General features: G+C 46.3%; 3 long non-coding RNA genes across 3 annotated transcripts; all 3 read left to right on the top strand.

Moving 5' to 3' along the window:
- Window positions 1–34167: 34167 nt before the first annotated feature.
- LOC140695357 (uncharacterized) lies at window positions 34168–39235 on the top strand. Its single transcript, XR_012071081.1, has 4 exons — window positions 34168–34366; window positions 37574–37646; window positions 38744–38814; window positions 39023–39235. It is a non-coding gene; the product is annotated as an uncharacterized lncRNA (long non-coding RNA).
- Window positions 39236–44834: 5599 nt separating this feature from the next.
- Window positions 44835–49891, top strand: LOC140695352 (uncharacterized). Its single transcript, XR_012071076.1, has 3 exons — window positions 44835–44971; window positions 49308–49420; window positions 49629–49891. It is a non-coding gene; the product is annotated as an uncharacterized lncRNA (long non-coding RNA).
- A 16218-nt stretch (window positions 49892–66109) lies between these two features.
- Window positions 66110–71102, top strand: LOC140695347 (uncharacterized). The gene is made up of 5 exons (XR_012071071.1): window positions 66110–66183; window positions 69150–69300; window positions 69391–69463; window positions 70519–70631; window positions 70840–71102. It is a non-coding gene; the product is annotated as an uncharacterized lncRNA (long non-coding RNA).
- The last annotated feature ends 987 nt before the right edge of the window (window positions 71103–72089 follow it).

The following is a 72089-nucleotide window of genomic DNA, read 5'->3' as shown; positions in this document are numbered from 1 at the left end:
CAGATGCACTGGGTGTGGCCATGGGACATATCGGTAATCTCAACCGCGCGACCAGTGTGGTTGCTTTATCATTGGTACACAGTTCGGTTTGCTCTCTTGATTCGACCCACCACATCCCACAACGCACTCCAGATCCCTGAGACTCAGCGTGTGCCATCATCCGTAGCCCTATCCCTCACTGACCGTTGCCTCTGCTACCTCAAATTTGGCAGCTCGGATCTTGGTCTCAGAATCAACTGTGGGGATATTTTGCGCTGGATTCTTTGAGTTCTGTCAGCCAAGCATCTGCTGTGCACTCTTGTAAATCTCAGCACATCACCTTCAATCCCATGTCTCCTGTCCGCTTGAGAGTGTGCGTCCAAGGTAAACAGAGTTTCACCCTTGTTGCTCCATCACCAGGGGTCAGACCCTGCACTGGTTTCCATTCCCTGCTTTGCCTTCTCCTGCTTCCAGGTGTCCTGAGGCCTCATCCTGTCTTTGGAAGTAACAGGCCTCTCTTCGGCAAGTGTCCTGTGCCAAGGGCTGGGTGAGTGGATGTTTCCATTGCTCTGTACCTGGGAGCGAGTGAGTGCAGGTTGCACTTCTTCTCTGCCAACTGGGCATCGATGAATCAACACTATCCAGATACATTTCACAGAAATGTGATATTTGCTTAGCTCTTTGTTTCTATACAGCCTTGGTGGGAGGGATTGTCCGAAGACACCTGTTTTGACAGTGTGTTGATATCTCATTGGCAGTCTTTAAGAAGTTTAACAGAATTCATTTACATGTTTTGGGAGTATACGAAAATGAAGTTATTTTTTGAAACACACTGTATCGACCTAGAAGCCAGACTTGTCAATTTTGGTAACATTTTGTCAGCTCTACGGAAAACCTAGACAGAAAGAATGCAAACTTCCAGTCCAAACTGTTAAAGGGGTCATGTCAGCTCTTTACGGTTGAAGCCTCCGAAACCAACAGGAACCATGAAATAACTATTGGAAACATGAAATAACCCCCAACCTTGGATACACTTGTGCATGTGGTGCCCTTTACTCCCAGTGACACCTACTGGCCAATGTTGGCATTTCAAGGGGTAACATCCCTCTCTAGGAAAATACAAGAGGAAACAAACCAAATATATACATTTAGGTTTGAATCCAAAAGCACCTAGAGGCATTATAGCTAGGACAACCCTGCTGCAGTTATGCTAGTCTATTGAGAACCAGGTGTTCTTCTATCAGTGATGAGAACGATTCATCATCCGATCATGTTGGGTAAAGCCATTTAACGCAACCAAGTCTGCACCCCCATGATATAGTGCCCCCGGGGGCTTGACTCAATTGAAAGACGATCCACAGAAGCTGTGTCTTTAATGTCACTGGCGAATTTGACAGTACAGTTCACTTTCTGACATGTACTATTTACCTATACTGTCTTGAAAAACTGAGGCCTAATACAGATTCAAGTTCAGTCAAAGATTCCCCTGACTTACCACACTCCCTTCACCCCAGGGAAGACATAAACACAACATTGGCTGAATCTAGCGGAAGGCCATCGTTTCTAGGTGTGAGCTAAGTATTCAATTCGTATCGATTTCAGCCGAGACTATTTGACCTTGAAGGAGTTCACTGTTGTTCACAGAGTGTGAAGCTGGAGGAAGTCTGATTCTAGGAGGGGCTTGCTCTTCTCGTAATGGCTTCATTGCAGCTCAGGTACTGATCCTTCAAAATGGATGCCTGAGTGGAGGGGAGGGAAGGGCAAGTGCTTGCTAGCTAGGCCCAAACCTGGGAAAAGGCTTACCTGGGCTTGGTGAATTCTGGTCTGAATGGCTTGGGAATGCCCCTTGGGACGTGTGGATTCTCACGACCTCTTCCAAGAACAGGAGCGTTTTGATCATCTCTGCCATCTCTTCTCTTGCAGATGTCAGGGACCTTGGACCCGTTCTTGGAGAAGAGAATTGAGGAACTTCCTCAAGTCCACGTTGGCACTCCGTATGTTTCTGCCAGTATCAGCGAGGATCAATAGGTCTCATGAATGTCTTTTGAGCCTGGTATCCTCTACAGCTGTCTCCACGCCAGTATTCTCCATTGTAGCAGAACATCTCTCATCCATGTGTTCGCATCTCTCCTCAATCCGTGCAGCCAGCTTTTCGCCCAGCTTCTCTTCGTGTCTCCCCTAAAGTCGACTTCACCAGGACTGGGCAAGTCTGAAAGTACCTCGGAGCCTCACCAGTAAGCTGATGACAGGCAGATCTTCCACTGTCTGCTCTGAAAGGTTCTGGAAACTGACCTGTGAACTCAGGTCTTTGGGCAGCAGCAGTATCTCGAACTTACACAGCTTCCCGGACCAAACACCTAAGCCAAGCTCCACAGAGGGCGGCAGCCCCTCCATCACACTGATCCACCCACAGAACTCTGCCCGGTTACCTAGGATCCAACAGCCACAACAAGCCTCGCGGTACACACCAACATTCCACCTGGAATCCAACCGGTACCTGCCATCCCCAATGGCTGCTGCATCTTGTCAGTGTTGGGGGAGGGGCTGCATCCGACGAGAGGTGCCTAAGGTAAATGTGATTCTACCCACTAGCGTCCCATGGGCCTTTCTTCTTCCCTCTTTCCTTTTGCTCAGATCTGTATGCACAGTACCAATGGAGGGAAGTGGGTCCCTTTTTAGTTGATGGTTTCACACGTCTTTAAACTTTCTAACAGTTCACAGTACACAGAGACCCTCTAAAGGAGACTTATGTTCCTATGATATCCGTACACCCGGAATACATATGCGTCGCCTGATTTCTGCTGAAACACCCGCACTCTCAGGACATGGATCCATTTGTTTCATGGGGGCTGAAATTCCAAGAAATGAAACCAACCCCAATGTGCACTTTACTGTCTGTCTCTTTTGCTCTTAGTACACTTTGGCAGATCTACGTGCCTTTGTTATAGGCTTCTTACATTTCTTCTCTACGTAGCGTAGAATATGGCATTCCTTCATCCTGTCGGAAGACATACAAGTCTACATCACGGACTAGGAATCCATTTGATTCCAAATCGGCATTTGGGTTAGGTCACGATATGCTCTTATGAATCAATATTTACGAATATGAATGCACGCCTCTGATTTCCGAAGACAAGTGTGCTGAGTACATGCAAGCCGCGATACTGGGTCGATGCGTGCTGAATGATCCTTGACATCACCTTGAGTATTTTCTTTTGAATAATCATGATTCCCTTGGTAGATGTCAGCCAACCGTACCGTTTTGGTGCTTGTTTGTTGGTTTGATTCTTTGTTGGTCTGCTTCTTGCTTGTTTTGCAAACACGTCAGGCCATGCAGCTCTCCTTTCGCTTCAAACAGAGAGTCCAATAAGCTGATTCACTTAAGAGAGTGCTTCCAATCACCTATGATTTCCTGCTTCCCTCTCCCATCTTTAGGGTTTTGATGTCCTCCTTGCCTTCTTCTTGTTTCTTCTTTGCCACTCATGCTCTTCTTGCATTTCCAATAATGGTTTTCTTCTTTCCATTTCATCTTGCTGCTTTTCTATTCAGGGGAGTATTCTCAACCTTCCTTTTAGAAGAAGTTTTGAACTGCTGAATTCTTTTAAGATTTGCCGGTCTGTGGAATTCTCTAGCTCTGCCGTTATTAGAAATGGTGGTCATGGGGCATAGGCTACCCTAGGTGGCAGCATTTGGCCATTCAGGATATGGTCTGTGTCCTGGCACTCCTCCCTGTCCTGCAATATTGCTGCCGAGATATCAGCTGAAACCCCTCTGGAGGTTCCCTTGTGACTATGTTGTTTCCTCCAGGTGCATTTTAAATCACTGGGATATTCGTGAACTTTGTTGATTTGAATCATACAGCTGCTGGTAGGTCTATTGGGATTCCACCTCCTTTGGATGCTGTGTAATCCCTGAATTCGCATAGATGCTTCTTTCTTGGCTTTCAGCACGTTTCAGTCTGATTTTTCTACAGATACATTTTCAGACAGTTTTTGTTTCTTTATCTCTTGCTTTTCCACCTGGGACTCTTATGAACTCTAGTCTTTCATGCCCTGTCTTAACCCAGGATTCAACAGCAATGTTTCATTGGTTTGCACTTGCTTTCCTATGTCTGCTTCTGACCGAGGGATTTCTGTTCCCCTGACTTCACAGTCATTCACGCGTCCCTCTGCATTATCTAGTCTGCTAAGGGCTGAATTTTGGCCCTGATATGATCACATCCATTGAGTTTTCTGATATTTTTTGGCTCGTCTTTAGACTTTCTCTTCCCCTTTTCTGATATTCTGCCTTTTGTGATTCTGAGACAATGTTGTTCTTCAGGGTTTTCCAGACCTCCAATTTCAACACTTGGTCTGGATAGCGTTTTGCAGTCTAGTTGTTGGAAAGCTTATCTTCTGGGCCTTCAATATCTTTGGAACTGAAAATGGTACTTCCTGTTTCTTTTACTGTACTTCTTCATCTCTACTGGTCAGGTAATATCAGGTATCTAATGTAGACTTCTAGGGCTTTGTTAAGTGAAAATTTTAGACTCTTGTCTCTACGCAATTCCATGGGATTTCTGTGAGGACAACTTCTCCTAGACATTGATGCCATATTCTGTTCCTGTGTGTGTTGTCTGGTATATCTCCAATTGCTGGTGTTGCATTTGTTGTGATGAACATCCCATACTATTTCGATTAGCATAACTTCATTTCGGTTACGCATATCTCACAATTCTGAAAGTGCGCAGGACACTTCCTCTTGTGGAAATGAGGCTTCTAAAGGTTCTCAGCTCTGCATTCTGCTCTATGTCATTTTGGAGTGTTTAAAAAAAAGCAAACTGAGAGTGCGCTTGTGCTTTGTAGTGCCACGGGAATGTCCCAATGAAAGCAGTTCTTCCCAGAGCTTCTCTGTCTACTGAAACACCAGTGGAAGCTCATCCATGGATGTCACACATCAGGGCCTGCTGGAATGATCCCGCAGACCTACCTTGGTGTCCTCGGTGCCGTACCGTGCCGGTGCCATCCAAAATGTAGCATCCGCTTTTGGGAGATAGTGCTGAAGGAAATGCTTCCTCTTCTCACGCTGTGGACTTGGACCACTCTTCCTTGTCCTCTCATCCTTGTGGCACGGGTGCACGAAGGCAACCACAGAGCTGTTGCGCATCCTGTGCCTCAAACCAAACCATAATCCCAGCCCAGGTTATGAATGTAGCAGATCCTAAGGCTTTTCATTCTGATTTCAAACCCAAGGCCCCCTGGATCCCTCAGACCAGATGCACGATAGCTCTGATTCAGCCCCACACGTGCTCTATTGGCAAGATGCCCAATTGGTCCCTGGTCCTGCAGATGCACTGGGTGTGGCCATGGGACATATCGGTAATCTCAACCGCGCGACCAGTGTGGTTGCTTTATCATTGGTACACAGTTCGGTTTGCTCTCTTGATTCGACCCACCACATCCCACAACGCACTCCAGATCCCTGAGACTCAGCGTGTGCCATCATCCGTAGCCCTATCCCTCACTGACCGTTGCCTCTGCTACCTCAAATTTGGCAGCTCGGATCTTGGTCTCAGAATCAACTGTGGGGATATTTTGCGCTGGATTCTTTGAGTTCTGTCAGCCAAGCATCTGCTGTGCACTCTTGTAAATCTCAGCACATCACCTTCAATCCCATGTCTCCTGTCCGCTTGAGAGTGTGCGTCCAAGGTAAACAGAGTTTCACCCTTGTTGCTCCATCACCAGGGGTCAGACCCTGCACTGGTTTCCATTCCCTGCTTTGCCTTCTCCTGCTTCCAGGTGTCCTGAGGCCTCATCCTGTCTTTGGAAGTAACAGGCCTCTCTTCGGCAAGTGTCCTGTGCCAAGGGCTGGGTGAGTGGATGTTTCCATTGCTCTGTACCTGGGAGCGAGTGAGTGCAGGTTGCACTTCTTCTCTGCCAACTGGGCATCGATGAATCAACACTATCCAGATACATTTCACAGAAATGTGATATTTGCTTAGCTCTTTGTTTCTATACAGCCTTGGTGGGAGGGATTGTCCGAAGACACCTGTTTTGACAGTGTGTTGATATCTCATTTGCAGTCTTTAAGAAGTTTAACAGAATTCATTTACATGTTTTGGGAGTATACGAAAATGAAGTTATTTTTTGAAACACACTGTATCGACCTAGAAGCCAGACTTGTCAATTTTGGTAACATTTTGTCAGCTCTACGGAAAACCTAGACAGAAAGAATGCAAACTTCCAGTCCAAACTGTTAAAGGGGTCATGTCAGCTCTTTACGGTTGAAGCCTCCGAAACCAACAGGAACCATGAAATAACTATTGGAAACATGAAATAACCCCCAACCTTGGATACACTTGTGCATGTGGTGCCCTTTACTCCCAGTGACACCTACTGGCCAATGTTGGCATTTCAAGGGGTAACATCCCTCTCTAGGAAAATACAAGAGGAAACAAACCAAATATATACATTTAGGTTTGAATCCAAAAGCACCTAGAGGCATTATAGCTAGGACAACCCTGCTGCAGTTATGCTAGTCTATTGAGAACCAGGTGTTCTTCTATCAGTGATGAGAACGATTCATCATCCGATCATGTTGGGTAAAGCCATTTAACGCAACCAAGTCTGCACCCCCATGATATAGTGCCCCCGGGGGCTTGACTCAATTGAAAGACGATCCACAGAAGCTGTGTCTTTAATGTCACTGGCGACTTTGACAGTACAGTTCACTTTCTGACATGTACTATTTACCTATACTGTCTTGAAAAACTGAGGCCTAATACAGATTCAAGTTCAGTCAAAGATTCCCCTGACTTACCACACTCCCTTCACCCCAGGGAAGACATAAACACAACATTGGCTGAATCTAGCGGAAGGCCATCGTTTCTAGGTGTGAGCTAAGTATTCAATTCCTATCGATTTCAGCCGAGACTATTTGACCTTGAAGGAGTTCACTGTTGTTCACAGAGTGTGAAGCTGGAGGAAGTCTGATTCTAGGAGGGGCTTGCTCTTCTCGTAATGGCTTCATTGCAGCTCAGGTACTGATCCTTCAAAATGGATGCCTGAGTGGAGGGGAGGGAAGGGCAAGTGCTTGCTAGCTAGGCCCAAACCTGGGAAAAGGCTTACCTGGGCTTGGTGAATTCTGGTCTGAATGGCTTGGGAATGCCCCTTGGGACGTGTGGATTCTCACGACCTCTTCCAAGAACAGGAGCGTTTTGATCATCTCTGCCATCTCTTCTCTTGCAGATGTCAGGGACCTTGGACCCGTTCTTGGAGAAGAGAATTGAGGAACTTCCTCAAGTCCACGTTGGCACTCCGTATGTTTCTGCCAGTATCAGCGAGGATCAATAGGTCTCATGAATGTCTTTTGAGCCTGGTATCCTCTACAGCTGTCTCCACGCCAGTATTCTCCATTGTAGCAGAACATCTCTCATCCATGTGTTCGCATCTCTCCTCAATCCGTGCAGCCAGCTTTTCGCCCAGCTTCTCTTCGTGTCTCCCCTAAAGTCGACTTCACCAGGACTGGGCAAGTCTGAAAGGACCTCGGAGCCTCACCAGTAAGCTGATGACAGGCAGATCTTCCACTGTCTGCTCTGAAAGGTTCTGGAAACTGACCTGTGAACTCAGGTCTTTGGGCAGCAGCAGTATCTCGAACTTACACAGCTTCCCGGACCAAACACCTAAGCCAAGCTCCACAGAGGGCGGCAGCCCCTCCATCACACTGATCCACCCACAGAACTCTGCCCGGTTACCTAGGATCCAACAGCCACAACAAGCCTCGCGGTACACACCAACATTCCACCTGGAATCCAACCGGTACCTGCCATCCCCAATGGCTGCTGCATCTTGTCAGTGTTGGGGGAGGGGCTGCATCCGACGAGAGGTGCCTAAGGTAAATGTGATTCTACCCACTAGCGTCCCATGGGCCTTTCTTCTTCCCTCTTTCCTTTTGCTCAGATCTGTATGCACAGTACCAATGGAGGGAAGTGGGTCCCTTTTTAGTTGATGGTTTCACACGTCTTTAAACTTTCTAACAGTTCACAGTACACAGAGACCCTCTAAAGGAGACTTATGTTCCTATGATATCCGTACACCCGGAATACATATGCGTCGCCTGATTTCTGCTGAAACACCCGCACTCTCAGGACATGGATCCATTTGTTTCATGGGGGCTGAAATTCCAAGAAATGAAACCAACCCCAATGTGCACTTTACTGTCTGTCTCTTTTGCTCTTAGTACACTTTGGCAGATCTACGTGCCTTTGTTATAGGCTTCTTACATTTCTTCTCTACGTAGCGTAGAATATGGCATTCCTTCATCCTGTCGGAAGACATACAAGTCTACATCACGGACTAGGAATCCATTTGATTCCAAATCGGCATTTGGGTTAGGTCACGATATGCTCTTATGAATCAATATTTACGAATATGAATGCACGCCTCTGATTTCCGAAGACAAGTGTGCTGAGTACATGCAAGCCGCGATACTGGGTCGATGCGTGCTGAATGATCCTTGACATCACCTTGAGTATTTTCTTTTGAATAATCATGATTCCCTTGGTAGATGTCAGCCAACCGTACCGTTTTGGTGCTTGTTTGTTGGTTTGATTCTTTGTTGGTCTGCTTCTTGCTTGTTTTGCAAACACGTCAGGCCATGCAGCTCTCCTTTCGCTTCAAACAGAGAGTCCAATAAGCTGATTCACTTAAGAGAGTGCTTCCAATCACCTATGATTTCCTGCTTCCCTCTCCCATCTTTAGGGTTTTGATGTCCTCCTTGCCTTCTTCTTGTTTCTTCTTTGCCACTCATGCTCTTCTTGCATTTCCAATAATGGTTTTCTTCTTTCCATTTCATCTTGCTGCTTTTCTATTCAGGGGAGTATTCTCAACCTTCCTTTTAGAAGAAGTTTTGAACTGCTGAATTCTTTTAAGATTTGCCGGTCTGTGGAATTCTCTAGCTCTGCCGTTATTAGAAATGGTGGTCATGGGGCATAGGCTACCCTAGGTGGCAGCATTTGGCCATTCAGGATATGGTCTGTGTCCTGGCACTCCTCCCTGTCCTGCAATATTGCTGCCGAGATATCAGCTGAAACCCCTCTGGAGGTTCCCTTGTGACTATGTTGTTTCCTCCAGGTGCATTTTAAATCACTGGGATATTCGTGAACTTTGTTGATTTGAATCATACAGCTGCTGGTAGGTCTATTGGGATTCCACCTCCTTTGGATGCTGTGTAATCCCTGAATTCGCATAGATGCTTCTTTCTTGGCTTTCAGCACGTTTCAGTCTGATTTTTCTACAGATACATTTTCAGACAGTTTTTGTTTCTTTATCTCTTGCTTTTCCATCTGGGACTCTTATGAACTCTAGTCTTTCATGCCCTGTCTTAACCCAGGATTCAACAGCAATGTTTCATTGGTTTGCACTTGCTTTCCTATGTCTGCTTCTGACCGAGGGATTTCTGTTCCCCTGACTTCACAGTCATTCACGCGTCCCTCTGCATTATCTAGTCTGCTAAGGGCTGAATTTTGGCCCTGATATGATCACATCCATTGAGTTTTCTGATATTTTTTGGCTCGTCTTTAGACTTTCTCTTCCCCTTTTCTGATATTCTGCCTTTTGTGATTCTGAGACAATGTTGTTCTTCAGGGTTTTCCAGACCTCCAATTTCAACACTTGGTCTGGATAGCGTTTTGCAGTCTAGTTGTTTGAAAGCTTATCTTCTGGGCCTTCAATATCTTTGGAACTGAAAATGGTACTTCCTGTTTCTTTTACTGTACTTCTTCATCTCTACTGGTCAGGTAATATCAGGTATCTAATGTAGACTTCTAGGGCTTTGTTAAGTGAAAATTTTAGACTCTTGTCTCTACGCAATTCCATGGGATTTCTGTGAGGACAACTTCTCCTAGACATTGATGCCATATTCTGTTCCTGTGTGTGTTGTCTGGTATATCTCCAATTGCTGGTGTTGCATTTGTTGTGATGAACATCCCATACTATTTCGATTAGCATAACTTCATTTCGGTTACGCATATCTCACAATTCTGAAAGTGCGCAGGACACTTCCTCTTGTGGAAATGAGGCTTCTAAAGGTTCTCAGCTCTGCATTCTGCTCTATGTCATTTTGGAGTGTTTAAAAAAAAGCAAACTGAGAGTGCGCTTGTGCTTTGTAGTGCCACGGGAATGTCCCAATGAAAGCAGTTCTTCCCAGAGCTTCTCTGTCTACTGAAACACCAGTGGAAGCTCATCCATGGATGTCACACATCAGGGCCTGCTGGAATGATCCCGCAGACCTACCTTGGTGTCCTCGGTGCCGTACCGTGCCGGTGCCATCCAAAATGTAGCATCCGCTTTTGGGAGATAGTGCTGAAGGAAATGCTTCCTCTTCTCACGCTGTGGACTTGGACCACTCTTCCTTGTCCTCTCATCCTTGTGGCACGGGTGCACGAAGGCAACCACAGAGCTGTTGCGCATCCTGTGCCTCAAACCAAACCATAATCCCAGCCCAGGTTATGAATGTAGCAGATCCTAAGGCTTTTCATTCTGATTTCAAACCCAAGGCCCCCTGGATCCCTCAGACCAGATGCACGATAGCTCTGATTCAGCCCCACACGTGCTCTATTGGCAAGATGCCCAATTGGTCCCTGGTCCTGCAGATGCACTGGGTGTGGCCATGGGACATATCGGTAATCTCAACCGCGCGACCAGTGTGGTTGCTTTATCATTGGTACACAGTTCGGTTTGCTCTCTTGATTCGACCCACCACATCCCACAACGCACTCCAGATCCCTGAGACTCAGCGTGTGCCATCATCCGTAGCCCTATCCCTCACTGACCGTTGCCTCTGCTACCTCAAATTTGGCAGCTCGGATCTTGGTCTCAGAATCAACTGTGGGGATATTTTGCGCTGGATTCTTTGAGTTCTGTCAGCCAAGCATCTGCTGTGCACTCTTGTAAATCTCAGCACATCACCTTCAATCCCATGTCTCCTGTCCGCTTGAGAGTGTGCGTCCAAGGTAAACAGAGTTTCACCCTTGTTGCTCCATCACCAGGGGTCAGACCCTGCACTGGTTTCCATTCCCTGCTTTGCCTTCTCCTGCTTCCAGGTGTCCTGAGGCCTCATCCTGTCTTTGGAAGTAACAGGCCTCTCTTCGGCAAGTGTCCTGTGCCAAGGGCTGGGTGAGTGGATGTTTCCATTGCTCTGTACCTGGGAGCGAGTGAGTGCAGGTTGCACTTCTTCTCTGCCAACTGGGCATCGATGAATCAACACTATCCAGATACATTTCACAGAAATGTGATATTTGCTTAGCTCTTTGTTTCTATACAGCCTTGTTGGGAGGGATTGTCCGAAGACACCTGTTTTGACAGTGTGTTGATATCTCATTTGCAGTCTTTAAGAAGTTTAACAGAATTCATTTACATGTTTTGGGAGTATACGAAAATGAAGTTATTTTTTGAAACACACTGTATCGACCTAGAAGCCAGACTTGTCAATTTTGGTAACATTTTGTCAGCTCTACGGAAAACCTAGACAGAAAGAATGCAAACTTCCAGTCCAAACTGTTAAAGGGGTCATGTCAGCTCTTTACGGTTGAAGCCTCCGAAACCAACAGGAACCATGAAATAACTATTGGAAACATGAAATAACCCCCAACCTTGGATACACTTGTGCATGTGGTGCCCTTTACTCCCAGTGACACCTACTGGCCAATGTTGGCATTTCAAGGGGTAACATCCCTCTCTAGGAAAATACAAGAGGAAACAAACCAAATATATACATTTAGGTTTGAATCCAAAAGCACCTAGAGGCATTATAGCTAGGACAACCCTGCTGCAGTTATGCTAGTCTATTGAGAACCAGGTGTTCTTCTATCAGTGATGAGAACGATTCATCATCCGATCATGTTGGGTAAAGCCATTTAACGCAACCAAGTCTGCACCCCCATGATATAGTGCCCCCGGGGGCTTGACTCAATTGAAAGACAATCCACAGAAGCTGTGTCTTTAATGTCACTGGCGACTTTGACAGTACAGTTCACTTTCTGACATGTACTATTTACCTATACTGTCTTGAAAAACTGAGGCCTAATACAGATTCAAGTTCAGTCAAAGATTCCCCTGACTTACCACACTCCCTTCACCCCAGGGAAGACATAAACACAACATTGGCTGAATCTAGCGGAAGGCCATCGTTTCTAGGTGTGAGCTAAGTATTCAATTCCTATCGATTTCAGCCGAGACTATTTGACCTTGAAGGAGTTCACTGTTGTTCACAGAGTGTGAAGCTGGAGGAAGTCTGATTCTAGGAGGGGCTTGCTCTTCTCGTAATGGCTTCATTGCAGCTCAGGTACTGATCCTTCAAAATGGATGCCTGAGTGGAGGGGAGGGAAGGGCAAGTGCTTGCTAGCTAGGCCCAAACCTGGGAAAAGGCTTACCTGGGCTTGGTGAATTCTGGTCTGAATGGCTTGGGAATGCCCCTTGGGACGTGTGGATTCTCACGACCTCTTCCAAGAACAGGAGCGTTTTGATCATCTCTGCCATCTCTTCTCTTGCAGATGTCAGGGACCTTGGACCCGTTCTTGGAGAAGAGAATTGAGGAACTTCCTCAAGTCCACGTTGGCACTCCGTATGTTTCTGCCAGTATCAGCGAGGATCAATAGGTCTCATGAATGTCTTTTGAGCCTGGTATCCTCTACAGCTGTCTCCACGCCAGTATTCTCCATTGTAGCAGAACATCTCTCATCCATGTGTTCGCATCTCTCCTCAATCCGTGCAGCCAGCTTTTCGCCCAGCTTCTCTTCGTGTCTCCCCTAAAGTCGACTTCACCAGGACTGGGCAAGTCTGAAAGGACCTCGGAGCCTCACCAGTAAGCTGATGACAGGCAGATCTTCCACTGTCTGCTCTGAAAGGTTCTGGAAACTGACCTGTGAACTCAGGTCTTTGGGCAGCAGCAATATCTCGAACTTACACAGCTTCCCGGACCAAACACCTAAGCCAAGCTCCACAGAGGGCGGCAGCCCCTCCATCACACTGATCCACCCACAGAACTCTGCCCGGTTACCTAGGATCCAACAGCCACAACAAGCCTCGCGGTACACACCAACATTCCACCTGGAATCCAACCGGTACCTGCCATCCCCAATGGCTGCTGCATCTTGTCAGTGTTGGGGGAGGGGCTGCATCCGACGAGAGGTGCCTAAGGTAAATGTGATTCTACCCACTAGCGTCCCATGGGCCTTTCTTCTTCCCTCTTTCCTTTTGCTCAGATCTGTATGCACAGTACCAATGGAGGGAAGTGGGTCCCTTTTTAGTTGATGGTTTCACACGTCTTTAAACTTTCTAACAGTTCACAGTACACAGAGACCCTCTAAAGGAGACTTATGTTCCTATGATATCCGTACACCCGGAATACATATGCGTCGCCTGATTTCTGCTGAAACACCCGCACTCTCAGGACATGGATCCATTTGTTTCATGGGGGCTGAAATTCCAAGAAATGAAACCAACCCCAATGTGCACTTTACTGTCTGTCTCTTTTGCTCTTAGTACACTTTGGCAGATCTACGTGCCTTTGTTATAGGCTTCTTACATTTCTTCTCTACGTAGCGTAGAATATGGCATTCCTTCATCCTGTCGGAAGACATACAAGTCTACATCACGGACTAGGAATCCATTTGATTCCAAATCGGCATTTGGGTTAGGTCACGATATGCTCTTATGAATCAATATTTACGAATATGAATGCACGCCTCTGATTTCCGAAGACAAGTGTGCTGAGTACATGCAAGCCGCGATACTGGGTCGATGCGTGCTGAATGATCCTTGACATCACCTTGAGTATTTTCTTTTGAATAATCATGATTCCCTTGGTAGATGTCAGCCAACCGTACCGTTTTGGTGCTTGTTTGTTGGTTTGATTCTTTGTTGGTCTGCTTCTTGCTTGTTTTGCAAACACGTCAGGCCATGCAGCTCTCCTTTCGCTTCAAACAGAGAGTCCAATAAGCTGATTCACTTAAGAGAGTGCTTCCAATCACCTATGATTTCCTGCTTCCCTCTCCCATCTTTAGGGTTTTGATGTCCTCCTTGCCTTCTTCTTGTTTCTTCTTTGCCACTCATGCTCTTCTTGCATTTCCAATAATGGTTTTCTTCTTTCCATTTCATCTTGCTGCTTTTCTATTCAGGGGAGTATTCTCAACCTTCCTTTTAGAAGAAGTTTTGAACTGCTGAATTCTTTTAAGATTTGCCGGTCTGTGGAATTCTCTAGCTCTGCCGTTATTAGAAATGGTGGTCATGGGGCATAGGCTACCCTAGGTGGCAGCATTTGGCCATTCAGGATATGGTCTGTGTCCTGGCACTCCTCCCTGTCCTGCAATATTGCTGCCGAGATATCAGCTGAAACCCCTCTGGAGGTTCCCTTGTGACTATGTTGTTTCCTCCAGGTGCATTTTAAATCACTGGGATATTCGTGAACTTTGTTGATTTGAATCATACAGCTGCTGGTAGGTCTATTGGGATTCCACCTCCTTTGGATGCTGTGTAATCCCTGAATTCGCATAGATGCTTCTTTCTTGGCTTTCAGCACGTTTCAGTCTGATTTTTCTACAGATACATTTTCAGACAGTTTTTGTTTCTTTATCTCTTGCTTTTCCATCTGGGACTCTTATGAACTCTAGTCTTTCATGCCCTGTCTTAACCCAGGATTCAACAGCAATGTTTCATTGGTTTGCACTTGCTTTCCTATGTCTGCTTCTGACCGAGGGATTTCTGTTCCCCTGACTTCACAGTCATTCACGCGTCCCTCTGCATTATCTAGTCTGCTAAGGGCTGAATTTTGGCCCTGATATGATCACATCCATTGAGTTTTCTGATATTTTTTGGCTCGTCTTTAGACTTTCTCTTCCCCTTTTCTGATATTCTGCCTTTTGTGATTCTGAGACAATGTTGTTCTTCAGGGTTTTCCAGACCTCCAATTTCAACACTTGGTCTGGATAGCGTTTTGCAGTCTAGTTGTTTGAAAGCTTATCTTCTGGGCCTTCAATATCTTTGGAACTGAAAATGGTACTTCCTGTTTCTTTTACTGTACTTCTTCATCTCTACTGGTCAGGTAATATCAGGTATCTAATGTAGACTTCTAGGGCTTTGTTAAGTGAAAATTTTAGACTCTTGTCTCTACGCAATTCCATGGGATTTCTGTGAGGACAACTTCTCCTAGACATTGATGCCATATTCTGTTCCTGTGTGTGTTGTCTGGTATATCTCCAATTGCTGGTGTTGCATTTGTTGTGATGAACATCCCATACTATTTCGATTAGCATAACTTCATTTCGGTTACGCATATCTCACAATTCTGAAAGTGCGCAGGACACTTCCTCTTGTGGAAATGAGGCTTCTAAAGGTTCTCAGCTCTGCATTCTGCTCTATGTCATTTTGGAGTGTTTAAAAAAAAGCAAACTGAGAGTGCGCTTGTGCTTTGTAGTGCCACGGGAATGTCCCAATGAAAGCAGTTCTTCCCAGAGCTTCTCTGTCTACTGAAACACCAGTGGAAGCTCATCCATGGATGTCACACATCAGGGCCTGCTGGAATGATCCCGCAGACCTACCTTGGTGTCCTCGGTGCCGTACCGTGCCGGTGCCATCCAAAATGTAGCATCCGCTTTTGGGAGATAGTGCTGAAGGAAATGCTTCCTCTTCTCACGCTGTGGACTTGGACCACTCTTCCTTGTCCTCTCATCCTTGTGGCACGGGTGCACGAAGGCAACCACAGAGCTGTTGTGCATCCTGTGCCTCAAACCAAACCATAATCCCAGCCCAGGTTATGAATGTAGCAGATCCTAAGGCTTTTCATTCTGATTTCAAACCCAAGGCCCCCTGGATCCCTCAGACCAGATGCACGATAGCTCTGATTCAGCCCCACACGTGCTCTATTGGCAAGATGCCCAATTGGTCCCTGGTCCTGCAGATGCACTGGGTGTGGCCATGGGACATATCGGTAATCTCAACCGCGCGACCAGTGTGGTTGCTTTATCATTGGTACACAGTTCGGTTTGCTCTCTTGATTCGACCCACCACATCCCACAACACACTCCAGATCCCTGAGACTCAGCGTGTGCCATCATCCGTAGCCCTATCCCTCACTGACCGTTGCCTCTGCTACCTCAAATTTGGCAGCTCGGATCTTGGTCTCAGAATCAACTGTGGGGATATTTTGCGCTGGATTCTTTGAGTTCTGTCAGCCAAGCATCTGCTGTGCACTCTTGTAAATCTCAGCACATCACCTTCAATCCCATGTCTCCTGTCCGCTTGAGAGTGTGCGTCCAAGGTAAACAGAGTTTCACCCTTGTTGCTCCATCACCAGGGGTCAGACCCTGCACTGGTTTCCATTCCCTGCTTTGCCGTCTCCTGCTTCCAGGTGTCCTGAGGCCTCATCCTGTCTTTGGAAGTAACAGGCCTCTCTTCGGCAAGTGTCCTGTGCCAAGGGCTGGGTGAGTGGATGTTTCCATTGCTCTGTACCTGGGAGCGAGTGAGTGCAGGTTGCACTTCTTCTCTGCCAACTGGGCATCGATGAATCAACACTATCCAGATACATTTCACAGAAATGTGATATTTGCTTAGCTCTTTGTTTCTATACAGCCTTGTTGGGAGGGATTGTCCGAAGACACCTGTTTTGACAGTGTGTTGATATCTCATTTGCAGTCTTTAAGAAGTTTAACAGAATTCATTTACATGTTTTGGGAGTATACGAAAATGAAGTTATTTTTTGAAACACACTGTATCGACCTAGAAGCCAGACTTGTCAATTTTGGTAACATTTTGTCAGCTCTACGGAAAACCTAGACAGAAAGAATGCAAACTTCCAGTCCAAACTGTTAAAGGGGTCATGTCAGCTCTTTACGGTTGAAGCCTCCGAAACCAACAGGAACCATGAAATAACTATTGGAAACATGAAATAACCCCCAACCTTGGATACACTTGTGCATGTGGTGCCCTTTACTCCCAGTGACACCTACTGGCCAATGTTGGCATTTCAAGGGGTAACATCCCTCTCTAGGAAAATACAAGAGGAAACAAACCAAATATATACATTTAGGTTTGAATCCAAAAGCACCTAGAGGCATTATAGCTAGGACAACCCTGCTGCAGTTATGCTAGTCTATTGAGAACCAGGTGTTCTTCTATCAGTGATGAGAACGATTCATCATCCGATCATGTTGGGTAAAGCCATTTAACGCAACCAAGTCTGCACCCCCATGATATAGTGCCCCCGGGGGCTTGACTCAATTGAAAGACGATCCACAGAAGCTGTGTCTTTAATGTCACTGGCGAATTTGACAGTACAGTTCACTTTCTGACATGTACTATTTACCTATACTGTCTTGAAAAACTGAGGCCTAATACAGATTCAAGTTCAGTCAAAGATTCCCCTGACTTACCACACTCCCTTCACCCCAGGGAAGACATAAACACAACATTGGCTGAATCTAGCGGAAGGCCATCGTTTCTAGGTGTGAGCTAAGTATTCAATTCGTATCGATTTCAGCCGAGACTATTTGACCTTGAAGGAGTTCACTGTTGTTCACAGAGTGTGAAGCTGGAGGAAGTCTGATTCTAGGAGGGGCTTGCTCTTCTCGTAATGGCTTCATTGCAGCTCAGGTACTGATCCTTCAAAATGGATGCCTGAGTGGAGGGGAGGGAAGGGCAAGTGCTTGCTAGCTAGGCCCAAACCTGGGAAAAGGCTTACCTGGGCTTGGTGAATTCTGGTCTGAATGGCTTGGGAATGCCCCTTGGGACGTGTGGATTCTCACGACCTCTTCCAAGAACAGGAGCGTTTTGATCATCTCTGCCATCTCTTCTCTTGCAGATGTCAGGGACCTTGGACCCGTTCTTGGAGAAGAGAATTGAGGAACTTCCTCAAGTCCACGTTGGCACTCCGTATGTTTCTGCCAGTATCAGCGAGGATCAATAGGTCTCATGAATGTCTTTTGAGCCTGGTATCCTCTACAGCTGTCTCCACGCCAGTATTCTCCATTGTAGCAGAACATCTCTCATCCATGTGTTCGCATCTCTCCTCAATCCGTGCAGCCAGCTTTTCGCCCAGCTTCTCTTCGTGTCTCCCCTAAAGTCGACTTCACCAGGACTGGGCAAGTCTGAAAGGACCTCGGAGCCTCACCAGTAAGCTGATGACAGGCAGATCTTCCACTGTCTGCTCTGAAAGGTTCTGGAAACTGACCTGTGAACTCAGGTCTTTGGGCAGCAGCAGTATCTCGAACTTACACAGCTTCCCGGACCAAACACCTAAGCCAAGCTCCACAGAGGGCGGCAGCCCCTCCATCACACTGATCCACCCACAGAACTCTGCCCGGTTACCTAGGATCCAACAGCCACAACAAGCCTCGCGGTACACACCAACATTCCACCTGGAATCCAACCGGTACCTGCCATCCCCAATGGCTGCTGCATCTTGTCAGTGTTGGGGGAGGGGCTGCATCCGACGAGAGGTGCCTAAGGTAAATGTGATTCTACCCACTAGCGTCCCATGGGCCTTTCTTCTTCCCTCTTTCCTTTTGCTCAGATCTGTATGCACAGTACCAATGGAGGGAAGTGGGTCCCTTTTTAGTTGATGGTTTCACACGTCTTTAAACTTTCTAACAGTTCACAGTACACAGAGACCCTCTAAAGGAGACTTATGTTCCTATGATATCCGTACACCCGGAATACATATGCGTCGCCTGATTTCTGCTGAAACACCCGCACTCTCAGGACATGGATCCATTTGTTTCATGGGGGCTGAAATTCCAAGAAATGAAACCAACCCCAATGTGCACTTTACTGTCTGTCTCTTTTGCTCTTAGTACACTTTGGCAGATCTACGTGCCTTTGTTATAGGCTTCTTACATTTCTTCTCTACGTAGCGTAGAATATGGCATTCCTTCATCCTGTCGGAAGACATACAAGTCTACATCACGGACTAGGAATCCATTTGATTCCAAATCGGCATTTGGGTTAGGTCACGATATGCTCTTATGAATCAATATTTACGAATATGAATGCACGCCTCTGATTTCCGAAGACAAGTGTGCTGAGTACATGCAAGCCGCGATACTGGGTCGATGCGTGCTGAATGATCCTTGACATCACCTTGAGTATTTTCTTTTGAATAATCATGATTCCCTTGGTAGATGTCAGCCAACCGTACCCTTTTGGTGCTTGTTTGTTGGTTTGATTCTTTGTTGGTCTGCTTCTTGCTTGTTTTGCAAACACGTCAGGCCATGCAGCTCTCCTTTCGCTTCAAACAGAGAGTCCAATAAGCTGATTCACTTAAGAGAGTGCTTCCAATCACCTATGATTTCCTGCTTCCCTCTCCCATCTTTAGGGTTTTGATGTCCTCCTTGCCTTCTTCTTGTTTCTTCTTTGCCACTCATGCTCTTCTTGCATTTCCAATAATGGTTTTCTTCTTTCCATTTCATCTTGCTGCTTTTCTATTCAGGGGAGTATTCTCAACCTTCCTTTTAGAAGAAGTTTTGAACTGCTGAATTCTTTTAAGATTTGCCGGTCTGTGGAATTCTCTAGCTCTGCCGTTATTAGAAATGGTGGTCATGGGGCATAGGCTACCCTAGGTGGCAGCATTTGGCCATTCAGGATATGGTCTGTGTCCTGGCACTCCTCCCTGTCCTGCAATATTGCTGCCGAGATATCAGCTGAAACCCCTCTGGAGGTTCCCTTGTGACTATGTTGTTTCCTCCAGGTGCATTTTAAATCACTGGGATATTCGTGAACTTTGTTGATTTGAATCATACAGCTGCTGGTAGGTCTATTGGGATTCCACCTCCTTTGGATGCTGTGTAATCCCTGAATTCGCATAGATGATTCTTTCTTGGCTTTCAGCACGTTTCAGTCTGATTTTTCTACAGATACATTTTCAGACAGTTTTTGTTTCTTTATCTCTTGCTTTTCCATCTGGGACTCTTATGAACTCTAGTCTTTCATGCCCTGTCTTAACCCAGGATTCAACAGCAATGTTTCATTGGTTTGCACTTGCTTTCCTATGTCTGCTTCTGACCGAGGGATTTCTGTTCCCCTGACTTCACAGTCATTCACGCGTCCCTCTGCATTATCTAGTCTGCTAAGGGCTGAATTTTGGCCCTGATATGATCACATCCATTGAGTTTTCTGATATTTTTTGGCTCGTCTTTAGACTTTCTCTTCCCCTTTTCTGATATTCTGCCTTTTGTGATTCTGAGACAATGTTGTTCTTCAGGGTTTTCCAGACCTCCAATTTCAACACTTGGTCTGGATAGCGTTTTGCAGTCTAGTTGTTGGAAAGCTTATCTTCTGGGCCTTCAATATCTTTGGAACTGAAAATGGTACTTCCTGTTTCTTTTACTGTACTTCTTCATCTCTACTGGTCAGGTAATATCAGGTATCTAATGTAGACTTCTAGGGCTTTGTTAAGTGAAAATTTTAGACTCTTGTCTCTACGCAATTCCATGGGATTTCTGTGAGGACAACTTCTCCTAGACATTGATGCCATATTCTGTTCCTGTGTGTGTTGTCTGGTATATCTCCAATTGCTGGTGTTGCATTTGTTGTGATGAACATCCCATACTATTTCGATTAGCATAACTTCATTTCGGTTACGCATATCTCACAATTCTGAAAGTGCGCAGGACACTTCCTCTTGTGGAAATGAGGCTTCTAAAGGTTCTCAGCTCTGCATTCTGCTCTATGTCATTTTGGAGTGTTTAAAAAAAAGCAAACTGAGAGTGCGCTTGTGCTTTGTAGTGCCACGGGAATGTCCCAATGAAAGCAGTTCTTCCCAGAGCTTCTCTGTCTACTGAAACACCAGTGGAAGCTCATCCATGGATGTCACACATCAGGGCCTGCTGGAATGATCCCGCAGACCTACCTTGGTGTCCTCGGTGCCGTACCGTGCCGGTGCCATCCAAAATGTAGCATCCGCTTTTGGGAGATAGTGCTGAAGGAAATGCTTCCTCTTCTCACGCTGTGGACTTGGACCACTCTTCCTTGTCCTCTCATCCTTGTGGCACGGGTGCACGAAGGCAACCACAGAGCTGTTGCGCATCCTGTGCCTCAAACCAAACCATAATCCCAGCCCAGGTTATGAATGTAGCAGATCCTAAGGCTTTTCATTCTGATTTCAAACCCAAGGCCCCCTGGATCCCTCAGACCAGATGCACGATAGCTCTGATTCAGCCCCACACGTGCTCTATTGGCAAGATGCCCAATTGGTCCCTGGTCCTGCAGATGCACTGGGTGTGGCCATGGGACATATCGGTAATCTCAACCGCGCGACCAGTGTGGTTGCTTTATCATTGGTACACAGTTCGGTTTGCTCTCTTGATTCGACCCACCACATCCCACAACACACTCCAGATCCCTGAGACTCAGCGTGTGCCATCATCCGTAGCCCTATCCCTCACTGACCGTTGCCTCTGCTACCTCAAATTTGGCAGCTCGGATCTTGGTCTCAGAATCAACTGTGGGGATATTTTGCGCTGGATTCTTTGAGTTCTGTCAGCCAAGCATCTGCTGTGCACTCTTGTAAATCTCAGCACATCACCTTCAATCCCATGTCTCCTGTCCGCTTGAGAGTGTGCGTCCAAGGTAAACAGAGTTTCACCCTTGTTGCTCCATCACCAGGGGTCAGACCCTGCACTGGTTTCCATTCCCTGCTTTGCCGTCTCCTGCTTCCAGGTGTCCTGAGGCCTCATCCTGTCTTTGGAAGTAACAGGCCTCTCTTCGGCAAGTGTCCTGTGCCAAGGGCTGGGTGAGTGGATGTTTCCATTGCTCTGTACCTGGGAGCGAGTGAGTGCAGGTTGCACTTCTTCTCTGCCAACTGGGCATCGATGAATCAACACTATCCAGATACATTTCACAGAAATGTGATATTTGCTTAGCTCTTTGTTTCTATACAGCCTTGTTGGGAGGGATTGTCCGAAGACACCTGTTTTGACAGTGTGTTGATATCTCATTTGCAGTCTTTAAGAAGTTTAACAGAATTCATTTACATGTTTTGGGAGTATACGAAAATGAAGTTATTTTTTGAAACACACTGTATCGACCTAGAAGCCAGACTTGTCAATTTTGGTAACATTTTGTCAGCTCTACGGAAAACCTAGACAGAAAGAATGCAAACTTCCAGTCCAAACTGTTAAAGGGGTCATGTCAGCTCTTTACGGTTGAAGCCTCCGAAACCAACAGGAACCATGAAATAACTATTGGAAACATGAAATAACCCCCAACCTTGGATACACTTGTGCATGTGGTGCCCTTTACTCCCAGTGACACCTACTGGCCAATGTTGGCATTTCAAGGGGTAACATCCCTCTCTAGGAAAATACAAGAGGAAACAAACCAAATATATACATTTAGGTTTGAATCCAAAAGCACCTAGAGGCATTATAGCTAGGACAACCCTGCTGCAGTTATGCTAGTCTATTGAGAACCAGGTGTTCTTCTATCAGTGATGAGAACGATTCATCATCCGATCATGTTGGGTAAAGCCATTTAACGCAACCAAGTCTGCACCCCCATGATATAGTGCCCCCGGGGGCTTGACTCAATTGAAAGACGATCCACAGAAGCTGTGTCTTTAATGTCACTGGCGACTTTGACAGTACAGTTCACTTTCTGACATGTACTATTTACCTATACTGTCTTGAAAAACTGAGGCCTAATACAGATTCAAGTTCAGTCAAAGATTCCCCTGACTTACCACACTCCCTTCACCCCAGGGAAGACATAAACACAACATTGGCTGAATCTAGCGGAAGGCCATCGTTTCTAGGTGTGAGCTAAGTATTCAATTCGTATCGATTTCAGCCGAGACTATTTGACCTTGAAGGAGTTCACTGTTGTTCACAGAGTGTGAAGCTGGAGGAAGTCTGATTCTAGGAGGGGCTTGCTCTTCTCGTAATGGCTTCATTGCAGCTCAGGTACTGATCCTTCAAAATGGATGCCTGAGTGGAGGGGAGGGAAGGGCAAGTGCTTGCTAGCTAGGCCCAAACCTGGGAAAAGGCTTACCTGGGCTTGGTGAATTCTGGTCTGAATGGCTTGGGAATGCCCCTTGGGACGTGTGGATTCTCACGACCTCTTCCAAGAACAGGAGCGTTTTGATCATCTCTGCCATCTCTTCTCTTGCAGATGTCAGGGACCTTGGACCCGTTCTTGGAGAAGAGAATTGAGGAACTTCCTCAAGTCCACGTTGGCACTCCGTATGTTTCTGCCAGTATCAGCGAGGATCAATAGGTCTCATGAATGTCTTTTGAGCCTGGTATCCTCTACAGCTGTCTCCACGCCAGTATTCTCCATTGTAGCAGAACATCTCTCATCCATGTGTTCGCATCTCTCCTCAATCCGTGCAGCCAGCTTTTCGCCCAGCTTCTCTTCGTGTCTCCCCTAAAGTCGACTTCACCAGGACTGGGCAAGTCTGAAAGTACCTCGGAGCCTCACCAGTAAGCTGATGACAGGCAGATCTTCCACTGTCTGCTCTGAAAGGTTCTGGAAACTGACCTGTGAACTCAGGTCTTTGGGCAGCAGCAGTATCTCGAACTTACACAGCTTCCCGGACCAAACACCTAAGCCAAGCTCCACAGAGGGCGGCAGCCCCTCCATCACACTGATCCACCCACAGAACTCTGCCCGGTTACCTAGGATCCAACAGCCACAACAAGCCTCGCGGTACACACCAACATTCCACCTGGAATCCAACCGGTACCTGCCATCCCCAATGGCTGCTGCATCTTGTCAGTGTTGGGGGAGGGGCTGCATCCGACGAGAGGTGCCTAAGGTAAATGTGATTCTACCCACTAGCGTCCCATGGGCCTTTCTTCTTCCCTCTTTCCTTTTGCTCAGATCTGTATGCACAGTACCAATGGAGGGAAGTGGGTCCCTTTTTAGTTGATGGTTTCACACGTCTTTAAACTTTCTAACAGTTCACAGTACACAGAGACCCTCTAAAGGAGACTTATGTTCCTATGATATCCGTACACCCGGAATACATATGCGTCGCCTGATTTCTGCTGAAACACTCGCACTCTCAGGACATGGATCCATTTGTTTCATGGGGGCTGAAATTCCAAGAAATGAAACCAACCCCAATGTGCACTTTACTGTCTGTCTCTTTTGCTCTTAGTACACTTTGGCAGATCTACGTGCCTTTGTTATAGGCTTCTTACATTTCTTCTCTACGTAGCGTAGAATATGGCATTCCTTCATCCTGTCGGAAGACATACAAGTCTACATCACGGACTAGGAATCCATTTGATTCCAAATCGGCATTTGGGTTAGGTCACGATATGCTCTTATGAATCAATATTTACGAATATGAATGCACGCCTCTGATTTGCGAAGACAAGTGTGCTGAGTACATGCAAGCCGCGATACTGGGTCGATGCGTGCTGAATGATCCTTGACATCACCTTGAGTATTTTCTTTTGAATAATCATGATTCCCTTGGTAGATGTCAGCCAACCGTACCCTTTTGGTGCTTGTTTGTTGGTTTGATTCTTTGTTGGTCTGCTTCTTGCTTGTTTTGCAAACACGTCAGGCCATGCAGCTCTCCTTTCGCTTCAAACAGAGAGTCCAATAAGCTGATTCACTTAAGAGAGTGCTTCCAATCACCTATGATTTCCTGCTTCCCTCTCCCATCTTTAGGGTTTTGATGTCCTCCTTGCCTTCTTCTTGTTTCTTCTTTGCCACTCATGCTCTTCTTGCATTTCCAATAATGGTTTTCTTCCTTCCATTTCATCTTGCTGCTTTTCTATTCGGGGGAGTATTCTCAACCTTCCTTTTAGAAGAAGTTTTGAACTGCTGAATTCTTTTAAGATTTGCCGGTCTGTGGAATTCTCTAGCTCTGCCGTTATTAGAAACGGTGGTCATGGGGCATAGGCTACCCTAGGTGGCAGCATTTGGCCATTCAGGATATGGTCTGTGTCCTGGCACTCCTCCCTGTCCTGCAATATTGCTGCCGAGATATCAGCTGAAACCCCTCTGGAGGTTCCCTTGTGACTATGTTGTTTCCTCCAGGTGCATTTTAAATCACTGGGATATTCGTGAACTTTGTTGATTTGAATCATACAGCTGCTGGTAGGTCTATTGGGATTCCACCTCCTTTGGATGCTGTGTAATCCCTGAATTCGCATAGATGATTCTTTCTTGGCTTTCAGCACGTTTCAGTCTGATTTTTCTACAGATACATTTTCAGACAGTTTTTGTTTCTTTATCTCTTGCTTTTCCATCTGGGACTCTTATGAACTCTAGTCTTTCATGCCCTGTCTTAACCCAGGATTCAACAGCAATGTTTCATTGGTTTGCACTTGCTTTCCTATGTCTGCTTCTGACCGAGGGATTTCTGTTCCCCTGTCTTCACAGTCATTCACGCGTCCCTCTGCATTATCTAGTCTGCTAAGGGCTGAATTTTGGCCCTGATATGATCACATCCATTGAGTTTTCTGATATTTTTTGGCTCGTCTTTAGACTTTCTTTTCCCCTTTTCTGATATTCTGCCTTTTGTGATTCTGAGACAATGTTGTTCTTCAGGGTTTTCCAGACCTCCAATTTCAACACTTGGTCTGGATAGCGTTTTGCAGTCTAGTTGTTGGAAAGCTTATCTTCTGGGCCTTCAATATCTTTGGAACTGAAAATGGTACTTCCTGTTTCTTTTACTGTACTTCTTCATCTCTACTGGTCAGGTAATATCAGGTATCTAATGTAGACTTCTAGGGCTTTGTTAAGTGAAAATTTTAGACTCTTGTCTCTACGCAATTCCACGGGATTTCTGTGAGGACAACTTCTCCTAGACATTGATGCCATATTCTGTTCCTGTGTGTGTTGTCTGGTATATCTCCAATTGCTGGTGTTGCATTTGTTGTGATGAACATCCCATACTATTTCGATTAGCATAACTTCATTTCGGTTACGCATATCTCACAATTCTGAAAGTGCGCAGGACACTTCCTCTTGTGGAAATGAGGCTTCTAAAGGTTCTCAGCTCTGCATTCTGCTCTATGTCATTTTGGAGTGTTTAAAAAAAAGCAAACTGAGAGTGCGCTTGTGCTTTGTAGTGCCACGGGAATGTCCCAATGAAAGCAGTTCTTCCCAGAGCTTCTCTGTCTACTGAAACACCAGTGGAAGCTCATCCATGGATGTCACACATCAGGGCCTGCTGGAATGATCCCGCAGACCTACCTTGGTGTCCTCGGTGCCGTACCGTGCCGGTGCCATCCAAAATGTAGCATCCGCTTTTGGGAGATAGTGCTGAAGGAAATGCTTCCTCTTCTCACGCTGTGGACTTGGACCACTCTTCCTTGTCCTCTCATCCTTGTGGCACGGGTGCACGAAGGCAACCACAGAGCTGTTGCGCATCCTGTGCCTCAAACCAAACCATAATCCCAGCCCAGGTTATGAATGTAGCAGATCCTAAGGCTTTTCATTCTGATTTCAAACCCAAGGCCCCCTGGATCCCTCAGACCAGATGCACGATAGCTCTGATTCAGCCCCACACGTGCTCTATTGGCAAGATGCCCAATTGGTCCCTGGTCCTGCAGATGCACTGGGTGTGGCCATGGGACCTATCGGTAATCTCAACCGCGCGACCAGTGTGGTTGCTTTATCATTGGTACACAGTTCGGTTTGCTCTCTTGATTCGACCCACCACATCCCACAACGCACTCCAGATCCCTGAGACTCAGCGTGTGCCATCATCCGTAGCCCTATCCCTCACTGACCGTTGCCTCTGCTACCTCAAATTTGGCAGCTCGGATCTTGGTCTCAGAATCAACTGTGGGGATATTTTGCGCTGGATTCTTTGAGTTCTGTCAGCCAAGCATCTGCTGTGCACTCTTGTAAATCTCAGCACATCACCTTCAATCCCATGTCTCCTGTCCGCTTGAGAGTGTGCGTCCAAGGTAAACAGAGTTTCACCCTTGTTGCTCCATCACCAGGGGTCAGACCCTGCACTGGTTTCCATTCCCTGCTTTGCCGTCTCCTGCTTCCAGGTGTCCTGAGGCCTCATCCTGTCTTTGGAAGTAACAGGCCTCTCTTCGGCAAGTGTCCTGTGCCAAGGGCTGGGTGAGTGGATGTTTCCATTGCTCTGTACCTGGGAGCGAGTGAGTGCAGGTTGCACTTCTTCTCTGCCAACTGGGCATCGATGAATCAACACTATCCAGATACATTTCACAGAAATGTGATATTTGCTTAGCTCTTTGTTTCTATACAGCCTTGTTGGGAGGGATTGTCCGAAGACACCTGTTTTGACAGTGTGTTGATATCTCATTGGCAGTCTTTAAGAAGTTTAACAGAATTCATTTACATGTTTTGGGAGTATACGAAAATGAAGTTATTTTTTGAAACACACTGTATCGACCTAGAAGCCAGACTTGTCAATTTTGGTAACATTTTGTCAGCTCTACGGAAAACCTAGACAGAAAGAATGCAAACTTCCAGTCCAAACTGTTAAAGGGGTCATGTCAGCTCTTTACGGTTGAAGCCTCCGAAACCAACAGGAACCATGAAATAACTATTGGAAACATGAAATAACCCCCAACCTTGGATACACTTGTGCATGTGGTGCCCTTTACTCCCAGTGACACCTACTGGCCAATGTTGGCATTTCAAGGGGTAACATCCCTCTCTAGGAAAATACAAGAGGAAACAAACCAAATATATACATTTAGGTTTGAATCCAAAAGCACCTAGAGGCATTATAGCTAGGACAACCCTGCTGCAGTTATGCTAGTCTATTGAGAACCAGGTGTTCTTCTATCAGTGATGAGAACGATTCATCATCCGATCATGTTGGGTAAAGCCATTTAACGCAACCAAGTCTGCACCCCCATGATATAGTGCCCCCGGGGGCTTGACTCAATTGAAAGACGATCCACAGAAGCTGTGTCTTTAATGTCACTGGCGACTTTGACAGTACAGTTCACTTTCTGACATGTACTATTTACCTATACTGTCTTGAAAAACTGAGGCCTAATACAGATTCAAGTTCAGTCAAAGATTCCCCTGACTTACCACACTCCCTTCACCCCAGGGAAGACATAAACACAACATTGGCTGAATCTAGCGGAAGGCCATCGTTTCTAGGTGTGAGCTAAGTATTCAATTCCTATCGATTTCAGCCGAGACTATTTGACCTTGAAGGATTTCACTGTTGTTCACAGAGTGTGAAGCTGGAGGAAGTCTGATTCTAGGAGGGGCTTGCTCTTCTCGTAATGGCTTCATTTCAGCTCAGGTACTGATCCTTCAAAATGGATGCCTGAGTGGAGGGGAGGGAAGGGCAAGTGCTTGCTAGCTAGGCCCAAACCTGGGAAAAGGCTTACCTGGGCTTGGTGAATTCTGGTCTGAATGGCTTGGGAATGCCCCTTGGGACGTGTGGATTCTCACGACCTCTTCCAAGAACAGGAGCGTTTTGATCATCTCTGCCATCTCTTCTCTTGCAGATGTCAGGGACCTTGGACCCGTTCTTGGACAAGAGAATTGAGGAACTTCCTCAAGTCCACGTTGGCACTCCGTATGTTTCTGCCAGTATCAGCGAGGATCAATAGGTCTCATGAATGTCTTTTGAGCCTGGTATCCTCTACAGCTGTCTCCACGCCAGTATTCTCCATTGTAGCAGAACATCTCTCATCCATGTGTTCGCATCTCTCCTCAATCCGTGCAGCCAGCTTTTCGCCCAGCTTCTCTTCGTGTCTCCCCTAAAGTCGACTTCACCAGGACTGGGCAAGTCTGAAAGCACCTCGGAGCCTCACCAGTAAGCTGATGACAGGCAGATCTTCCACTGTCTGCTCTGAAAGGTTCTGGAAACTGACCTGTGAACTCAGGTCTTTGGGCAGCAGCAGTATCTCGAACTTACACAGCTTCCCGGACCAAACACCTAAGCCAAGCTCCACAGAGGGCGGCAGCCCCTCCATCACACTGATCCACCCACAGAACTCTGCCCGGTTACCTAGGATCCAACAGCCACAACAAGCCTCGCGGTACACACCAACATTCCACCTGGAATCCAACCGGTACCTGCCATCCCCAATGGCTGCTGCATCTTGTCAGTGTTGGGGGAGGGGCTGCATCCGACGAGAGGTGCCTAAGGTAAATGTGATTCTACCCACTAGCGTCCCATGGGCCTTTCTTCTTCCCTCTTTCCTTTTGCTCAGATCTGTATGCACAGTACCAATGGAGGGAAGTGGGTCCCTTTTTAGTTGATGGTTTCACACGTCTTTAAACTTTCTAACAGTTCACAGTACACAGAGACCCTCTAAAGGAGACTTATGTTCCTATGATATCCGTACACCCGGAATACATATGCGTCGCCTGATTTCTGCTGAAACACCCGCACTCTCAGGACATGGATCCATTTGTTTCATGGGGGCTGAAATTCCAAGAAATGAAACCAACCCCAATGTGCACTTTACTGTCTGTCTCTTTTGCTCTTAGTACACTTTGGCAGATCTACGTGCCTTTGTTATAGGCTTCTTACATTTCTTCTCTACGTAGCGTAGAATATGGCATTCCTTCATCCTGTCGGAAGACATACAAGTCTACATCACGGACTAGGAATCCATTTGATTCCAAATCGGCATTTGGGTTAGGTCACGATATGCTCTTATGAATCAATATTTACGAATATGAATGCACGCCTCTGATTTCCGAAGACAAGTGTGCTGAGTACATGCAAGCCGCGATACTGGGTCGATGCGTGCTGAATGATCCTTGACATCACCTTGAGTATTTTCTTTTGAATAATCATGATTCCCTTGGTAGATGTCAGCCAACCGTACCCTTTTGGTGCTTGTTTGTTGGTTTGATTCTTTGTTGGTCTGCTTCTTGCTTGTTTTGCAAACACGTCAGGCCATGCAGCTCTCCTTTCGCTTCAAACAGAGAGTCCAATAAGCTGATTCACTTAAGAGAGTGCTTCCAATCACCTATGATTTCCTGCTTCCCTCTCCCATCTTTAGGGTTTTGATGTCCTCCTTGCCTTCTTCTTGTTTCTTCTTTGCCACTCATGCTCTTCTTGCATTTCCAATAATGGTTTTCTTCTTTCCATTTCATCTTGCTGCTTTTCTATTCAGGGGAGTATTCTCAACCTTCCTTTTAGAAGAAGTTTTGAACTGCTGAATTCTTTTAAGATTTGCCGGTCTGTGGAATTCTCTAGCTCTGCCGTTATTAGAAATGGTGGTCATGGGGCATAGGCTACCCTAGGTGGCAGCATTTGGCCATTCAGGATATGGTCTGTGTCCTGGCACTCCTCCCTGTCCTGCAATATTGCTGCCGAGATATCAGCTGAAACCCCTCTGGAGGTTCCCTTGTGACTATGTTGTTTCCTCCAGGTGCATTTTAAATCACTGGGATATTCGTGAACTTTGTTGATTTGAATCATACAGCTGCTGGTAGGTCTATTGGGATTCCACCTCCTTTGGATGCTGTGTAATCCCTGAATTCGCATAGATGATTCTTTCTTGGCTTTCAGCACGTTTCAGTCTGATTTTTCTACAGATACATTTTCAGACAGTTTTTGTTTCTTTATCTCTTGCTTTTCCATCTGGGACTCTTATGAACTCTAGTCTTTCATGCCCTGTCTTAACCCAGGATTCAACAGCAATGTTTCATTGGTTTGCACTTGCTTTCCTATGTCTGCTTCTGACCGAGGGATTTCTGTTCCCCTGTCTTCACAGTCATTCACGCGTCCCTCTGCATTATCTAGTCTGCTAAGGGCTGAATTTTGGCCCTGATATGATCACATCCATTGAGTTTTCTGATATTTTTTGGCTCGTCTTTAGACTTTCTCTTCCCCTTTTCTGATATTCTGCCTTTTGTGATTCTGAGACAATGTTGTTCTTCAGGGTTTTCCAGACCTCCAATTTCAACACTTGGTCTGGATAGCGTTTTGCAGTCTAGTTGTTGGAAAGCTTATCTTCTGGGCCTTCAATATCTTTGGAACTGAAAATGGTACTTCCTGTTTCTTTTACTGTACTTCTTCATCTCTACTGGTCAGGTAATATCAGGTATCTAATGTAGACTTCTAGGGCTTTGTTAAGTGAAAATTTTAGACTCTTGTCTCTACGCAATTCCATGGGATTTCTGTGAGGACAACTTCTCCTAGACATTGATGCCATATTCTGTTCCTGTGTGTGTTGTCTGGTATATCTCCAATTGCTGGTGTTGCATTTGTTGTGATGAACATCCCATACTATTTCGAATAGCATAACTTCATTTCGGTTACGCATATCTCACAATTCTGAAAGTGCGCAGGACACTTCCTCTTGTGGAAATGAGGCTTCTAAAGGTTCTCAGCTCTGCATTCTGCTCTATGTCATTTTGGAGTGTTTAAAAAAAAGCAAACTGAGAGTGCGCTTGTGCTTTGTAGTGCCACGGGAATGTCCCAATGAAAGCAGTTCTTCCCAGAGCTTCTCTGTCTACTGAAACACCAGTGGAAGCTCATCCATGGATGTCACACATCAGGGCCTGCTGGAATGATCCCGCAGACCTACCTTGGTGTCCTCGGTGCCGTACCGTGCCGGTGCCATCCAAAATGTAGCATCCGCTTTTGGGAGATAGTGCTGAAGGAAATGCTTCCTCTTCTCACGCTGTGGACTTGGACCACTCTTCCTTGTCCTCTCATCCTTGTGGCACGGGTGCACGAAGGCAACCACAGAGCTGTTGCGCATCCTGTGCCTCAAACCAAACCATAATCCCAGCCCAGGTTATGAATGTAGCAGATCCTAAGGCTTTTCATTCTGATTTCAAACCCAAGGCCCCCTGGATCCCTCAGACCAGATGCACGATAGCTCTGATTCAGCCCCACACGTGCTCTATTGGCAAGATGCCCAATTGGTCCCTGGTCCTGCAGATGCACTGGGTGTGGCCATGGGACATATCGGTAATCTCAACCGCGCGACCAGTGTGGTTGCTTTATCATTGGTACACAGTTCGGTTTGCTCTCTTGATTCGACCCACCACATCCCACAACGCACTCCAGATCCCTGAGACTCAGCGTGTGCCATCATCCGTAGCCCTATCCCTCACTGACCGTTGCCTCTGCTACCTCAAATTTGGCAGCTCGGATCTTGGTCTCAGAATCAACTGTGGGGATATTTTGCGCTGGATTCTTTGAGTTCTGTCAGCCAAGCATCTGCTGTGCACTCTTGTAAATCTCAGCACATCACCTTCAATCCCATGTCTCCTGTCCGCTTGAGAGTGTGCGTCCAAGGTAAACAGAGTTTCACCCTTGTTGCTCCATCACCAGGGGTCAGACCCTGCACTGGTTTCCATTCCCTGCTTTGCCTTCTCCTGCTTCCAGGTGTCCTGAGGCCTCATCCTGTCTTTGGAAGTAACAGGCCTCTCTTCGGCAAGTGTCCTGTGCCAAGGGCTGGGTGAGTGGATGTTTCCATTGCTCTGTACCTGGGAGCGAGTGAGTGCAGGTTGCACTTCTTCTCTGCCAACTGGGCATCGATGAATCAACACTATCCAGATACATTTCACAGAAATGTGATATTTGCTTAGCTCTTTGTTTCTATACAGCCTTGGTGGGAGGGATTGTCCGAAGACACCTGTTTTGACAGTGTGTTGATATCTCATTTGCAGTCTTTAAGAAGTTTAACAGAATTCATTTACATGTTTTGGGAGTATACGAAAATGAACTTATTTTTTGAAACACACTGTATCGACCTAGAAGCCAGACTTGTCAATTTTGGTAACATTTTGTCAGCTCTACGGAAAACCTAGACAGAAAGAATGCAAACTTCCAGTCCAAACTGTTAAAGGGGTCATGTCAGCTCTTTACGGTTGAAGCCTCCGAAACCAACAGGAACCATGAAATAACTATTGGAAACATGAAATAACCCCCAACCTTGGATACACTTGTGCATGTGGTGCCCTTTACTCCCAGTGACACCTACTGGCCAATGTTGGCATTTCAAGGGGTAACATCCCTCTCTAGGAAAATACAAGAGGAAACAAACCAAATATATACATTTAGGTTTGAATCCAAAAGCACCTAGAGGCATTATAGCTAGGACAACCCTGCTGCAGTTATGCTAGTCTATTGAGAACCAGGTGTTCTTCTATCAGTGATGAGAACGATTCATCATCCGATCATGTTGGGTAAAGCCATTTAACGCAACCAAGTCTGCACCCCCATGATATAGTGCCCCCGGGGGCTTGACTCAATTGAAAGACGATCCACAGAAGCTGTGTCTTTAATGTCATTGGCGACTTTGACAGTACAGTTCACTTTCTGACATGTACTATTTACCTATACTGTCTTGAAAAACTGAGGCCTAATACAGATTCAAGTTCAGTCAAAGATTCCGTTGACTTACCACACTCCCTTCACCCCAGGGAAGACATAAACACAACATTGGCTGAATCTAGCGGAAGGCCATCGTTTCTAGGTGTGAGCTAAGTATTCAATTCCTATCGATTTCAGCCGAGACTATTTGACCTTGAAGGAGTTCACTGTTGTTCACAGAGTGTGAAGCTGGAGGAAGTCTGATTCTAGGAGGGGCTTGCTCTTCTCGTAATGGCTTCATTGCAGCTCAGGTACTGATCCTTCAAAATGGATGCCTGAGTGGAGGGGAGGGAAGGGCAAGTGCTTGCTAGCTAGGCCCAAACCTGGGAAAAGGCTTACCTGGGCTTGGTGAATTCTGGTCTGAATGGCTTGGGAATGCCCCTTGGGACGTGTGGATTCTCACGACCTCTTCCAAGAACAGGAGCGTTTTGATCATCTCTGCCATCTCTTCTCTTGCAGATGTCAGGGACCTTGGACCCGTTCTTGGAGAAGAGAATTGAGGAACTTCCTCAAGTCCACGTTGGCACTCCGTATGTTTCTGCCAGTATCAGCGAGGATCAATAGGTCTCATGAATGTCTTTTGAGCCTGGTATCCTCTACAGCTGTCTCCACGCCAGTATTCTCCATTGTAGCAGAACATCTCTCATCCATGTGTTCGCATCTCTCCTCAATCCGTGCAGCCAGCTTTTCGCCCAGCTTCTCTTCGTGTCTCCCCTAAAGTCGACTTCACCAGGACTGGGCAAGTCTGAAAGTACCTCGGAGCCTCACCAGTAAGCTGATGACAGGCAGATCTTCCACTGTCTGCTCTGAAAGGTTCTGGAAACTGACCTGTGAACTCAGGTCTTTGGGCAGCAGCAGTATCTCGAACTTACACAGCTTCCCGGACCAAACACCTAAGCCAAGCTCCACAGAGGGCGGCAGCCCCTCCATCACACTGATCCACCCACAGAACTCTGCCCGGTTACCTAGGATCCAACAGCCACAACAAGCCTCGCGGTACACACCAACATTCCACCTGGAATCCAACCGGTACCTGCCATCCCCAATGGCTGCTGCATCTTGTCAGTGTTGGGGGAGGGGCTGCATCCGACGAGAGGTGCCTAAGGTAAATGTGATTCTACCCACTAGCGTCCCATGGGCCTTTCTTCTTCCCTCTTTCCTTTTGCTCAGATCTGTATGCACAGTACCAATGGAGGGAAGTGGGTCCCTTTTTAGTTGATGGTTTCACACGTCTTTAAACTTTCTAACAGTTCACAGTACACAGAGACCCTCTAAAGGAGACTTATGTTCCTATGATATCCGTACACCCGGAATACATATGCGTCGCCTGATTTCTGCTGAAACACCCGCACTCTCAGGACATGGATCCATTTGTTTCATGGGGGCTGAAATTCCAAGAAATGAAACCAACCCCAATGTGCACTTTACTGTCTGTCTCTTTTGCTCTTAGTACACTTTGGCAGATCTACGTGCCTTTGTTATAGGCTTCTTACATTTCTTCTCTACGTAGCGTAGAATATGGCATTCCTTCATCCTGTCGGAAGACATACAAGTCTACATCACGGACTAGGAATCCATTTGATTCCAAATCGGCATTTGGGTTAGGTCACGATATGCTCTTATGAATCAATATTTACGAATATGAATGCACGCCTCTGATTTCCGAAGACAAGTGTGCTGAGTACATGCAAGCCGCGATACTGGGTCGATGCGTGCTGAATGATCCTTGACATCACCTTGAGTATTTTCTTTTGAATAATCATGATTCCCTTGGTAGATGTCAGCCAACCGTACCCTTTTGGTGCTTGTTTGTTGGTTTGATTCTTTGTTGGTCTGCTTCTTGCTTGTTTTGCAAACACGTCAGGCCATGCAGCTCTCCTTTCGCTTCAAACAGAGAGTCCAATAAGCTGATTCACTTAAGAGAGTGCTTCCAATCACCTATGATTTCCTGCTTCCCTCTCCCATCTTTAGGGTTTTGATGTCCTCCTTGCCTTCTTCTTGTTTCTTCTTTGCCACTCATGCTCTTCTTGCATTTCCAATAATGGTTTTCTTCTTTCCATTTCATCTTGCTGCTTTTCTATTCAGGGGAGTATTCTCAACCTTCCTTTTAGAAGAAGTTTTGAACTGCTGAATTCTTTTAAGATTTGCCGGTCTGTGGAATTCTCTAGCTCTGCCGTTATTAGAAATGGTGGTCATGGGGCATAGGCTACCCTAGGTGGCAGCATTTGGCCATTCAGGATATGGTCTGTGTCCTGGCACTCCTCCCTGTCCTGCAATATTGCTGCCGAGATATCAGCTGAAACCCCTCTGGAGGTTCCCTTGTGACTATGTTGTTTCCTCCAGGTGCATTTTAAATCACTGGGATATTCGTGAACTTTGTTGATTTGAATCATACAGCTGCTGGTAGGTCTATTGGGATTCCACCTCCTTTGGATGCTGTGTAATCCCTGAATTCGCATAGATGATTCTTTCTTGGCTTTCAGCACGTTTCAGTCTGATTTTTCTACAGATACATTTTCAGACAGTTTTTGTTTCTTTATCTCTTGCTTTTCCATCTGGGACTCTTATGAACTCTAGTCTTTCATGCCCTGTCTTAACCCAGGATTCAACAGCAATGTTTCATTGGTTTGCACTTGCTTTCCTATGTCTGCTTCTGACCGAGGGATTTCTGTTCCCCTGTCTTCACAGTCATTCACGCGTCCCTCTGCATTATCTAGTCTGCTAAGGGCTGAATTTTGGCCCTGATATGATCACATCCATTGAGTTTTCTGATATTTTTTGGCTCGTCTTTAGACTTTCTCTTCCCCTTTTCTGATATTCTGCCTTTTGTGATTCTGAGACAATGTGTTCTTCAGGGTTTTCCAGACCTCCAATTTCAACACTTGGTCTGGATAGCGTTTTGCAGTCTAGTTGTTGGAAAGCTTATCTTCTGGGCCTTCAATATCTTTGGAACTGAAAATGGTACTTCCTGTTTCTTTTACTGTACTTCTTCATCTCTACTGGTCAGGTAATATCAGGTATCTAATGTAGACTTCTAGGGCTTTGTTAAGTGAAAATTTTAGACTCTTGTCTCTACGCAATTCCATGGGATTTCTGTGAGGACAACTTCTCCTAGACATTGATGCCATATTCTGTTCCTGTGTGTGTTGTCTGGTATATCTCCAATTGCTGGTGTTGCATTTGTTGTGATGAACATCCCATACTATTTCGAATAGCATAACTTCATTTCGGTTACGCATATCTCACAATTCTGAAAGTGCGCAGGACACTTCCTCTTGTGGAAATGAGGCTTCTAAAGGTTCTCAGCTCTGCATTCTGCTCTATGTCATTTTGGAGTGTTTAAAAAAAAGCAAACTGAGAGTGCGCTTGTGCTTTGTAGTGCCACGGGAATGTCCCAATGAAAGCAGTTCTTCCCAGAGCTTCTCTGTCTACTGAAACACCAGTGGAAGCTCATCCATGGATGTCACACATCAGGGCCTGCTGGAATGATCCCGCAGACCTACCTTGGTGTCCTCGGTGCCGTACCGTGCCGGTGCCATCCAAAATGTAGCATCCGCTTTTGGGAGATAGTGCTGAAGGAAATGCTTCCTCTTCTCACGCTGTGGACTTGGACCACTCTTCCTTGTCCTCTCATCCTTGTGGCACGGGTGCACGAAGGCAACCACAGAGCTGTTGCGCATCCTGTGCCTCAAACCAAACCATAATCCCAGCCCAGGTTATGAATGTAGCAGATCCTAAGGCTTTTCATTCTGATTTCAAACCCAAGGCCCCCTGGATCCCTCAGACCAGATGCACGATAGCTCTGATTCAGCCCCACACGTGCTCTATTGGCAAGATGCCCAATTGGTCCCTGGTCCTGCAGATGCACTGGGTGTGGCCATGGGACATATCGGTAATCTCAACCGCGCGACCAGTGTGGTTGCTTTATCATTGGTACACAGTTCGGTTTGCTCTCTTGATTCGACCCACCACATCCCACAACGCACTCCAGATCCCTGAGACTCAGCGTGTGCCATCATCCGTAGCCCTATCCCTCACTGACCGTTGCCTCTGCTACCTCAAATTTGGCAGCTCGGATCTTGGTCTCAGAATCAACTGTGGGGATATTTTGCGCTGGATTCTTTGAGTTCTGTCAGCCAAGCATCTGCTGTGCACTCTTGTAAATCTCAGCACATCACCTTCAATCCCATGTCTCCTGTCCGCTTGAGAGTGTGCGTCCAAGGTAAACAGAGTTTCACCCTTGTTGCTCCATCACCAGGGGTCAGACCCTGCACTGGTTTCCATTCCCTGCTTTGCCTTCTCCTGCTTCCAGGTGTCCTGAGGCCTCATCCTGTCTTTGGAAGTAACAGGCCTCTCTTCGGCAAGTGTCCTGTGCCAAGGGCTGGGTGAGTGGATGTTTCCATTGCTCTGTACCTGGGAGCGAGTGAGTGCAGGTTGCACTTCTTCTCTGCCAACTGGGCATCGATGAATCAACACTATCCAGATACATTTCACAGAAATGTGATATTTGCTTAGCTCTTTGTTTCTATACAGCCTTGGTGGGAGGGATTGTCCGAAGACACCTGTTTTGACAGTGTGTTGATATCTCATTTGCAGTCTTTAAGAAGTTTAACAGAATTCATTTACATGTTTTGGGAGTATACGAAAATGAAGTTATTTTTTGAAACACACTGTATCGACCTAGAAGCCAGACTTGTCAATTTTGGTAACATTTTGTCAGCTCTACGGAAAACCTAGACAGAAAGAATGCAAACTTCCAGTCCAAACTGTTAAAGGGGTCATGTCAGCTCTTTACGGTTGAAGCCTCCGAAACCAACAGGAACCATGAAATAACTATTGGAAACATGAAATAACCCCCAACCTTGGATACACTTGTGCATGTGGTGCCCTTTACTCCCAGTGACACCTACTGGCCAATGTTGGCATTTCAAGGGGTAACATCCCTCTCTAGGAAAATACAAGAGGAAACAAACCAAATATATACATTTAGGTTTGAATCCAAAAGCACCTAGAGGCATTATAGCTAGGACAACCCTGCTGCAGTTATGCTAGTCTATTGAGAACCAGGTGTTCTTCTATCAGTGATGAGAACGATTAATCATCCGATCATGTTGGGTAAAGCCATTTAACGCAACCAAGTCTGCACCCCCATGATATAGTGCCCCCGGGGGCTTGACTCAATTGAAAGACGATCCACAGAAGCTGTGTCTTTAATGTCATTGGCGACTTTGACAGTACAGTTCACTTTCTGACATGTACTATTTACCTATACTGTCTTGAAAAACTGAGGCCTAATACAGATTCAAATTCAGTCAAAGATTCCCCTGACTTACCACACTCCCTTCACCCCAGGGAAGATATAAACACAACATTGGCTGAATCTAGCGGAAGGCCATCGTTTCTAGGTGTGAGCTAAGTATTCAATTCCTATCGATTTCAGCCGAGACTATTTGACCTTGAAGGAGTTCACTGTTGTTCACAGAGTGTGAAGCTGGAGGAAGTCTGATTCTAGGAGGGGCTTGCTCTTCTCGTAATGGCTTCATTGCAGCTCAGGTACTGATCCTTCAAAATGGATGCCTGAGTGGAGGGGAGGGAAGGGCAAGTGCTTGCTAGCTAGGCCCAAACCTGGGAAAAGGCTTACCTGGGCTTGGTGAATTCTGGTCTGAATGGCTTGGGAATGCCCCTTGGGACGTGTGGATTCTCACGACCTCTTCCAAGAACAGGAGCGTTTTGATCATCTCTGCCATCTCTTCTCTTGCAGATGTCAGGGACCTTGGACCCGTTCTTGGAGAAGAGAATTGAGGAACTTCCTCAAGTCCACGTTGGCACTCCGTATGTTTCTGCCAGTATCAGCGAGGATCAATAGGTCTCATGAATGTCTTTTGAGCCTGGTATCCTCTACAGCTGTCTCCACGCCAGTATTCTCCATTGTAGCAGAACATCTCTCATCCATGTGTTCGCATCTCTCCTCAATCCATGCAGCCAGCTTTTCGCCCAGCTTCTCTTCGTGTCTCCCCTAAAGTCGACTTCACCAGGACTGGGCAAGTCTGAAAGGACCTCGGAGCCTCACCAGTAAGCTGATGACAGGCAGATCTTCCACTGTCTGCTCTGAAAGGTTCTGGAAACTGACCTGTGAACTCAGGTCTTTGGGCAGCAGCAGTATCTCGAACTTACACAGCTTCCCGGACCAAACACCTAAGCCAAGCTCCACAGAGGGCGGCAGCCCCTCCATCACACTGATCCACCCACAGAACTCTGCCCGGTTACCTAGGATCCAACAGCCACAACAAGCCTCGCGGTACACACCAACATTCCACCTGGAATCCAACCGGTACCTGCCATCCCCAATGGCTGCTGCATCTTGTCAGTGTTGGGGGAGGGGCTGCATCCGACGAGAGGTGCCTAAGGTAAATGTGATTCTACCCACTAGCGTCCCATGGGCCTTTCTTCTTCCCTCTTTCCTTTTGCTCAGATCTGTATGCACAGTACCAATGGAGGGAAGTGGGTCCCTTTTTAGTTGATGGTTTCACACGTCTTTAAACTTTCTAACAGTTCACAGTACACAGAGACCCTCTAAAGGAGACTTATGTTCCTATGATATCCGTACACCCGGAATACATATGCGTCGCCTGATTTCTGCTGAAACACCCGCACTCTCAGGACATGGATCCATTTGTTTCATGGGGGCTGAAATTCCAAGAAATGAAACCAACCCCAATGTGCACTTTACTGTCTGTCTCTTTTGCTCTTAGTACACTTTGGCAGATCTACGTGCCTTTGTTATAGGCTTCTTACATTTCTTCTCTACGTAGCGTAGAATATGGCATTCCTTCATCCTGTCGGAAGACATACAAGTCTACATCACGGACTAGGAATCCATTTGATTCCAAATCGGCATTTGGGTTAGGTCACGATATGCTCTTATGAATCAATATTTACGAATATGAATGCACGCCTCTGATTTCCGAAGACAAGTGTGCTGAGTACATGCAAGCCGCGATACTGGGTCGATGCGTGCTGAATGATCCTTGACATCACCTTGAGTATTTTCTTTTGAATAATCATGATTCCCTTGGTAGATGTCAGCCAACCGTACCCTTTTGGTGCTTGTTTGTTGGTTTGATTCTTTGTTGGTCTGCTTCTTGCTTGTTTTGCAAACACGTCAGGCCATGCAGCTCTCCTTTCGCTTCAAACAGAGAGTCCAATAAGCTGATTCACTTAAGAGAGTGCTTCCAATCACCTATGATTTCCTGCTTCCCTCTCCCATCTTTAGGGTTTTGATGTCCTCCTTGCCTTCTTCTTGTTTCTTCTTTGCCACTCATGCTCTTCTTGCATTTCCAATAATGGTTTTCTTCTTTCCATTTCATCTTGCTGCTTTTCTATTCAGGGGAGTATTCTCAACCTTCCTTTTAGAAGAAGTTTTGAACTGCTGAATTCTTTTAAGATTTGCCGGTCTGTGGAATTCTCTAGCTCTGCCGTTATTAGAAATGGTGGTCATGGGGCATAGGCTACCCTAGGTGGCAGCATTTGGCCATTCAGGATATGGTCTGTGTCCTGGCACTCCTCCCTGTCCTGCAATATTGCTGCCGAGATATCAGCTGAAACCCCTCTGGAGGTTCCCTTGTGACTATGTTGTTTCCTCCAGGTGCATTTTAAATCACTGGGATATTCGTGAACTTTGTTGATTTGAATCATACAGCTGCTGGTAGGTCTATTGGGATTCCACCTCCTTTGGATGCTGTGTAATCCCTGAATTCGCATAGATGATTCTTTCTTGGCTTTCAGCACGTTTCAGTCTGATTTTTCTACAGATACATTTTCAGACAGTTTTTGTTTCTTTATCTCTTGCTTTTCCATCTGGGACTCTTATGAACTCTAGTCTTTCATGCCCTGTCTTAACCCAGGATTCAACAGCAATGTTTCATTGGTTTGCACTTGCTTTCCTATGTCTGCTTCTGACCGAGGGATTTCTGTTCCCCTGACTTCACAGTCATTCACGCGTCCCTCTGCATTATCTAGTCTGCTAAGGGCTGAATTTTGGCCCTGATATGATCACATCCATTGAGTTTTCTGATATTTTTTGGCTCGTCTTTAGACTTTCTCTTCCCCTTTTCTGATATTCTGCCTTTTGTGATTCTGAGACAATGTTGTTCTTCAGGGATTTCCAGACCTCCAATTTCAACACTTGGTCTGGATAGCGTTTTGCAGTCTAGTTGTTGGAAAGCTTATCTTCTGGGCCTTCAATATCTTTGGAACTGAAAATGGTACTTCCTGTTTCTTTTACTGTACTTCTTCATCTCTACTGGTCAGGTAATATCAGGTATCTAATGTAGACTTCTAGGGCTTTGTTAAGTGAAAATTTTAGACTCTTGTCTCTACGCAATTCCATGGGATTTCTGTGAGGACAACTTCTCCTAGACATTGATGCCATATTCTGTTCCTGTGTGTGTTGTCTGGTATATCTCCAATTGCTGGTGTTGCATTTGTTGTGATGAACATCCCATACTATTTCGATTAGCATAACTTCATTTCGGTTACGCATATCTCACAATTCTGAAAGTGCGCAGGACACTTCCTCTTGTGGAAATGAGGCTTCTAAAGGTTCTCAGCTCTGCATTCTGCTCTATGTCATTTTGGAGTGTTTAAAAAAAAGCAAACTGAGAGTGCGCTTGTGCTTTGTAGTGCCACGGGAATGTCCCAATGAAAGCAGTTCTTCCCAGAGCTTCTCTGTCTACTGAAACACCAGTGGAAGCTCATCCATGGATGTCACACATCAGGGCCTGCTGGAATGATCCCGCAGACCTACCTTGGTGTCCTCGGTGCCGTACCGTGCCGGTGCCATCCAAAATGTAGCATCCGCTTTTGGGAGATAGTGCTGAAGGAAATGCTTCCTCTTCTCACGCTGTGGACTTGGACCACTCTTCCTTGTCCTCTCATCCTTGTGGCACGTGTGCACGAAGGCAACCACAGAGCTGTTGCGCATCCTGTGCCTCAAACCAAACCATAATCCCAGCCCAGGTTATGAATGTAGCAGATCCTAAGGCTTTTCATTCTGATTTCAAACCCAAGGCCCCCTGGATCCCTCAGACCAGATGCACGATAGCTCTGATTCAGCCCCACACGTGCTCTATTGGCAAGATGCCCAATTGGTCCCTGGTCCTGCAGATGCACTGGGTGTGGCCATGGGACCTATCGGTAATCTCAACCGCGCGACCAGTGTGGTTGCTTTATCATTGGTACACAGTTCGGTTTGCTCTCTTGATTCGACCCACCACATCCCACAACGCACTCCAGATCCCTGAGACTCAGCGTGTGCCATCATCCGTAGCCCTATCCCTCACTGACCGTTGCCTCTGCTACCTCAAATTTGGCAGCTCGGATCTTGGTCTCAGAATCAACTGTGGGGATATTTTGCGCTGGATTCTTTGAGTTCTGTCAGCCAAGCATCTGCTGTGCACTCTTGTAAATCTCAGCACATCACCTTCAATCCCATGTCTCCTGTCCGCTTGAGAGTGTGCGTCCAAGGTAAACAGAGTTTCACCCTTGTTGCTCCATCACCAGGGGTCAGACCCTGCACTGGTTTCCATTCCCTGCTTTGCCTTCTCCTGCTTCCAGGTGTCCTGAGGCCTCATCCTGTCTTTGGAAGTAACAGGCCTCTCTTCGGCAAGTGTCCTGTGCCAAGGGCTGGGTGAGTGGATGTTTCCATTGCTCTGTACCTGGGAGCGAGTGAGTGCAGGTTGCACTTCTTCTCTGCCAACTGGGCATCGATGAATCAACACTATCCAGATACATTTCACAGAAATGTGATATTTGCTTAGCTCTTTGTTTCTATACAGCCTTGTTGGGAGGGATTGTCCGAAGACACCTGTTTTGACAGTGTGTTGATATCTCATTTGCAGTCTTTAAGAAGTTTAACAGAATTCATTTACATGTTTTGGGAGTATACGAAAATGAACTTATTTTTTGAAACACACTGTATCGACCTAGAAGCCAGACTTGTCAATTTTGGTAACATTTTGTCAGCTCTACGGAAAACCTAGACAGAAAGAATGCAAACTTCCAGTCCAAACTGTTAAAGGGGTCATGCCAGCTCTTTACGGTTGAAGCCTCCGAAACCAACAGGAACCATGAAATAACTATTGGAAACATGAAATAACCCCCAACCTTGGATACACTTGTGCATGTGGTGCCCTTTACTCCCAGTGACACCTACTGGCCAATGTTGGCATTTCAAGGGGTAACATCCCTCTCTAGGAAAATACAAGAGGAAACAAACCAAATATATACATTTAGGTTTGAATCCAAAAGCACCTAGAGGCATTATAGCTAGGACAACCCTGCTGCAGTTATGCTAGTCTATTGAGAACCAGGTGTTCTTCTATCAGTGATGAGAACGATTAATCATCCGATCATGTTGGGTAAAGCCATTTAACGCAACCAAGTCTGCACCCCCATGATATAGTGCCCCCGGGGGCTTGACTCAATTGAAAGACGATCCACAGAAGCTGTGTCTTTAATGTCACTGGCGACTTTGACAGTACGGTTCACTTTCTGACATGTACTATTTACCTATACTGTCTTGAAAAACTGAGGCCTAATACAGATTCAAGTTCAGTCAAAGATTCCCCTGACTTACCACACTCCCTTCACCCCAGGGAAGACATAAACACAACATTGGCTGAATCTAGCGGAAGGCCATCGTTTCTAGGTGTGAGCTAATTATTCAATTCCTATCGATTTCAGCCGAGACTATTTGACCTTTAAGGAGTTCACTGTGGTTCACAGAGTGTGAAGCTGGAGGAAGTCTGATTCTAGGAGGGGCTTGCTCTTCTCGTAATGGCTTCATTGCAGCTCAGGTACTGATCCTTCAAAATGGATGCCTGAGTGGAGGGGAGGGAAGGGCAAGTGCTTGCTAGCTAGGCCCAAACCTGGGAAAAGGCTTACCTGGGCTTGGTGAATTCTGGTCTGAATGGCTTGGGAATGCCCCTTGGGACGTGTGGATTCTCACGACCTCTTCCAAGAACAGGAGCGTTTTGATCATCTCTGCCATCTCTTCTCTTGCAGATGTCAGGGACCTTGGACCCGTTCTTGGACAAGAGAATTGAGGAACTTCCTCAAGTCCACGTTGGCACTCCGTATGTTTCTGCCAGTATCAGCGAGGATCAATAGGTCTCATGAATGTCTTTTGAGCCTGGTATCCTCTACAGCTGTCTCCACGCCAGTATTCTCCATTGTAGCAGAACATCTCTCATCCATGTGTTCGCATCTCTCCTCAATCCGTGCAGCCAGCTTTTCGCCCAGCTTCTCTTCGTGTCTCCCCTAAAGTCGACTTCACCAGGACTGGGCAAGTCTGAAAGCACCTCGGAGCCTCACCAGTAAGCTGATGACAGGCAGATCTTCCACTGTCTGCTCTGAAAGGTTCTGGAAACTGACCTGTGAACTCAGTTCTTTGGGCAGCAACAGTATCTCGAACTTACACAGCTTCCCGGACCAAACACCTAAGCCAAGCTCCACAGAGGGCGGCAGCCCCTCCATCACACTGATCCACCCACAGAACTCTGCCCGGTTACCTAGGATCCAACAGCCACAACAAGCCTCGCGGTACACACCAACATTCCACCTGGAATCCAACTGGTAACTGCCATCCCCAATGGCTGCTGCATCTTGTCAGTGTTGGGGGAGGGGCTGCATCCGACGAGAGGTGCCTAAGGTAAATGTGATTCTACCCACTAGCGTCCCATGGGCCTTTCTTCTTCCCTCTTTCCTTTTGCTCAGATCTGTATGCACAGTACCAATGGAGGGAAGTGGGTCCCTTTTTAGTTGATGGTTTCACACGTCTTTAAACTTTCTAACAGTTCACAGTACACAGAGACCCTCTAAAGGAGACTTATGTTCCTATGATATCCGTACACCCGGAATACATATGCGTCGCCTGATTTCTGCTGAAACACCCGCACTCTCAGGACATGGATCCATTTGTTTCATGGGGGCTGAAATTCCAAGAAATGAAACCAACCCCAATGTGCACTTTACTGTCTGTCTCTTTTGTTCTTAGTACACTTTGGCAGATCTACGTGCCTTTGTTATAGGCTTCTTACATTTCTTCTCTACGTAGCGTAGAATATGGCATTCCTTCATCCTGTCGGAAGACATACAAGTCTACATCACGGACTAGGAATCCATTTGATTCCAAATCGGCATTTGGGTTAGGTCACGATATGCTCTTATGAATCAATATTTACGAATATGAATGCACGCCTCTGATTTCCGAAGACAAGTGTGCTGAGTACATGCAAGCCGCGATACTGGGTCGATGCGTGCTGAATGATCCTTGACATCACCTTGAGTATTTTCTTTTGAATAATCATGATTCCCTTGGTAGATGTCAGCCAACCGTACCCTTTTGGTGCTTGTTTGTTGGTTTGATTCTTTGTTGGTCTGCTTCTTGCTTGTTTTGCAAACACGTCAGGCCATGCAGCTCTCCTTTCGCTTCAAACAGAGAGTCCAATAAGCTGATTCACTTAAGAGAGTGCTTCCAATCACCTATGATTTCCTGCTTCCCTCCCCCATTTTCAGGGTTTTGATGTCCTCCTTGCCTTCTTCTTGTTTCTTCTTTGCCACTCATGCTCTTCTTGCATTTCCAATAATGGTTTTCTTCTTTCCATTTCATCTTGCTGCTTTTCTATTCAGGGGAGTATTCTCAACCTTCCTTTTAGAAGAAGTTTTGAACTGCTGAATTCTTTTAAGATTTGCCGGTCTGTGGAATTCTCTAGCTCTGCCGTTATTAGAAATGGTGGTCATGGGGCATAGGCTACCCTAGGTGGCAGCATTTGGCCATTCAGGATATGGTCTGTGTCCTGGCACTCCTCCCTGTCCTGCAATATTGCTGCCGAGATATCAGCTGAAACCCCTCTGGAGGTTCCCTTGTGACTATGATGTTTCCTCCAGGTGCATTTTAAATCACTGGGATATTCGTGAACTTTGTTGATTTGAATCATACAGCTGCTGGTAGGTCTATTGGGATTCCACCTCCTTTGGATGCTGTGTAATCCCTGAATTCGCATAGATGATTCTTTCTTGGCTTTCAGCACGTTTCAGTCTGATTTTTCTACAGATACATTTTCAGACAGTTTTTGTTTCTTTATCTCTTGCTTTTCCATCTGGGACTCTTATGAACTCTAGTCTTTCATGCCCTGTCTTAACCCAGGATTCAACAGCAATGTTTCATTGGTTTGCACTTGCTTTCCTATGTCTGCTTCTGACCGAGGGATTTCTGTTCCCCTGTCTTCACAGTCATTCACGCGTCCCTCTGCATTATCTAGTCTGCTAAGGGCTGAATTTTGGCCCTGATATGATCACATCCATTGAGTTTTCTGATATTTTTTGGCTCGTCTTTAGACTTTCTCTTCCCCTTTTCTGATATTCTGCCTTTTGTGATTCTGAGACAATGTTGTTCTTCAGGGTTTTCCAGACCTCCAATTTCAACACTTGGTCTGGATAGCGTTTTGCAGTCTAGTTGTTGGAAAGCTTATCTTCTGGGCCTTCAATATCTTTGGAACTGAAAATGGTACTTCCTGTTTCTTTTACTGTACTTCTTCATCTCTACTGGTCAGGTAATATCAGGTATCTAATGTAGACTTCTAGGGCTTTGTTAAGTGAAAATTTTAGACTCTTGTCTCTACGCAATTCCATGGGATTTCTGTGAGGACAACTTCTCCTAGACATTGATGCCATATTCTGTTCCTGTGTGTGTTGTCTGGTATATCTCCAATTGCTGGTGTTGCATTTGTTGTGATGAACATCCCATACTATTTCGATTAGCATAACTTCATTTCGGTTACGCATATCTCACAATTCTGAAAGTGCGCAGGACACTTCCTCTTGTGGAAATGAGGCTTCTAAAGGTTCTCAGCTCTGCATTCTGCTCTATGTCATTTTGGAGTGTTTAAAAAAAAGCAAACTGAGAGTGCGCTTGTGCTTTGTAGTGCCACGGGAATGTCCCAATGAAAGCAGTTCTTCCCAGAGCTTCTCTGTCTACTGAAACACCAGTGGAAGCTCATCCATGGATGTCACACATCAGGGCCTGCTGGAATGATCCCGCAGACCTACCTTGGTGTCCTCGGTGCCGTACCGTGCTGGTGCCATCCAAAATGTAGCATCCGCTTTTGGGAGATAGTGCTGAAGGGAATGCTTCCTCTTCTCACGCTGTGGACTTGGACCACTCTTCCTTGTCCTCTCATCCTTGTGGCACGGGTGCACGAAGGCAACCACAGAGCTGTTGCGCATCCTGTGCCTCAAACCAAACCATAATCCCAGCCCAGGTTATGAATGTAGCAGATCCTAAGGCTTTTCATTCTGATTTCAAACCCAAGGCCCCCTGGATCCCTCAGACCAGATGCACGATAGCTCTGATTCAGCCCCACACGTGCTTTATTGGCAAGATGCCCAATTGGTCCCTGGTCCTGCAGATGCACTGGGTGTGGCCATGGGACATATCGGTAATCTCAACCGCGCGACCAGTGTGGTTGCTTTATCATTGGTACACAGTTCGGTTTGCTCTCTTGATTCGACCAACCACATCCCACAATGCACTCCAGATCCCTGAGACTCAGCGTGTGCCATCATCCGTAGCCCTATCCCTCACTGACCTTTGCCTCTGCTACCTCAAATTTGGCAGCTCGGATCTTGGTCTCAGAATCAACTGTGGGGATATTTTGCGCTGGATTCTTTGAGTTCTGTCAGCCAAGCATCTGCTGTGCACTCTTGTAAATCTCAGCACATCACCTTCAATCCCATGTCTCCTGTCCGCTTGAGAGTGTGCGTCCAAGGTAAACAGAGTTTCACCCTTGTTGCTCCATCACCAGGGGTCAGACCCTGCACTGGTTTCCATTCCCTGCTTTGCCTTCTCCTGCTTCCAAGTGTCCTGAGGCCTCATCCTGTCTTTGGAAGTAACAGGCCTCTCTTCGGCAAGTGTCCTGTGCCAAGGGCTGGGTGAGTGGATGTTTCCATTGCTCTGTACCTGGGAGCGAGTGAGTGCAGGTTGCACTTCTTCTCTGCCAACTGGGCATCGATGAATCAACACTATCCAGATACATTTCACAGAAATGTGATATTTGCTTAGCTCTTTGTTTCTATACAGCCTTGGTGGGAGGGATTGTCCGAAGACACCTGTTTTGACAGTGTGTTGATATCTCATTTGCAGTCTTTAAGAAGTTTAACAGAATTCATTTACATGTTTTGGGAGTATACGAAAATGAAGTTATTTTTTGAAACACACTGTATCGACCTAGAAGCCAGACTTGTCAATTTTGGTAACATTTTGTCAGCTCTACGGAAAACCTAGACAGAAAGAATGCAAACTTCCAGTCCAAACTGTTAAAGGGGTCATGTCAGCTCTTTACGGTTGAAGCCTCCGAAACCAACAGGAACCATGAAATAACTATTGGAAACATGAAATAACCCCCAACCTTGGATACACTTGTGCATGTGGTACCCTTTACTCCCAGTGACACCTACTGGCCAATGTTGGCATTTCAAGGGGTAACATCCCTCTCTAGGAAAATACAAGAGGAAACAAACCAAATATATACATTTAGGTTTGAATCCAAAAGCACCTAGAGGCATTATAGCTAGGACAACCCTGCTGCAGTTATGCTAGTCTATTGAGAACCAGGTGTTCTTCTATCAGTGATGAGAACGATTCATCATACGATCATGTTGGGTAAAGCCATTTAACGCAACCAAGTCTGCACCCCCATGATATAGTGCCCCCGGGGGCTTGACTCAATTGAAAGACGATCCACAGAAGCTGTGTCTTTAATGTCACTGGCGACTTTGACAGTACAGTTCACTTTCTGACATGTACTATTTACCTATACTGTCTTGAAAAACTGAGGCCTAATACAGATTCAAGTTCAGTCAAAGATTCCCCTGACTTACCACACTCCCTTCACCCCAGGGAAGACATAAACACAACATTGGCTGAATCTAGCGGAAGGCCATCGTTTCTAGGTGTGAGCTAAGTATTCAATTCCTATCGATTTCAGCCGAGACTATTTGACCTTTAAGGAGTTCACTGTTGTTCACAGAGTGTGAAGCTGGAGGAAGTCTGATTCTAGGAGGGGCTTGCTCTCCTCGTAATGGCTTCATTGCAGCTCAGGTACTGATCCTTCAAAATGGATGCCTGAGTGGAGGGGAGGGAAGGGCAAGTGCTTGCTAGCTAGGCCCAAACCTGGGAAAAGGCTTACCTGGGCTTGGTGAATTCTGGTCTGAATGGCTTGGGAATGCCCCTTGGGACGTGTGGATTCTCACGACCTCTTCCAAGAACAGGAGCGTTTTGATCATCTCTGCCATCTCTTCTCTTGCAGATGTCAGGGACCTTGGACCCGTTCTTGGAGAAGAGAATTGAGGAACTTCCTCAAGTCCACGTTGGCACTCCGTATGTTTCTGCCAGTATCAGCGAGGATCAATAGGTCTCATGAATGTCTTTTGAGCCTGGTATCCTCTACAGCTGTCTCCACGCCAGTATTCTCCATTGTAGCAGAACATCTCTCATCCATGTGTTCGCATCTCACCTCAATCCGTGCAGCCAGCTTTTCGCCCAGCTTCTCTTCGTGTCTCCCCTAAAGTCGACTTCACCAGGACTGGGCAAGTCTGAAAGTACCTCGGAGCCTCACCAGTAAGCTGATGACAGGCAGATCTTCCACTGTCTGCTCTGAAAGGTTCTGGAAACTGACCTGTGAACTCAGGTCTTTGGGCAGCAGCAGTATCTCGAACTTACACAGCTTCCCGGACCAAACACCTAAGCCAAGCTCCACAGAGGGCGGCAGCCCCTCCATCACACTGATCCACCCACAGAACTCTGCCCGGTTACCTAGGATCCAACAGCCACAACAAGCCTCGCGGTACACACCAACATTCCACCTGGAATCCAACCGGTACCTGCCATCCCCAATGGCTGCTGCATCTTGTCAGTGTTGGGGGAGGGGCTGCATCCGACGAGAGGTGCCTAAGGTAAATGTGATTCTACCCACTAGCGTCCCATGGGCCTTTCTTCTTCCCTCTTTCCTTTTGCTCAGATCTGTATGCACAGTACCAATGGAGGGAAGTGGGTCCCTTTTTAGTTGATGGTTTCACACGTCTTTAAACTTTCTAACAGTTCACAGTACACAGAGACCCTCTAAAGGAGACTTATGTTCCTATGATATCCGTACACCCGGAATACATATGCGTCGCCTGATTTCTGCTGAAACACCCGCACTCTCAGGACATGGATCCATTTGTTTCATGGGGGCTGAAATTCCAAGAAATGAAACCAACCCCAATGTGCACTTTACTGTCTGTCTCTTTTGCTCTTAGTACACTTTGGCAGATCTACGTGCCTTTGTTATAGGCTTCTTACATTTCTTCTCTACGTAGCGTAGAATATGGCATTCCTTCATCCTGTCGGAAGACATACAAGTCTACATCACGGACTAGGAATCCATTTGATTCCAAATCGGCATTTGGGTTAGGTCACGATATGCTCTTATGAATCAATATTTACGAATATGAATGCACGCCTCTGATTTCCGAAGACAAGTGTGCTGAGTACATGCAAGCCGCGATACTGGGTCGATGCGTGCTGAATGATCCTTGACATCACCTTGAGTATTTTCTTTTGAATAATCATGATTCCCTTGGTAGATGTCAGCCAACCGTACCGTTTTGGTGCTTGTTTGTTGGTTTGATTCTTTGTTGGCCTGCTTCTTGCTTGTTTTGCAAACACGTCAGGCCATGCAGCTCTCCTTTCGCTTCAAACAGAGAGTCCAATAAGCTGATTCACTTAAGAGAGTGCTTCCAATCACCTATGATTTCCTGCTTCCCTCTCCCATCTTTAGGGTTTTGATGTCCTCCTTGCCTTCTTCTTGTTTCTTCTTTGCCACTCATGCTCTTCTTGCATTTCCAATAATGGTTTTCTTCTTTCCATTTCATCTTGCTGCTTTTCTATTCAGGGGAGTATTCTCAACCTTCCTTTTAGAAGAAGTTTTGAACTGCTGAATTCTTTTAAGATTTGCCGGTCTGTGGAATTCTCTAGCTCTGCCGTTATTAGAAATGGTGGTCATGGGGCATAGGCTACCCTAGGTGGCAGCATTTGGCCATTCAGGATATGGTCTGTGTCCTGGCACTCCTCCCTGTCCTGCAATATTGCTGCCGAGATATCAGCTGAAACCCCTCTGGAGGTTCCCTTGTGACTATGTTGTTTCCTCCAGGTGCATTTTAAATCACTGGGATATTCGTGAACTTTGTTGATTTGAATCATACAGCTGCTGGTAGGTCTATTGGGATTCCACCTCCTTTGGATGCTGTGTAATCCCTGAATTCGCATAGATGATTCTTTCTTGGCTTTCAGCACGTTTCAGTCTGATTTTTCTACAGATACATTTTCAGACAGTTTTTGTTTCTTTATCTCTTGCTTTTCCATCTGGGACTCTTATGAACTCTAGTCTTTCATGCCCTGTCTTAACCCAGGATTCAACAGCAATGTTTCATTGGTTTGCACTTGCTTTCCTATGTCTGCTTCTGACCGAGGGATTTCTGTTCCCCTGTCTTCACAGTCATTCACGCGTCCCTCTGCATTATCTAGTCTGCTAAGGGCTGAATTTTGGCCCTGATATGATCACATCCATTGAGTTTTCTGATATTTTTTGGCTCGTCTTTAGACTTTCTCTTCCCCTTTTCTGATATTCTGCCTTTTGTGATTCTGAGACAATGTTGTTCTTCAGGGTTTTCCAGACCTCCAATTTCAACACTTGGTCTGGATAGCGTTTTGCAGTCTAGTTGTTGGAAAGCTTATCTTCTGGGCCTTCAATATCTTTGGAACTGAAAATGGTACTTCCTGTTTCTTTTACTGTACTTCTTCATCTCTACTGGTCAGGTAATATCAGGTATCTAATGTAGACTTCTAGGGCTTTGTTAAGTGAAAATTTTAGACTCTTGTCTCTACGCAATTCCATGGGATTTCTGTGAGGACAACTTCTCCTAGACATTGATGCCATATTCTGTTCCTGTGTGTGTTGTCTGGTATATCTCCAATTGCTGGTGTTGCATTTGTTGTGATGAACATCCCATACTATTTCGATTAGCATAACTTCATTTCGATTACGCATATCTCACAATTCTGAAAGTGCGCAGGACACTTCCTCTTGTGGAAATGAGGCTTCTAAAGGTTCTCAGCTCTGCATTCTGCTCTATGTCATTTTGGAGTGTTTAAAAAAAAGCAAACTGAGAGTGCGCTTGTGCTTTGTAGTGCCACGGGAATGTCCCAATGAAAGCAGTTCTTCCCAGAGCTTCTCTGTCTACTGAAACACCAGTGGAAGCTCATCCATGGATGTCACACATCAGGGCCTGCTGGAATGATCCCGCAGACCTACCTTGGTGTCCTCGGTGCCGTACCGTGCCGGTGCCATCCAAAATGTAGCATCCGCTTTTGGGAGATAGTGCTGAAGGAAATGCTTCCTCTTCTCACGCTGTGGACTTGGACCACTCTTCCTTGTCCTCTCATCCTTGTGGCACGGGTGCACGAAGGCAACCACAGAGCTGTTGCGCATCCTGTGCCTCAAACCAAACCATAATCCCAGCCCAGGTTATGAATGTAGCAGATCCTAAGGCTTTTCATTCTGATTTCAAACCCAAGGCCCCCTGGATCCCTCAGACCAGATGCACGATAGCTCTGATTCAGCCCCACACGTGCTCTATTGGCAAGATGCCCAATTGGTCCCTGGTCCTGCAGATGCACTGGGTGTGGCCATGGGACATATCGGTAATCTCAACCGCGCGACCAGTGTGGTTGCTTTATCATTGGTACACAGTTCGGTTTGCTCTCTTGATTCGACCCACCACATCCCACAACACACTCCAGATCCCTGAGACTCAGCGTGTGCCATCATCCGTAGCCCTATCCCTCACTGACCGTTGCCTCTGCTACCTCAAATTTGGCAGCTCGGATCTTGGTCTCAGAATCAACTGTGGGGATATTTTGCGCTGGATTCTTTGAGTTCTGTCAGCCAAGCATCTGCTGTGCACTCTTGTAAATCTCAGCACATCACCTTCAATCCCATGTCTCCTGTCCGCTTGAGAGTGTGCGTCCAAGGTAAACAGAGTTTCACCCTTGTTGCTCCATCACCAGGGGTCAGACCCTGCACTGGTTTCCATTCCCTGCTTTGCCTTCTCCTGCTTCCAGGTGTCCTGAGGCCTCATCCTGTCTTTGGAAGTAACAGGCCTCTCTTCGGCAAGTGTCCTGTGCCAAGGGCTGGGTGAGTGGATGTTTCCATTGCTCTGTACCTGGGAGCGAGTGAGTGCAGGTTGCACTTCTTCTCTGCCAACTGGGCATCGATGAATCAACACTATCCAGATACATTTCACAGAAATGTGATATTTGCTTAGCTCTTTGTTTCTATACAGCCTTGGTGGGAGGGATTGTCCGAAGACACCTGTTTTGACAGTGTGTTGATATCTCATTTGCAGTCTTTAAGAAGTTTAACAGAATTCATTTACATGTTTTGGGAGTATACGAAAATGAAGTTATTTTTTGAAACACACTGTATCGACCTAGAAGCCAGACTTGTCAATTTTGGTAACATTTTGTCAGCTCTACGGAAAACCTAGACAGAAAGAATGCAAACTTCCAGTCCAAACTGTTAAAGGGGTCATGTCAGCTCTTTACGGTTGAAGCCTCCGAAACCAACAGGAACCATGAAATAACTATTGGAAACATGAAATAACCCCCAACCTTGGATACACTTGTGCATGTGGTGCCCTTTACTCCCAGTGACACCTACTGGCCAATGTTGGCATTTCAAGGGGTAACATCCCTCTCTAGGAAAATACAAGAGGAAACAAACCAAATATATACATTTAGGTTTGAATCCAAAAGCACCTAGAGGCATTATAGCTAGGACAACCCTGCTGCAGTTATGCTAGTCTATTGAGAACCAGGTGTTCTTCTATCAGTGATGAGAACGATTCATCATCCGATCATGTTGGGTAAAGCCATTTAACGCAACCAAGTCTGCACCCCCATGATATAGTGCCCCCGGGGGCTTGACTCAATTGAAAGACGATCCACAGAAGCTGTGTCTTTAATGTCACTGGCGACTTTGACAGTACAGTTCACTTTCTGACATGTACTATTTACCTATACTGTCTTGAAAAACTGAGGCCTAATACAGATTCAAGTTCAGTCAAAGATTCCCCTGACTTACCACACTCCCTTCACCCCAGGGAAGACATAAACACAACATTTGCTGAATCTAGCGGAAGGCCATCGTTTCTAGGTGTGAGCTAAGTATTCAATTCCTATCGATTTCAGCCGAGACTATTTGACCTTGAAGGATTTCACTGTTGTTCACAGAGTGTGAAGCTGGAGGAAGTCTGATTCTAGGAGGGGCTTGCTCTTCTCGTAATGGCTTCATTGCAGCTCAGGTACTGATCCTTCAAAATGGATGCCTGAGTGGAGGGGAGGGAAGGGCAAGTGCTTGCTAGCTAGGCCCAAACCTGGGAAAAGGCTTACCTGGGCTTGGTGAATTCTGGTCTGAATGGCTTGGGAATGCCCCTTGGGACGTGTGGATTCTCACGACCTCTTCCAAGAACAGGAGCGTTTTGATCATCTCTGCCATCTCTTCTCTTGCAGATGTCAGGGACCTTGGACCCGTTCTTGGACAAGAGAATTGAGGAACTTCCTCAAGTCCACGTTGGCACTCCGTATGTTTCTGCCAGTATCAGCGAGGATCAATAGGTCTCATGAATGTCTTTTGAGCCTGGTATCCTCTACAGCTGTCTCCACGCCAGTATTCTCCATTGTAGCAGAACATCTCTCATCCATGTGTTCGCATCTCTCCTCAATCCGTGCAGCCAGCTTTTCGCCCAGCTTCTCTTCGTGTCTCCCCTAAAGTCGACTTCACCAGGACTGGGCAAGTCTGAAAGTACCTCGGAGCCTCACCAGTAAGCTGATGACAGGCAGATCTTCCACTGTCTGCTCTGAAAGGTTCTGGAAACTGACCTGTGAACTCAGGTCTTTGGGCAGCAGCAGTATCTCGAACTTACACAGCTTCCCGGACCAAACACCTAAGCCAAGCTCCACAGAGGGCGGCAGCCCCTCCATCACACTGATCCACCCACAGAACTCTGCCCGGTTACCTAGGATCCAACAGCCACAACAAGCCTCGCGGTACACACCAACATTCCACCTGGAATCCAACCGGTACCTGCCATCCCCAATGGCTGCTGCATCTTGTCAGTGTTGGGGGAGGGGCTGCATCCGACGAGAGGTGCCTAAGGTAAATGTGATTCTACCCACTAGCGTCCCATGGGCCTTTCTTCTTCCCTCTTACCTTTTGCTCAGATCTGTATGCACAGTACCAATGGAGGGAAGTGGGTCCCTTTTTAGTTGATGGTTTCACACGTCTTTAAACTTTCTAACAGTTCACAGTACACAGAGACCCTCTAAAGGAGACTTATGTTCCTATGATATCCGTACACCCGGAATACATATGCGTCGCCTGATTTCTGCTGAAACACCCGCACTCTCAGGACATGGATCCATTTGTTTCATGGGGGCTGAAATTCCAAGAAATGAAACCAACCCCAATGTGCACTTTACTGTCTGTCTCTTTTGCTCTTAGTACACTTTGGCAGATCTACGTGCCTTTGTTATAGGCTTCTTACATTTCTTCTCTACGTAGCGTAGAATATGGCATTCCTTCATCCTGTCGGAAGACATACAAGTCTACATCACGGACTAGGAATCCATTTGATTCCAAATCGGCATTTGGGTTAGGTCACGATATGCTCTTATGAATCAATATTTACGAATATGAATGCACGCCTCTGATTTCCGAAGACAAGTGTGCTGAGTACATGCAAGCCGCGATACTGGGTCGATGCGTGCTGAATGATCCTTGACATCACCTTGAGTATTTTCTTTTGAATAATCATGATTCCCTTGGTAGATGTCAGCCAACCGTACCCTTTTGGTGCTTGTTTGTTGGTTTGATTCTTTGTTGGTCTGCTTCTTGCTTGTTTTGCAAACACGTCAGGCCATGCAGCTCTCCTTTCGCTTCAAACAGAGAGTCCAATAAGCTGATTCACTTAAGAGAGTGCTTCCAATCACCTATGATTTCCTGCTTCCCTCTCCCATCTTTAGGGTTTTGATGTCCTCCTTGCCTTCTTCTTGTTTCTTCTTTGCCACTCATGCTCTTCTTGCATTTCCAATAATGGTTTTCTTCTTTCCATTTCATCTTGCTGCTTTTCTATTCAGGGGAGTATTCTCAACCTTCCTTTTAGAAGAAGTTTTGAACTGCTGAATTCTTTTAAGATTTGCCGGTCTGTGGAATTCTCTAGCTCTGCCGTTATTAGAAATGGTGGTCATGGGGCATAGGCTACCCTAGGTGGCAGCATTTGGCCATTCAGGATATGGTCTGTGTCCTGGCACTCCTCCCTGTCCTGCAATATTGCTGCCGAGATATCAGCTGAAACCCCTCTGGAGGTTCCCTTGTGACTATGTTGTTTCCTCCAGGTGCATTTTAAATCACTGGGATATTCGTGAACTTTGTTGATTTGAATCATACAGCTGCTGGTAGGTCTATTGGGATTCCACCTCCTTTGGATGCTGTGTAATCCCTGAATTCGCATAGATGATTCTTTCTTGGCTTTCAGCACGTTTCAGTCTGATTTTTCTACAGATACATTTTCAGACAGTTTTTGTTTCTTTATCTCTTGCTTTTCCATCTGGGACTCTTATGAACTCTAGTCTTTCATGCCCTGTCTTAACCCAGGATTCAACAGCAATGTTTCATTGGTTTGCACTTGCTTTCCTATGTCTGCTTCTGACCGAGGGATTTCTGTTCCCCTGACTTCACAGTCATTCACGCGTCCCTCTGCATTATCTAGTCTGCTAAGGGCTGAATTTTGGCCCTGATATGATCACATCCATTGAGTTTTCTGATATTTTTTGGCTCGTCTTTAGACTTTCTCTTCCCCTTTTCTGATATTCTGCCTTTTGTGATTCTGAGACAATGTTGTTCTTCAGGGATTTCCAGACCTCCAATTTCAACACTTGGTCTGGATAGCGTTTTGCAGTCTAGTTGTTTGAAAGCTTATCTTCTGGGCCTTCAATATCTTTGGAACTGAAAATGGTACTTCCTGTTTCTTTTACTGTACTTCTTCATCTCTACTGGTCAGGTAATATCAGGTATCTAATGTAGACTTCTAGGGCTTTGTTAAGTGAAAATTTTAGACTCTTGTCTCTACGCAATTCCATGGGATTTCTGTGAGGACAACTTCTCCTAGACATTGATGCCATATTCTGTTCCTGTGTGTGTTGTCTGGTATATCTCCAATTGCTGGTGTTGCATTTGTTGTGATGAACATCCCATACTATTTCGATTAGCATAACTTCATTTCGGTTACGCATATCTCACAATTCTGAAAGTGCGCAGGACACTTCCTCTTGTGGAAATGAGGCTTCTAAAGGTTCTCAGCTCTGCATTCTGCTCTATGTCATTTTGGAGTGTTTAAAAAAAAGCAAACTGAGAGTGCGCTTGTGCTTTGTAGTGCCACGGGAATGTCCCAATGAAAGCAGTTCTTCCCAGAGCTTCTCTGTCTACTGAAACACCAGTGGAAGCTCATCCATGGATGTCACACATCAGGGCCTGCTGGAATGATCCCGCAGACCTACCTTGGTGTCCTCGGTGCCGTACCGTGCCGGTGCCATCCAAAATGTAGCATCCGCTTTTGGGAGATAGTGCTGAAGGAAATGCTTCCTCTTCTCACGCTGTGGACTTGGACCACTCTTCCTTGTCCTCTCATCCTTGTGGCACGTGTGCACGAAGGCAACCACAGAGCTGTTGCGCATCCTGTGCCTCAAACCAAACCATAATCCCAGCCCAGGTTATGAATGTAGCAGATCCTAAGGCTTTTCATTCTGATTTCAAACCCAAGGCCCCCTGGATCCCTCAGACCAGATGCACGATAGCTCTGATTCAGCCCTACACGTGCTCTATTGGCAAGATGCCCAATTGGTCCCTGGTCCTGCAGATGCACTGGGTGTGGCCATGGGACCTATCGGTAATCTCAACCGCGCGACCAGTGTGGTTGCTTTATCATTGGTACACAGTTCGGTTTGCTCTCTTGATTCGACCCACCACATCCCACAACGCACTCCAGATCCCTGAGACTCAGCGTGTGCCATCATCCGTAGCCCTATCCCTCACTGACCGTTGCCTCTGCTACCTCAAATTTGGCAGCTCGGATCTTGGTCTCAGAATCAACTGTGGGGATATTTTGCGCTGGATTCTTTGAGTTCTGTCAGCCAAGCATCTGCTGTGCACTCTTGTAAATCTCAGCACATCACCTTCAATCCCATGTCTCCTGTCCGCTTGAGAGTGTGCGTCCAAGGTAAACAGAGTTTCACCCTTGTTGCTCCATCACCAGGGGTCAGACCCTGCACTGGTTTCCATTCCCTGCTTTGCCTTCTCCTGCTTCCAGGTGTCCTGAGGCCTCATCCTGTCTTTGGAAGTAACAGGCCTCTCTTCGGCAAGTGTCCTGTGCCAAGGGCTGGGTGAGTGGATGTTTCCATTGCTCTGTACCTGGGAGCGAGTGAGTGCAGGTTGCACTTCTTCTCTGCCAACTGGGCATTGATGAATCAACACTATCCAGATACATTTCACAGAAATGTGATATTTGCTTAGCTCTTTGTTTCTATACAGCCTTGGTGGGAGGGATTGTCCGAAGACACCTGTTTTGACAGTGTGTTGATATCTCATTTGCAGTCTTTAAGAAGTTTAACAGAATTCATTTACATGTTTTGGGAGTATACGAAAATGAACTTATTTTTTGAAACACACTGTATCGACCTAGAAGCCAGACTTGTCAATTTTGGTAACATTTTGTCAGCTCTACGGAAAACCTAGACAGAAAGAATGCAAACTTCCAGTCCAAACTGTTAAAGGGGTCATGCCAGCTCTTTACGGTTGAAGCCTCCGAAACCAACAGGAACCATGAAATAACTATTGGAAACATGAAATAACCCCCAACCTTGGATACACTTGTGCATGTGGTGCCCTTTACTCCCAGTGACACCTACTGGCCAATGTTGGCATTTCAAGGGGTAACATCCCTCTCTAGGAAAATACAAGAGGAAACAAACCAAATATATACATTTAGGTTTGAATCCAAAAGCACCTAGAGGCATTATAGCTAGGACAACCCTGCTGCAGTTATGCTAGTCTATTGAGAACCAGGTGTTCTTCTATCAGTGATGAGAACGATTAATCATCCGATCATGTTGGGTAAAGCCATTTAACGCAACCAAGTCTGCACCCCCATGATATAGTGCCCCCGGGGGCTTGACTCAATTGAAAGACGATCCACAGAAGCTGTGTCTTTAATGTCACTGGCGACTTTGACAGTACGGTTCACTTTCTGACATGTACTATTTACCTATACTGTCTTGAAAAACTGAGGCCTAATACAGATTCAAGTTCAGTCAAAGATTCCCCTGACTTACCACACTCCCTTCACCCCAGGGAAGACATAAACACAACATTGGCTGAATCTAGCGGAAGGCCATCGTTTCTAGGTGTGAGCTAATTATTCAATTCCTATCGATTTCAGCCGAGACTATTTGACCTTTAAGGAGTTCACTGTGGTTCACAGAGTGTGAAGCTGGAGGAAGTCTGATTCTAGGAGGGGCTTGCTCTTCTCGTAATGGCTTCATTGCAGCTCAGGTACTGATCCTTCAAAATGGATGCCTGAGTGGAGGGGAGGGAAGGGCAAGTGCTTGCTAGCTAGGCCCAAACCTGGGAAAAGGCTTACCTGGGCTTGGTGAATTCTGGTCTGAATGGCTTGGGAATGCCCCTTGGGACGTGTGGATTCTCACGACCTCTTCCAAGAACAGGAGCGTTTTGATCATCTCTGCCATCTCTTCTCTTGCAGATGTCAGGGACCTTGGACCCGTTCTTGGAGAAGAGAATTGAGGAACTTCCTCAAGTCCACGTTGGCACTCCGTATGTTTCTGCCAGTATCAGCGAGGATCAATAGGTCTCATGAATGTCTTTTGAGCCTGGTATCCTCTACAGCTGTCTCCACGCCAGTATTCTCCATTGTAGCAGAACATCTCTCATCCATGTGTTCGCATCTCTCCTCAATCCGTGCAGCCAGCTTTTCGCCCAGCTTCTCTTCGTGTCTCCCCTAAAGTCGACTTCACCAGGACTGGGCAAGTCTGAAAGCACCTCGGAGCCTCACCAGTAAGCTGATGACAGGCAGATCTTCCACTGTCTGCTCTGAAAGGTTCTGGAAACTGACCTGTGAACTCAGTTCTTTGGGCAGCAACAGTATCTCGAACTTACACAGCTTCCCGGACCAAACACCTAAGCCAAGCTCCACAGAGGGCGGCAGCCCCTCCATCACACTGATCCACCCACAGAACTCTGCCCGGTTACCTAGGATCCAACAGCCACAACAAGCCTCGCGGTACACACCAACATTCCACCTGGAATCCAACTGGTAACTGCCATCCCCAATGGCTGCTGCATCTTGTCAGTGTTGGGGGAGGGGCTGCATCCGACGAGAGGTGCCTAAGGTAAATGTGATTCTACCCACTAGCGTCCCATGGGCCTTTCTTCTTCCCTCTTTCCTTTTGCTCAGATCTGTATGCACAGTACCAATGGAGGGAAGTGGGTCCCTTTTTAGTTGATGGTTTCACACGTCTTTAAACTTTCTAACAGTTCACAGTACACAGAGACCCTCTAAAGGAGACTTATGTTCCTATGATATCCGTACACCCGGAATACATATGCGTCGCCTGATTTCTGCTGAAACACCCGCACTCTCAGGACATGGATCCATTTGTTTCATGGGGGCTGAAATTCCAAGAAATGAAACCAACCCCAATGTGCACTTTACTGTCTGTCTCTTTTGTTCTTAGTACACTTTGGCAGATCTACGTGCCTTTGTTATAGGCTTCTTACATTTCTTCTCTACGTAGCGTAGAATATGGCATTCCTTCATCCTGTCGGAAGACATACAAGTCTACATCACGGACTAGGAATCCATTTGATTCCAAATCGGCATTTGGGTTAGGTCACGATATGCTCTTATGAATCAATATTTACGAATATGAATGCACGCCTCTGATTTCCGAAGACAAGTGTGCTGAGTACATGCAAGCCGCGATACTGGGTCGATGCGTGCTGAATGATCCTTGACATCACCTTGAGTATTTTCTTTTGAATAATCATGATTCCCTTGGTAGATGTCAGCCAACCGTACCCTTTTGGTGCTTGTTTGTTGGTTTGATTCTTTGTTGGTCTGCTTCTTGCTTGTTTTGCAAACACGTCAGGCCATGCAGCTCTCCTTTCGCTTCAAACAGAGAGTCCAATAAGCTGATTCACTTAAGAGAGTGCTTCCAATCACCTATGATTTCCTGCTTCCCTCCCCCATTTTCAGGGTTTTGATGTCCTCCTTGCCTTCTTCTTGTTTCTTCTTTGCCACTCATGCTCTTCTTGCATTTCCAATAATGGTTTTCTTCTTTCCATTTCATCTTGCTGCTTTTCTATTCAGGGGAGTATTCTCAACCTTCCTTTTAGAAGAAGTTTTGAACTGCTGAATTCTTTTAAGATTTGCCGGTCTGTGGAATTCTCTAGCTCTGCCGTTATTAGAAATGGTGGTCATGGGGCATAGGCTACCCTAGGTGGCAGCATTTGGCCATTCAGGATATGGTCTGTGTCCTGGCACTCCTCCCTGTCCTGCAATATTGCTGCCGAGATATCAGCTGAAACCCCTCTGGAGGTTCCCTTGTGACTATGTTGTTTCCTCCAGGTGCATTTTAAATCACTGGGATATTCGTGAACTTTGTTGATTTGAATCATACAGCTGCTGGTAGGTCTATTGGGATTCCACCTCCTTTGGATGCTGTGTAATCCCTGAATTCGCATAGATGATTCTTTCTTGGCTTTCAGCACGTTTCAGTCTGATTTTTCTACAGATACATTTTCAGACAGTTTTTGTTTCTTTATCTCTTGCTTTTCCATCTGGGACTCTTATGAACTCTAGTCTTTCATGCCCTGTCTTAACCCAGGATTCAACAGCAATGTTTCATTGGTTTGCACTTGCTTTCCTATGTCTGCTTCTGACCGAGGGATTTCTGTTCCCCTGTCTTCACAGTCATTCACGCGTCCCTCTGCATTATCTAGTCTGCTAAGGGCTGAATTTTGGCCCTGATATGATCACATCCATTGAGTTTTCTGATATTTTTTGGCTCGTCTTTAGACTTTCTCTTCCCCTTTTCTGATATTCTGCCTTTTGTGATTCTGAGACAATGTTGTTCTTCAGGGTTTTCCAGACCTCCAATTTCAACACTTGGTCTGGATAGCGTTTTGCAGTCTAGTTGTTTGAAAGCTTATCTTCTGGGCCTTCAATATCTTTGGAACTGAAAATGGTACTTCCTGTTTCTTTTACTGTACTTCTTCATCTCTACTGGTCAGGTAATATCAGGTATCTAATGTAGACTTCTAGGGCTTTGTTAAGTGAAAATTTTAGACTCTTGTCTCTACGCAATTCCATGGGATTTCTGTGAGGACAACTTCTCCTAGACATTGATGCCACATTCTGTTCCTGTGTGTGTTGTCTGGTATATCTCCAATTGCTGGTGTTGCATTTGTTGTGATGAACATCCCATACTATTTCGATTAGCATTACTTCATTTCGGTTACGCATATCTCACAATTCTGAAAGTGCGCAGGACACTTCCTCTTGTGGAAATGAGGCTTCTAAAGGTTCTCAGCTCTGCATTCTGCTCTATGTCATTTTGGAGTGTTTAAAAAAAAGCAAACTGAGAGTGCGCTTGTGCTTTGTAGTGCCACGGGAATGTCCCAATGAAAGCAGTTCTTCCCAGAGCTTCTCTGTCTACTGAAACACCAGTGGAAGCTCATCCATGGATGTCACACATCAGGGCCTGCTGGAATGATCCCGCAGACCTACCTTGGTGTCCTCGGTGCCGTACCGTGCTGGTGCCATCCAAAATGTAGCATCCGCTTTTGGGAGATAGTGCTGAAGGGAATGCTTCCTCTTCTCACGCTGTGGACTTGGACCACTCTTCCTTGTCCTCTCATCCTTGTGGCACGGGTGCACGAAGGCAACCACAGAGCTGTTGCGCATCCTGTGCCTCAAACCAAACCATAATCCCAGCCCAGGTTATGAATGTAGCAGATCCTAAGGCTTTTCATTCTGATTTCAAACCCAAGGCCCCCTGGATCCCTCAGACCAGATGCACGATAGCTCTGATTCAGCCCCACACGTGCTCTATTGGCAAGATGCCCAATTGGTCCCTGGTCCTGCAGATGCACTGGGTGTGGCCATGGGACATATCGGTAATCTCAACCGCGCGACCAGTGTGGTTGCTTTATCATTGGTACACAGTTCGGTTTGCTCTCTTGATTCGACCAACCACATCCCACAATGCACTCCAGATCCCTGAGACTCAGCGTGTGCCATCATCCGTAGCCCTATCCCTCACTGACCTTTGCCTCTGCTACCTCAAATTTGGCAGCTCGGATCTTGGTCTCAGAATCAACTGTGGGGATATTTTGCGCTGGATTCTTTGAGTTCTGTCAGCCAAGCATCTGCTGTGCACTCTTGTAAATCTCAGCACATCACCTTCAATCCCATGTCTCCTGTCCGCTTGAGAGTGTGCGTCCAAGGTAAACAGAGTTTCACCCTTGTTGCTCCATCACCAGGGGTCAGACCCTGCACTGGTTTCCATTCCCTGCTTTGCCTTCTCCTGCTTCCAAGTGTCCTGAGGCCTCATCCTGTCTTTGGAAGTAACAGGCCTCTCTTCGGCAAGTGTCCTGTGCCAAGGGCTGGGTGAGTGGATGTTTCCATTGCTCTGTACCTGGGAGCGAGTGAGTGCAGGTTGCACTTCTTCTCTGCCAACTGGGCATCGATGAATCAACACTATCCAGATACATTTCACAGAAATGTGATATTTGCTTAGCTCTTTGTTTCTATACAGCCTTGGTGGGAGGGATTGTCCGAAGACACCTGTTTTGACAGTGTGTTGATATCTCATTGGCAGTCTTTAAGAAGTTTAACAGAATTCATTTACATGTTTTGGGAGTATACGAAAATGAAGTTATTTTTTGAAACACACTGTATCGACCTAGAAGCCAGACTTGTCAATTTTGGTAACATTTTGTCAGCTCTACGGAAAACCTAGACAGAAAGAATGCAAACTTCCAGTCCAAACTGTTAAAGGGGTCATGTCAGCTCTTTACGGTTGAAGCCTCCGAAACCAACAGGAACCATGAAATAACTATTGGAAACATGAAATAACCCCCAACCTTGGATACACTTGTGCATGTGGTGCCCTTTACTCCCAGTGACACCTACTGGCCAATGTTGGCATTTCAAGGGGTAACATCCCTCTCTAGGAAAATACAAGAGGAAACAAACCAAATATATACATTTAGGTTTGAATCCAAAAGCACCTAGAGGCATTATAGCTAGGACAACCCTGCTGCAGTTATGCTAGTCTATTGAGAACCAGGTGTTCTTCTATCAGTGATGAGAACGATTAATCATCCGATCATGTTGGGTAAAGCCATTTAACGCAACCAAGTCTGCACCCCCATGATATAGTGCCCCCGGGGGCTTGACTCAATTGAAAGACGATCCACAGAAGCTGTGTCTTTAATGTCACTGGCGACTTTGACAGTACAGTTCACTTTCTGACATGTACTATTTACCTATACTGTCTTGAAAAACTGAGGCCTAATACAGATTCAAGTTCAGTCAAAGATTCCCCTGACTTACCACACTCCCTTCACCCCAGGGAAGACATAAACACAACATTGGCTGAATCTAGCGGAAGGCCATCGTTTCTAGGTGTGAGCTAAGTATTCAATTCCTATCGATTTCAGCCGAGACTATTTGACCTTGAAGGAGTTCACTGTTGTTCACAGAGTGTGAAGCTGGAGGAAGTCTGATTCTAGGAGGGGCTTGCTCTTCTCGTAATGGCTTCATTGCAGCTCAGGTACTGATCCTTCAAAATGGATGCCTGAGTGGAGGGGAGGGAAGGGCAAGTGCTTGCTAGCTAGGCCCAAACCTGGGAAAAGGCTTACCTGGGCTTGGTGAATTCTGGTCTGAATGGCTTGGGAATGCCCCTTGGGACGTGTGGATTCTCACGACCTCTTCCAAGAACAGGAGCGTTTTGATCATCTCTGCCATCTCTTCTCTTGCAGATGTCAGGGACCTTGGACCCGTTCTTGGAGAAGAGAATTGAGGAACTTCCTCAAGTCCACGTTGGCACTCCGTATGTTTCTGCCAGTATCAGCGAGGATCAATAGGTCTCATGAATGTCTTTTGAGCCTGGTATCCTCTACAGCTGTCTCCACGCCAGTATTCTCCATTGTAGCAGAACATCTCTCATCCATGTGTTCGCATCTCTCCTCAATCCATGCAGCCAGCTTTTCGCCCAGCTTCTCTTCGTGTCTCCCATAAAGTCGACTTCACCAGGACTGGGCAAGTCTGAAAGGACCTCGGAGCCTCACCAGTAAGCTGATGACAGGCAGATCTTCCACTGTCTGCTCTGAAAGGTTCTGGAAACTGACCTGTGAACTCAGGTCTTTGGGCAGCAGCAGTATCTCGTACTTACACAGCTTCCCGGACCAAACACCTAAGCCAAGCTCCACAGAGGGCGGCAGCCCCTCCATCACACTGATCCACCCACAGAACTCTGCCCGGTTACCTAGGATCCAACAGCCACAACAAGCCTCGCGGTACACACCAACATTCCACCTGGAATCCAACCGGTACCTGCCATCCCCAATGGCTGCTGCATCTTGTCAGTGTTGGGGGAGGGGCTGCATCCGACGAGAGGTGCCTAAGGTAAATGTGATTCTACCCACTAGCGTCCCATGGGCCTTTCTTCTTCCCTCTTTCCTTTTGCTCAGATCTGTATGCACAGTACCAATGGAGGGAAGTGGGTCCCTTTTTAGTTGATGGTTTCACACGTCTTTAAACTTTCTAACAGTTCACAGTACACAGAGACCCTCTAAAGGAGACTTATGTTCCTATGATATCCGTACACCCGGAATACATATGCGTCGCCTGATTTCTGCTGAAACACCCGCACTCTCAGGACATGGATCCATTTGTTTCATGGGGGCTGAAATTCCAAGAAATGAAACCAACCCCAATGTGCACTTTACTGTCTGTCTCTTTTGCTCTTAGTACACTTTGGCAGATCTACGTGCCTTTGTTATAGGCTTCTTACATTTCTTCTCTACGTAGCGTAGAATAAGGCATTCCTTCATCCTGTCCGAAGACATACAAGTCTACATCACGGACTAGGAATCCATTTGATTCCAAATCGGCATTTGGGTTAGGTCACGATATGCTCTTATGAATCAATATTTACGAATATGAATGCACGCCTCTGATTTCCGAAGACAAGTGTGCTGAGTACATGCAAGCCGCGATACTGGGTCGATGTGTACTGAATGATCCTTGACATCACCTTGAGTATTTTCTTTGAATAATCATGATTCCCTTGGTAGATGTCAGCCAACCGTACCCTTTTGGTGCTTGTTTGTTGGTTTGATTCTTTGTTGGTCTGCTTCTTGCTTGTTTTGCAAACACGTCAGGCCATGCAGCTCTCCTTTCGCTTCAAACAGAGAGTCCAATAAGCTGATTCACTTAAGAGAGTGCTTCCAATCACCTATGATTTCCTGCTTCCCTCTCCCATCTTTAGGGTTTTGATGTCCTCCTTGCCTTCTTCTTGTTTCTTCTTTGCCACTCATGCTCTTCTTGCATTTCCAATAATGGTTTTCTTCTTTCCATTTCATCTTGCTGCTTTTCTATTCAGGGGAGTATTCTCAACCTTCCTTTTAGAAGAAGTTTTGAACTGCTGAATTCTTTTAAGATTTGCCGGTCTGTGGAATTCTCTAGCTCTGCCGTTATTAGAAATGGTGGTCATGGGGCATAGGCTACCCTAGGTGGCAGCATTTGGCCATTCAGGATATGGTCTGTGTCCTGGCACTCCTCCCTGTCCTGCAATATTGCTGCCGAGATATCAGCTGAAACCCCTCTGGAGGTTCCCTTGTGACTATGTTGTTTCCTCCAGGTGCATTTTAAATCACTGGGATATTCGTGAACTTTGTTGATTTGAATCATACAGCTGCTGGTAGGTCTATTGGGATTCCACCTCCTTTGGATGCTGTGTAATCCCTGAATTCGCATAGATGATTCTTTCTTGGCTTTCAGCACGTTTCAGTCTGATTTTTCTACAGATACATTTTCAGACAGTTTTTGTTTCTTTATCTCTTGCTTTTCCATCTGGGACTCTTATGAACTCTAGTCTTTCATGCCCTGTCTTAACCCAGGATTCAACAGCAATGTTTCATTGGTTTGCACTTGCTTTCCTATGTCTGCTTCTGACCGAGGGATTTCTGTTCCCCTGTCTTCACAGTCATTCACGCGTCCCTCTGCATTATCTAGTCTGCTAAGGGCTGAATTTTGGCCCTGATATGATCACATCCATTGAGTTTTCTGATATTTTTTGGCTCGTCTTTAGACTTTCTCTTCCCCTTTTCTGATATTCTGCCTTTTGTGATTCTGAGACAATGTTGTTCTTCAGGGTTTTCCAGACCTCCAATTTCAACACTTGGTCTGGATAGCGTTTTGCAGTCTAGTTGTTGGAAAGCTTATCTTCTGGGCCTTCAATATCTTTGGAACTGAAAATGGTACTTCCTGTTTCTTTTACTGTACTTCTTCATCTCTACTGGTCAGGTAATATCAGGTATCTAATGTAGACTTCTAGGGCTTTGTTAAGTGAAAATTTTAGACTCTTGTCTCTACGCAATTCCATGGGATTTCTGTGAGGACAACTTCTCCTAGACATTGATGCCATATTCTGTTCCTGTGTGTGTTGTCTGGTATATCTCCAATTGCTGGTGTTGCATTTGTTGTGATGAACATCCCATACTATTTCGATTAGCATAACTTCATTTCGATTACGCATATCTCACAATTCTGAAAGTGCGCAGGACACTTCCTCTTGTGGAAATGAGGCTTCTAAAGGTTCTCAGCTCTGCATTCTGCTCTATGTCATTTTGGAGTGTTTAAAAAAAAGCAAACTGAGAGTGCGCTTGTGCTTTGTAGTGCCACGGGAATGTCCCAATGAAAGCAGTTCTTCCCAGAGCTTCTCTGTCTACTGAAACACCAGTGGAAGCTCATCCATGGATGTCACACATCAGGGCCTGCTGGAATGATCCCGCAGACCTACCTTGGTGTCCTCGGTGCCGTACCGTGCCGGTGCCATCCAAAATGTAGCATCCGCTTTTGGGAGATAGTGCTGAAGGAAATGCTTCCTCTTCTCACGCTGTGGACTTGGACCACTCTTCCTTGTCCTCTCATCCTTGTGGCACGGGTGCACGAAGGCAACCACAGAGCTGTTGCGCATCCTGTGCCTCAAACCAAACCATAATCCCAGCCCAGGTTATGAATGTAGCAGATCCTAAGGCTTTTCATTCTGATTTCAAACCCAAGGCCCCCTGGATCCCTCAGACCAGATGCACGATAGCTCTGATTCAGCCCCACACGTGCTCTATTGGCAAGATGCCCAATTGGTCCCTGGTCCTGCAGATGCACTGGGTGTGGCCATGGGACATATCGGTAATCTCAACCGCGCGACCAGTGTGGTTGCTTTATCATTGGTACACAGTTCGGTTTGCTCTCTTGATTCGACCCACCACATCCCACAACGCACTCCAGATCCCTGAGACTCAGCGTGTGCCATCATCCGTAGCCCTATCCCTCACTGACCGTTGCCTCTGCTACCTCAAATTTGGCAGCTCGGATCTTGGTCTCAGAATCAACTGTGGGGATATTTTGCGCTGGATTCTTTGAGTTCTGTCAGCCAAGCATCTGCTGTGCACTCTTGTAAATCTCAGCACATCACCTTCAATCCCATGTCTCCTGTCCGCTTGAGAGTGTGCGTCCAAGGTAAACAGAGTTTCACCCTTGTTGCTCCATCACCAGGGGTCAGACCCTGCACTGGTTTCCATTCCCTGCTTTGCCTTCTCCTGCTTCCAGGTGTCCTGAGGCCTCATCCTGTCTTTGGAAGTAACAGGCCTCTCTTCGGCAAGTGTCCTGTGCCAAGGGCTGGGTGAGTGGATGTTTCCATTGCTCTGTACCTGGGAGCGAGTGAGTGCAGGTTGCACTTCTTCTCTGCCAACTGGGCATCGATGAATCAACACTATCCAGATACATTTCACAGAAATGTGATATTTGCTTAGCTCTTTGTTTCTATACAGCCTTGGTGGGAGGGATTGTCCGAAGACACCTGTTTTGACAGTGTGTTGATATCTCATTGGCAGTCTTTAAGAAGTTTAACAGAATTCATTTACATGTTTTGGGAGTATACGAAAATGAAGTTATTTTTTGAAACACACTGTATCGACCTAGAAGCCAGACTTGTCAATTTTGGTAACATTTTGTCAGCTCTACGGAAAACCTAGACAGAAAGAATGCAAACTTCCAGTCCAAACTGTTAAAGGGGTCATGTCAGCTCTTTACGGTTGAAGCCTCCGAAACCAACAGGAACCATGAAATAACTATTGGAAACATGAAATAACCCCCAACCTTGGATACACTTGTGCATGTGGTGCCCTTTACTCCCAGTGACACCTACTGGCCAATGTTGGCATTTCAAGGGGTAACATCCCTCTCTAGGAAAATACAAGAGGAAACAAACCAAATATATACATTTAGGTTTGAATCCAAAAGCACCTAGAGGCATTATAGCTAGGACAACCCTGCTGCAGTTATGCTAGTCTATTGAGAACCAGGTGTTCTTCTATCAGTGATGAGAACGATTCATCATACGATCATGTTGGGTAAAGCCATTTAACGCAACCAAGTCTGCACCCCCATGATATAGTGCCCCCGGGGGCTTGACTCAATTGAAAGACGATCCACAGAAGCTGTGTCTTTAATGTCACTGGCGACTTTGACAGTACAGTTCACTTTCTGACATGTACTATTTACCTATACTGTCTTGAAAAACTGAGGCCTAATACAGATTCAAGTTCAGTCAAAGATTCCCCTGACTTACCACACTCCCTTCACCCCAGGGAAGACATAAACACAACATTGGCTGAATCTAGCGGAAGGCCATCGTTTCTAGGTGTGAGCTAAGTATTCAATTCCTATCGATTTCAGCCGAGACTATTTGACCTTTAAGGAGTTCACTGTTGTTCACAGAGTGTGAAGCTGGAGGAAGTCTGATTCTAGGAGGGGCTTGCTCTCCTCGTAATGGCTTCATTGCAGCTCAGGTACTGATCCTTCAAAATGGATGCCTGAGTGGAGGGGAGGGAAGGGCAAGTGCTTGCTAGCTAGGCCCAAACCTGGGAAAAGGCTTACCTGGGCTTGGTGAATTCTGGTCTGAATGGCTTGGGAATGCCCCTTGGGACGTGTGGATTCTCACGACCTCTTCCAAGAACAGGAGCGTTTTGATCATCTCTGCCATCTCTTCTCTTGCAGATGTCAGGGACCTTGGACCCGTTCTTGGAGAAGAGAATTGAGGAACTTCCTCAAGTCCACGTTGGCACTCCGTATGTTTCTGCCAGTATCAGCGAGGATCAATAGGTCTCATGAATGTCTTTTGAGCCTGGTATCCTCTACAGCTGTCTCCACGCCAGTATTCTCCATTGTAGCAGAACATCTCTCATCCATGTGTTCGCATCTCACCTCAATCCGTGCAGCCAGCTTTTCGCCCAGCTTCTCTTCGTGTCTCCCCTAAAGTCGACTTCACCAGGACTGGGCAAGTCTGAAAGTACCTCGGAGCCTCACCAGTAAGCTGATGACAGGCAGATCTTCCACTGTCTGCTCTGAAAGGTTCTGGAAACTGACCTGTGAACTCAGGTCTTTGGGCAGCAGCAGTATCTCGAACTTACACAGCTTCCCGGACCAAACACCTAAGCCAAGCTCCACAGAGGGCGGCAGCCCCTCCATCACACTGATCCACCCACAGAACTCTGCCCGGTTACCTAGGATCCAACAGCCACAACAAGCCTCGCGGTACACACCAACATTCCACCTGGAATCCAACCGGTACCTGCCATCCCCAATGGCTGCTGCATCTTGTCAGTGTTGGGGGAGGGGCTGCATCCGACGAGAGGTGCCTAAGGTAAATGTGATTCTACCCACTAGCGTCCCATGGGCCTTTCTTCTTCCCTCTTTCCTTTTGCTCAGATCTGTATGCACAGTACCAATGGAGGGAAGTGGGTCCCTTTTTAGTTGATGGTTTCACACGTCTTTAAACTTTCTAACAGTTCACAGTACACAGAGACCCTCTAAAGGAGACTTATGTTCCTATGATATCCGTACACCCGGAATACATATGCGTCGCCTGATTTCTGCTGAAACACCCGCACTCTCAGGACATGGATCCATTTGTTTCATGGGGGCTGAAATTCCAAGAAATGAAACCAACCCCAATGTGCACTTTACTGTCTGTCTCTTTTGCTCTTAGTACACTTTGGCAGATCTACGTGCCTTTGTTATAGGCTTCTTACATTTCTTCTCTACGTAGCGTAGAATATGGCATTCCTTCATCCTGTCGGAAGACATACAAGTCTACATCACGGACTAGGAATCCATTTGATTCCAAATCGGCATTTGGGTTAGGTCACGATATGCTCTTATGAATCAATATTTACGAATATGAATGCACGCCTCTGATTTCCGAAGACAAGTGTGCTGAGTACATGCAAGCCGCGATACTGGGTCGA

The sequence above is a fragment of the Vicugna pacos genome, unplaced genomic scaffold (genome assembly GCF_048564905.1).
Source record: "Vicugna pacos unplaced genomic scaffold, VicPac4 scaffold_196, whole genome shotgun sequence".
Lineage (NCBI taxonomy): Eukaryota > Metazoa > Chordata > Mammalia > Artiodactyla > Camelidae > Vicugna > Vicugna pacos.
This window is presented reverse-complemented; position numbering and strand designations above follow the sequence as displayed.